Here is a 64,236-nt window from a genome sequence, read left to right on the forward strand (position 1 = left end):
GCTGGAGAGGGACAACAACTCTTTGTAGGGCTGCTGAACTGCCCACTCCAGTCACACCAGATCCATGCAGGTCTTCTCCAAGGGGATGCTTTGGAAAATGCAAGGCAGGCTGGGCACAGCATCTCGCAGGGTTGTCTCTCTCTCCTTGTTGCAGTTCCTCCTTGTGTACAACGGGAGTACTGGCCCTAGTCCACTTCTCAGTGTGAAGATTTCCTTATCTCACAGAATCATAGAAAGATTTGTGTTGGAAGGGACTTTTAATGGCCATCTAGTCCAACTCCCCTGCAGTGAGCAGGGACATCTCCAGCTAGATGAAAGTGCTCAGAGCCCCATCCAACCTGACCTTCAATGTTTCCAGGGTTGGGGCATCTACCACCTCCCTGGGCAACCTGCTCCAGTGTTTCATTACCCATGTTGTAAAATACTGGCCTTGGAGTATGTCCACTGCAAGCTGTAGTAAGGGGCTGAGAACAGAGTAGCTTCATGGTCCCCATCTTGCCCCCACAGGGCTGTGCACCCCCGGGACCAGCTGTGCGACTTTGCAGGGCTGGCACTCAGCAGAGAAGGGAAGCCACATGGCTCGGTCAGGAAAGCGAGTCCCTCAGCATGTGATGATTACTGGTAAAGCATTTTAATCTACGTTAACAATTCTGCCATTCCAACCGTACTGTCCATTGCGCTAAGCTCTGATATTCTTAGTATTGTGTTTAAATACCTTGTGTTTCCCTGTGCTTTTAACACATAGGAGAGGTGTTTCTCGAAGATGAAGGAAGTGTTACATTTGAAAGCCTGAATGTGTTCTTGGCACAAGGAACAGTGACAAACCTGCCTATACTGCCCAGTCTCCATCTCACTTTAATTGTATTGTGTGTTTAAGGGTTGATTTCCATATGGCTTCTTATTTTGTACACATCGTGGGTGTCATGGTGCCCAGTGATGGGGGCCTCAGGGAGACTGGAGGTCATTCCCCACTACCCTGCTTACTTGCTGTATGACTTTTGGAGAGTCCTCTGGTCCCCATCCACACTGGGATAGCTACTCCTTTGGTGGAAGTTAAGGAAATCTGTTTGTGGAGACAGGAACTGGATGCTTTTTGGCTAGTTACTCTGGATCTGACGAATGTTGGTTGCACATGTCCAAGCATTTCTAGTTCTGTGGATGAAAAATGCTACTTGCACGAAAACTTCACAGTTCTCTGTGTTCAACGTCTCCCCTTCGGGGGTGCCCGTTGTCAGGCTCACACAGGTACCCTCTGTCCCAGCCTGCCGAACAGAGTAGCACTGGATGAAGAGAGGTTGTGAGCTCTCAGCCTGTCAGATGAAAGGTGATTTCTGAGAGTGCCATCCCGCAATGGACACGCGGTGGTTCGTTTCGCTCATGTCTCGCTGCTGTGGCCGTGCTTGCATCGCTGTGGTTCCCGTGCCTTGGCAACCTGCAGAAACATCGCACACGTACGTCTGGTTTGGGCGTGGGAGGGGGGTTGGTTACTATGCTTTCTTTAATGTATTACCTTTTCACACTGCAAATCATGAAGGTGCCGCTGTGGGGTGGTTTGGTTATCTGGGTAGGGTGGTGGCAAGTTCACCCCCTCTATTTCGTCTTGGTAACTTCTTACAGGTAAGGGCCGTAACCCTGATTTTCTGCATATGCATGGCCTTTTTTTTCCCTGGGGAGAAGGAAATACATGCTGACACAGATTCATCGTGGATTTTCAATCCATAGCTTGGGGCTCACAAATCCAGATTAACAAAATCCTCTCTAGCTTTGCTCCAGAAGCTTTTGTGACCGAATCGTGCAGCTGGTTCTCTGAGCAAAAGGCAAGAATTGAATTGAGTGGATGCAGCTTGCTTGATCGGCAATCGTATCTAAATCTGTTAGAAATGGCATTTGCAAAGGCCTCTGGAAGTAAGTGATGGTTACAAAGATGATATTAAATCATTTTGCAGAGAGATTAACATCCCAAGTTAAACATCTAAACTGGCATGCAGAGACAAGCAGGAAGTATCTCCCTGGCTTGGCAATATGTGATGCTGAGGGGAAAATAAAATCCTAAAATTCGCTCTTCTTTCCCAGCCTGAACCTTGCCGATTTAGAAATGTCTTTCTAATCCTCACAGTTGATGGTGGAAGCTGGGGATTTCCTTCTAGCGGATTATTCACCAATTTCCCCCTTGGCTTTGTGACTTTCCAGTCTTTTCAGCGTATTCTCTGAAGTGTATTGGCAGCCAGAGCAGCTGCTTTTTCCAAAGCTATCTGCAGAGTCGACTTTTGCATTTTATTCAATATTTATACTCTACTGCTTTGAGGAATTTTGTTCTGTCATGCTGTCTGCTGCTTTGCTTCAGTGAGACCTGCCTTCTCTTTCATGTAGTGCAATTAAATCATTTTGTTTATACAGTATCTTTCCCTGTTAACTTCTTAGGCTCATGTTAAAAGTTGAAGTAACAGGAGTGGTTTTGTTCCACTTTTCCTGCTTTGTGTGTTTCTGTGTGGCTGGTAACAGACAAGACTTCAAAACGCATTAGAAAATTTAGCTACTGAATTAGGGACTTTATTCAATGACAGGAGCAGATGAGGAATGTCATGGGGGCATCCAGAGGCATTTTTAAAAGTCACTACCTGTTATTCCTGATGTAAACGTAGTCCTTTGACAGGGGTCCAGCACAGTCTGCTGGATTTGAAGGACTTTTCACCTGGCCTCTTCAGTAAGCGCCGGAAGATGCAAGCTGGGAAGCACAGTGGAGAGGTAGCGCAGGTCTCTGTTTCCAGACTCGTGCTTCCAGGCATGTTTTGATGGACTTGTCCTAGATCAGAGCAAAGACATCTGTGAGGTGTGAGAGTGCAGAGCTCTCCATGCACCCACCACCTCAGCTCAGCCCACTGCTGCCTGCCCCAGCCCCAGGTGCTGCTGCCCACAGCGTTTCCCTGGCTGCCATTCACCCTTGGGAGCCCTCCGCTCCCTGACCAGGGCCACAGTGTCGTCCCCGCAGGAGCAGGGATGTCTACAGAGGGCCATCAGGCATCGTGGTTCATTCCACTCGCTACACAGAAGGATCCGTCGAGCGTGTGTTATCCCATCAGAGTCCAGCTGGGAAATGTGAAAGGGGAAAGATTGATTAATGTTTAAAACCCCTTCATAGATAAGGTGTAGGGATTACGTGACCTCGAGGATGTGTCTAATGCGGGTTGCTAGGGGTTTAGGCTTTAAGTGAAAAATTAAAACTATTGTAAACGGGGCAGGCGACACCTTTGTGGGTCTGGTACAGTGCCAGGACAGGGTGGATTGCCTGTCAGCAGAAGGAATGTGCTGTGCAAGCACCTTTGCTCAGCACTGCAAATACGGGAGCTGCCTGCTGAATCCTTGTTTCTGCAAACTTTAGCCAAAATGGCCAGAAGTATCTTAAAGCCAAGAATAAACACGTGGAAGAGGAGACACCTAGGAGAGTGTTTCTCTTTTCTCTAAGAAAAAACTCAGGCCATGGCTTATATTTTGGTAATCAGATGAAAGGAAGCATAGCAGAATTCCTAATTATGAAGCCTATTGTAGCAGGTGAATATTTTCTTGCAGTACCTGACAGAAATCCTACAGCCAGAGTTACCAAAAAATCATCTTATTTTGGTGTGTGATTTCTCCAAGAATCAAAAGCTTTTTTTTTTCCCTCCCTCTCAGCGTGGAGCAGCTGCTATTCCTCCTTTAACTTTCAATCAGAAACCAACCCCTTCCCTTTCTGGCATCTTAAGAGGTTGCTGCGCTGATCCGTCAAGCTAACAATCTTTGCTGTAGAAAGCACGAGGAGGAAAATCCCCAAGGGAGTATGTGTGCAATTAATCATATTGCCTTGTCAGGTCACAGACCCACCGAATGGATCACCCTCGAAGTCTGATATTTAACAGGCTGTGCAATTGCTTCGATATGCTAGCACGCATGCTGTCGTTACTTGCATCGCCTTTAATTTGCAGCTTTTTGGTGGTCTAATGGTTTTAAGTCTCGTAAGCCAAGAAACCGCTTTGCACGCACTGAATGCATGGCTGGAGATGCAATAAGAAGAGAAACAATAGCCCATTAAATTATATAGCCCTAATTTGGATATAAAATTTTAATATAAAGTATGTTGGCATAGCTGTAAAATTACGTACACACCTACAGTACACACACAATTTCCAAACAGCACATGCAGCAATCAACCTGAAGAGTTAGCAATCAACCTGACATAACTCTTCCAGAAATGCAGTAAAATTTACTTAAATCATCTTTGATATTGCATTAAAAAAAAAGCAATCTGCCTGTAATTTAATTTACTGAGCTAAGGCAGTGTCAAACATTACCTTACATAAGGTAACTTTTTCGTAACTTTTCAGCTAACATGAGGTTTATCCTTTTATTTACTTGCATGCCAATTGCCATTAATTAAAAGCAGTTGGAAAAAATCAACTATTAAGCTCTCTCACAGAACTGCTTGCTCAGCAACTGACAAACTGTTGGTTTCTGGACAAAACACTTCAAGTATTTGGACCACATACAGCAGGATCAATTCCAAGGGATGCAAGTAGCTAAGGTTTTGTTTCTGAAGTCCACAAAGGGCCAACTTTTAGACCATTTCCACTCCCTCACTGTGGGATTAGAACAAATCCAGACTTCAGATAAGGAGCAATTTCTGCTCAGACCTATCAGAGCACGAGCCAATGTTGAAGTTTGGGTCTTTTCAACATACGTCCGTGCCTGCATTTCAGTTCGCTGCATTTCAGTGCACAACACACAGGCCCCTACGCTAATGGTTTATGGGACTGCAACCTGAATTTTGCAGGTGAGCTGCTTTGAGAAGAGCCCCAGCCCTTCTGCATTTGGCAGGAGAACAGCTCTTCCCCAGCCCCGTTACCCCCTTGCCGCTCTCTGGTTTGGCTTGCAGTAACCGCAGGAGAGGGGACAGAGTGGCCGCCCCTCTCCATTGCCATGCTGCAGCATCATCTCCAGGATGTAATATTTGTTGTTTGCCAGGGGCCTGGATATTGGGAACCCTGCCAGGGTGTGGGGCTGCAAGACGGGGCTGTTGCAGAGAGCGCTCCTACCTGAGGGCAAAAGCGAAACGCTGGAGGAGGTGTGGATTTGGCAACAAGTGAAACCTTTTATGGGATTAAAAGGGCTGAACTATCTTTTCCTGCATTATTCCTCTGAAGAATAATGTTTGAGATGATTAAGAATTAACCGCAGAATTGTCAGGAAAACTGTTTTGAGACTAGTTTGGAAGGACCAAGTATGTACCAGTCAGTATGTCTACATGGTGGGTAGCCTAGGTCCTCCCCATTTTTTTCTGAAAAATCATGAATATTTGTTCTGATATCAAAGGTAGAGGGTGGGGGAAGACATTCTAGAGTTAGCTAGTGTCTCTTGCTTTTGATGGATTAATTTTCCATCCTTGTTGAAAATACAGTGTATGCTATGAATCTGCAAGTATCTGGACAAGTGAATCACAGGCCGTAAACGGTTCTGGTGTATTAAAAGCAAACAGTGTCCTGTGAACTTTAGTGCTTTTTTACAGCCAAACTGGAGACTAATGGAGACATATACGGGAAGCAATACACTGTAAGGAGTATTTTAAATAATGCCTTGAGATCTTATTAAAAAAATTAATTTAGATCAGGCTGGCAACAAACGAGGGGAGATTGAAAATGGGCTGCAGAATTGTCAACACAAAGCAATAATGAACAGCAAGATGCTGAGTGCAGGTGTGGGGTGAGGTGTCTCGGTAGCTTTATTCATGATAGGAAATGGCAAGGTAAAGGGCATATTAATTGAATTTTTAAAAATATGCCAGATCAGAAGGTTTGTGAGCTCCACTCTGATGGGCAGGTGATTCAACAGCAAATACGAGGAGCTAAGAATATTAGCAGAAGAATAAAATGTCTTTTCTATTCCTGAAAAATACAACGTAATAAATGAGGACTGGAGGGACAGAGCAAATATAATGTTTTGTGGGAGGAAATGTCTTGGCAAGCAAAAATGCGACTGTAAAGCCTTCAGATGGATGTTAGACAGGATGCTGCTGCGATCGCTGCCAGCTAACCCCGGCTTTGATGGTATTTAGCTGGTGTCTCGGGCTGAAACCATAACCTTTTCTCCAGTAGCTGTCACTTAGAGACTTCTTGGGGGAATATGGGGGTACCATGTTATTTTGTATTAACCTGTTTTAACCTACCTTTTTTTTTTTTTTAACTTGCTTTGCTCAGGACAAAGTGTCTTGCTTGTTCTTTTTACATTGAAGATGCTGGGAAGTTTAGATCAGTAGCGCAGGGAATTCTTGCTGCAATTTGGGCAATTTCTGGTGTTGCAGGCTGTGTACTGGGGGTAGTGTGGGGGAATAGAGCTGAAGTTCTTAGGATCTGCCAGCTTCAGTTCTGTCATTGCAGCATCAAGACCACTGCACTGATTTTTCTTTCCAAAAAGGAACAAGTTTCTGCTGCAAATGCTGCAGAAACCCATGGCTGCAGAACCCCTGCCTAAACTCTTCCCCTGGGGAAGGAGTTTGCACGACTGGATGCAGCAAGCAGGACATTGGCAGGGCTGAACATCTCAAAACTCACTGGCATCAATGGCAGTGGGTTTGGGATTAGGTTGGTTTTTCCTCCAGAATTGTTTTGGGCATAAACCACATAGTCATGCACACAAGTTATTTGACAGTAACCTGTTTTCCTTGTTTACAAGACATGCATGTGTGTTCAAGGAATTCTCACTGGGCAAAGTGAGCAAAATTAAAGAAGATTTAGGCAAACCCCCATATTTCAAATCAGTTTTTATTGACCTGCTCTTCAAATTATGTCTTGACCTATCTTGAAACTTTGTGGGAATTATTTCTTTTTGCCCATAAAACCTGTGCAGATTTACAGCCCATTTTGTTGCAATAGAGTGGCTAATGCATGGCTGAAGAGTGGAAGCTCTCTTCAGCGTTAACTGTGCCTCCAACTAAGTTGGATTAGGAATCGATCCTTCCTTCCATCCTGCTATTGGAGTGACACACGTACTCTTTGATTTCACTCTGTTGCTTCCTTCTTAAACACCCTTTCTCCAGGCACACACATACATACATATTGTGCAGTAAAGGTTTACCAAACTCATCATTATTCTGTATTCATGCACACCGAGCTGTCTCTCTCAATAATTAGCTTTATAATGATTGAAGACATTCTGTACCAACTTGCATTCCTCTTTGTTTTATTGTTCCTCTATCACTTCTGTCTAATTCTTCTTATGTTGCATTTTGAAGGTTGCTTTTATTGATAGTCAAAAAAAAAAGGCAAAATGAAAGTGAAAAGCCAAATTGATTAGTTTTATATTTATATTGCAAAGGCATATTAACTTTTTCTTTTGTTTGTTTGATGTGCTTTCTGTGCTTTGCTAAATAACCTTGAAGACTGTGTTGCCAAGTCAAGCATTGCTATTAGCAATACCAATTATGTAGCTCAAAAGTGTTCTGATAATTTGGCTCTCTCCATTTAAACACTACCTATTATCCCCTATGAAATCTGAGAAAAAAAGGCCATGTAAGAAGTGCGGCAGCCTTTCTGACAATGAAGGGTTTGCTGCCCCTTTCAAGAAAGTACATTTCTGGTAAATGTACCATATTACAATCTGCTCCGTCCTTGGGTGAGGAAGAAGAGGGCTGGCAGCACAGTTATTTTTCATAGCGTCTCTCAAACAGGGATTTCAATAGGACCGTAGTCCTCCTCACATCCCTGGGAAGTGATACTTTCTTTTACAGGCAGCGGAACTGCTGCCTGCAGATGTTAGCTGTTATGCACAAGGTTGGACAGTGAAACAGGGATGGATGCATAATGCAGGGATCCTGGTCCTTCAGTCCCCACTGCAGTTACTAGTCCAGTTTCCCATTCTTTGCTGAAAACATCCACAGGAGGATGCAGGTTTTGTGGTGGGATTCAGCGTTTCTGCACATCAGCAGCCCCATTAAATGCTAATAATGCTCTGGGGGAGCCGGCTCTGTGGGCTGGGATGTGGGATTGCAAGCGATGGTGCTGCTTCCACCGCAAGTGTTGGATGCAAGTTTGGCAAGGAAGCAGTGGTTCACTGACTGGCTGGGGATGGGAGTTGTGTCTGAGGGAAGGGAGATGGCTATTCCTTCCCTTCCTCCCTCCCCTGGTCACTTTATCCCTTACTGTTCCTCTGAACAATGCCCTTGCATTGATCTAATTTTCTTTGAACTTCAGGCACTGCATAACTCATACTTTTGCCTGTTATTCCTTCCCTAAACATCTGCCATTATTTATCCGGACGGTTTAAACTCTTTATGTTCAATTTATTAGTCTCTCTGAGAACTACCTCCAGCTTTGTGTGGAAATACACTGAGTAGTGGCAGCAGCTGCCAGCCATAGGGCTCCCCTGTCTCCGCTGTGATGGTTTTCATTACAACAAGGCGATCTCCAGCACCATTTCAGAGGGTGGGATTTGATGACCATGCCATTTTCCTGGAAAGAAGCAGCAGCCCCATCCAACACAAGGTAGCACAATTTATTTTACCACCTCTTTTACCATCTAGGTTTTGAGTGAAGATATTTTTGATGTCAATCCAGAGGCAGATGCCATTGGCAAACCCCTTTCCTTGTCTCCATCAGCAAAAGCCTCCTTCTCCTTTCCCTCTGGGCGTGCTGGGGCCAGGGGGGGGGGGCAGCAGTGGGCTCTCACCATGTGGTGCTTCTCCAGGAGGTCCATGGACACGGCGTTCATGCTGCCAGCAGCTGTGGCACCTGGTCCTTGCCCAGCCCTGCCCCGTCGAGTCCATGCCGTGGTCTTAAATGTAAGGAGGACAGTGGGACAATGAGTTCAGAGCCTCACAGAGATTCGTTAATGATCTGTTCTATTTTGTGTCATTCTCCCTTACTTTTCAGAGTAGTGCTAGGCTAAACTGCTTGCTTCAAGATCCCATCTTGCCCAAATCCTGTATTTCCCACCACTGACATTTACCAGGAACCATGGCTGGGTCACACCAACTTGTGTGGCAAATTGGACCAGCCACAGTGTTTGGAGAAAATCTTGATTTTAATGCTTAATTGCGAGTATCAAGTTGGAGGCTAGAGGGCCATTCATGTCTTCTGGTTAAAGGCCATTTCACAAGCAGCCTCTGAAGTTCAATTACTTCAAGGCCCATATACCACCCAAATCTATCTGTGCCTCTGCTGCAAGGTTTAAAACGCACCACTGTTTTCTGTAGCATCTTGCATGCCATCTGTTTTCAAAATCACTTTCCTCAGCTGCATAATTTAATTACTGAGATAAGAGCTAGAGGGGGGAGGATATGGAGATGTATGTAAGGGAAATCTGTTTGTGAATTCTCCACACCCAATTCTCCCATTCAGCACTGGGTACTAGAAGACGTAAAGCAGCATTTCTGGAGCCAAAGGAACCTGGTCACACTAACAAGACCCTCAGCTTCTCCATCTCCCTGGAATAAGTCCACACAGGACAAAAATCCCACAATGCTCTGGTTTCATGCACTTGGCATAACACAGGGCATCAACCAATATCCATCCTCCTGCTGTCCAGAGCTTTTCTTCCTCTTTCTCTGGTCCCCTCTTCTTGGAGGTTGGCTCCCAGCCATCCATCATACTTGCAGATATGGAAAGCCAGTGTTAGACCCACCCTTTTTCAAATCCATGGTTCCTGTTCCTCACAGACGTAGGTGGCAGGCTGGGGACCGAGCTGTGTTGGAGTCTCAGTTTTCTGGGGGCAGCATGCTGGGACTTGCGAGGGGCAGATCAGGCTGTGCCAGAGGGGCTGGGCTAAGGGAGGGGGGAAAGGTCCAAGAAGCAGAAAGAGCGATGCCTGACAGCCTCTGCCCTGCCAGCCCACGGCTGCACGAAAACCTCAGACGCTCCCTCCTGCAACAGACTGGGGAGATTAAAAATAGCCTCCTTCTTTTGTTGGTGACAAGGTAATTTTAACACAGATCACTTCCCAAATCTGTTGTGCTGAGTGGCAACAAGCAGAGGGATGTGGGAATGAGTGGGCGGCACAGGGGACAGAAAGGAAGAGGCGGGTGAGAGCCGCTTCCTCAGAGAGAGCAGCAGCTCACACAGATGATTCAAGTGTGGTTTTCCCTGGAGAGGCTGAGTGAGGAAGAAGGAGTGGTTCCCACCTTGGCATGAGGACCTCCTGGGCAAAGTGTACATGCTCCTGCTTGCAATCCACGATCTCAGCCCCCTGCTCAGGGTATGGCTGGGTCTGGCCCCTGCAGTTTCACTGTATGGTCCTTCACAGGCTTTTCTTTCATCTGATCTTGGACGGTATGTCAGGTAGAGAGGGGAAATTGGATAGATGTCACCACAAAGTTGGTATTTGGTGGCCTTACCCTTCTTCCTAGCTGCCATCTCATCCCAGCATGGATGTATGTGCATTTTTTCTCCACTGAAATTAATGTGTCTTTCCAAGAGCAGTAGAAGTTCACTGTTTTCTGTCTTTTCTCCTTCTCCTCTAACAGACTCAATAAAACAAGATGTTTAGGTCTAATCCCACCAAAGGAAACAGAAATCCATGCTGAAGAAATTTTTCTCACTGCCCTGGTTCATCAACCACAACATACTTGACACCAGCTCTTCCTTTTGCTTTTTCCCCTCCTCCATTTCTGCCATGGAAATTTTGGGCATCTTAAAGGCAAGATTTCAGCCAACCTGGGAGCTGCTGGAAGGGGCTGGGGCAGTTGCTTGTTCAGCAGAATGTTTACAGAAAATTTGTCACAGCCTGACCAGATCTAATTGGCATGATGTGTAAAGAAACAGGCTCCTCAGATATTTTTAGTACTCTCAAACCTTTCTAGCACAAATTTGTAAGGCATTAATTAATTCCAGTTGTCTGACAGTTTGTTCTCTTGAGGTTAGAGTCTCACAAATAATTTGGCTCCAGGTGTCTTTTAGATCCAGAGGCAAGATAACAGGATGCTGCCATGTATCACGCATGGTGTCTTGAGCGTTATCTTTTTGGATCCATTTGGTACTTTGGACATTATATACCTCTTCATTGCCTTTGCAATTATCTGTCTTTTTCTCCTGGTGGTTTAATTACTGCTGCTTTAGTCACTGACAGGCAGGAGGAATGGCCCAAATTAACACATGGACCTTTCTGTAGCTGTCCTTTATTTGCATAACATTTTCTTCCCTAGTCAAGCTGTGTGGAGCATCCTGACCACCTTCAATCTCCTTTCTGCATCCAATTAATTTTACTCTGTGTTTTTACAGTGTAGCTCAGCTCATACCAAATCTATTTGGGTAGCTTTACTACATGTCATCTGGTCTGTGTTTCATTTTCCAGGAAGTTTGGGCTCTCTTATCCATAACGCAACTAGTCTCTCTTAATTGCAGGATTCTTTACCCTCTGTGGGGTGGAAAACAAAACTGAAGGGCATTCTTTTTTTTGCTGGCTGCACTACAGCTTGAAACTTGGTCCGGGAAAAAAAGAGATGCATTTTTCCCATGTATCCAATAGGAGTGTGAGAGATGGGAATTATAGTGGGAACAGATAACTTTAAAAACTTCTAATATTAAATTAGCAAAGTAAAAATGATTTTCATAACTTTGCATCATATGGTAACACAAACAAATGGATTTGAAATATACTTCCATCCATACTGGCATATATGTGTGTGTCTATACCAAGGACAGGGAGAATTTCTACAGGAGTACGTATTCCCTGCTGATTCCTTCATGCCTGCAGACTGATGCAGGGATCTGGTGCTAGTTTCCTATGGAGGCCCAACACAGTTGGTCGCTGGCACTATTTTCCCCTAGCACTTCACTGGTCTGGTGGTTGCTGAGACACTTCAGCTGCCAGTCTCTTGTGTTCACCAGTTGCAGTCCTGGGGAAGAAGCTGAACTGGTGTGGGAACTGGGCTTGGGTTTTAGCTTAGAGACAGACCCTGAGTGTGACTACGGAAGGCATGACTTGAACTCAGAGCTTTATTCTGAAAATGCAAAGCAGCTCCTGCAGAGCTGTGGGGGTCCGAAGCACCCGGGGTGGCTCCAGGACCACCTCCATTGGGCAGGGTGAAGATGCTCAACTCCTAGTCCATACCCAAATGTGACTGGGATGCAGGGATAATAACCAGTTCATTTAAGCCTATGGGTGTCTACACTGGGCACTATAAATGTCTATTTAGAAGACTTCTTTGTCAATCTAACCACTTTGTCTTTGATGAGAGATATACCCCTGGGGTATGGTTCTTCTAAATCCCTTTGGCTGCCTGGGATGACTACACTGGATAGAAAAACATCTTTCTGCTGGAAATGTTTCTGTGTGATCAGATGGAAACACTCCTGGTGTTTGTGCCACAGTCAATGAAGTTCTCCAGCAGGTACCTCAGACCTGAGACGGCAGAGGTGATGGCCACAGCAGGTTTGAGGAGATGGAGGGAGCCAGGGTTAGGCAATGGCTTGGTCAGGGCCTCTTGAGTGCAGCCTGTGTATGTTGTGCATAACTCAACACTATCCAGGTACCTGGCTTTCACATCCAAGGGGCAAAGCAATAGTTTGTGAGCCTATGGAAATACTACAGCTCCACTAGAAGCCCAGACAGAGGCTTAATGAGAGTACTTTGTTCTCCACAGGAAATAAGGACCAGACCAAAGTCAAATTTATACTCCTGATAACCCACCAAAGTTTTTTGTGGAGGTGTTATATGAGCCTGATCATCAGCTTTTTCTGCCCAGGTTTTGGACCTGTGTAGGAGGGAGCACTTGGACACTGCTCAGTAAACTGTCTAGTTGAAAGGCTTGATGCAAACCAGCCCAGCTGAGACAGGTACAGTGAAAAAGCATCCATGAGTCCCATCCTGAGAAACAGGGCTGCTGGGAGACGCATCCTCCCAGGAGGGGCTCACTCAGCTCACGCCTTTTTCTGCCTGTCCCCCATCTTTCAGAAAGAACAGTGTGTCTTCTTGAGCAATGGGTGAAGATTTCTGGGGCAGGAATACCGGGTTTTGGGTCCCTTCTTGTCCTGAGAGGACTCAAATCGCAGGTGTCAGGTGATGACCAGGTTTTGTGGCCTCATTGCTGCAGGCAGAGCAGGAAAACTCTACCTTTACCCTTGGTAAGAGGTAGCTGCTCCAGGTCCTTGCCGCTCTTGATCTGGCACATAGCAGGCCTGGGTGCTTGAACACCAATGACGAGCAAGGACACGGTGTGTAACTTGGCAGGGATTTTGGCAGGAGCATGGGGAAGGCTGTGTACAAAAATGTCTGGCCCAGCTTCTGCAGCACTTGCCAGCGATGCTCGGTGCCCAGCATTCAGCTGCTGCACAAGGCCATGGCTGTCGCCCTCTTGGCCTGGCTCTTGGCAGTGCTCTCACGCTCTTGGCCCTCGAGCCTGGGAATGGAGCAGTGAGCTCTGACGGCCAGGGTGGTCTGGCTGGAGGGGAAGCAGCAGCCGCACAGCACTGCCAGCTGGCAGAGCTAGCGAGTCCTCGCCGTGTGCCTCTGCAGTCACCCCCATGTGCCATGGGCCTATAGCTCCGTGACGGAAGGCCTCGGCATGGAAGGAAGAGCTGTGGTGCTGAGCCCCAGCTGGGCTTCCTCGTAGCTTCCTCTCTTTGGCCCCTAAAGCTGTGTGAGCCCATCTGGAGTGACTCTGGGGGTCATGATGCTCCTGCCACACCTTCCAGCTGGAAATTTGAGTCAGGATGGGTGGGGATGGCAGCCTGCAACTGGGCTTAGCATGCATCCTCCCTGTTCTGCCTGGTCAGTGACAGCCCTCTGGGGCCCCCAGGACCTCTGCAACAGCAAAGCCGTAGGTGCTAAGGTGATCTTTTGCCTGCAGACTCCATGACATGGAGGTCTGCAAAGAGCTTTGCCTTCTTTGGACCTTGGTGTCTCCATGCCTGCTCGGTGCTGCTGACTACTCCAAGCCTCCAGGAGCAGGGACTCATCCCAAGCAAGACTGCTTGATGTGGAGAGGTTTTGCGTGATGCAAATGGCAGTTAGGACCTGTTTTGGGTATGAAGAGGACATCAGGCACCTGCAGGCAACAGACCCTGGCAAGCATGAGGCACACACAGCTGTTCCTGCAGATACAAGCAGCGATGAAGGCCCAGGGGCTGTTTGTGCCCTGACGATGCTGCTGGGCCTCACTCTGCCCTGTGTGCCCCTGGACGCGCATGCCCAGAAATTGGGGACAGCGCCCGTGACGAAAGCCAGCACATGATTGAAAGGGGCAGCCATCAGTGCCTCAGCCAGCCACACAGCCCAGCCGCTGCAGAGCGTGTCCCTCCAGCCCCTCACATCGCTGCCCCCAGAACAGGAGAAGTGGCTCTGGCTCTTGCAACGTCTCCAAGAGGTGAGAGTTTCCACAAATTATTTGGAAAGCTGTTTTCTTCTCTTTTTCTACCTTTGTTACTGGGGGTTTTGCACAGGTTGGGAGTGGTCTTGTACTTGAGTGATGTGCCAAGGCTCAGGTAGTAACACCTGAAGTTTTCAGCTGTGGTATTTGCTGACATATTTGCTGACCCAGTACTGCTGGGTCGTGCCTGCCATGAGGTGTCCGACAGCAGCAGGTGTCCAGGCCTTAGGAAACCAGCTGGTAGTGAAGACTGGGATGGTCAGAAATAGGAAATTATTATCTAGCACTGGTTTAGGAAATGACTTACCAGACAAACCAGCCAGCTCACCGCTATGAAGCCCAGGTAAAAATCAGGTCCGTTTTGTAAAAATAGCAAAGTTAAAAACTTGATTCTGTCACTATTTCAACAGGAGCCAACCCCCGTGTTCTTGGCACACTAGAAGAGACCCTGTGTTTTGGTTTCCTTGCTGTACCTCGTAAAAACGCTTGTCTTTCTCCTGGTCTGCAGTGCTGGCCATGCTTCTGTGTGGAGGTATTAACTGTACATTATTTTATCTTTGTTACTGCTTCTTTGTGTCGACATTGGCTTCAGGACAGGAGCACGGCTCGGAGGTAACCAAGGAGAAAATGTAACAACTCCCTCGGCCTCCAGTAGACATCCCCTCAGCAAATAGCTCACAGTACAAAATATGAGCTAATAAATCCTTCTTCCTTTTAAATAAGCAGAATCCTCTTGTCCTAATACTTTTGATGACAACTAAGGCATAACAGACATAGATCGTTGACAATGAGCACGCTACTGCCAAGCACCCTGAACCCACAAGAATGCTAATGGTTTTTAAGCGTTGTGGAGAGTGGAAGGGGAAGAAATATGTCAAAAGGCCCAGTTCAGATCCTTGGGTGGTAGGCAGTGCCAGAGCTCCAGTGCGGTGTTAATTGGTGCAACTGCCTGGTGAGATCACAGAATCACAGACTGGTTAGGGTTGGAAGGGAGCTTAAAGACCATCCCGTTCCAACCCCCTGCCATGGGCAGGGACACCTTCCACTAGACCAGGTTGCTCAAAGCCTCATCCAGCCTGGCCTTGAACACTTCCAGGGATGGGGCATCCACAGCTTCTCTGGGCAACCTGTTCCAGTGCCTCACCACCCTCTCCGTGAAGAACTTCTTCCTGATACCAATCTGAACCTCCCCACTTTCAATTTAAACTGTTACGCCTTGTCCTGGCACTACAGGCCCTTGTAAAAAGTCCCCCCCAGCTTCCTTGTAGCCCCTTCATGTACTGGAAGGCTGCAATAAGGTCTCCCTGGAGCCTTCTCTTCTCCAGCATGTCTCTAAAATATCAGGCACTCCAGTCCAAGACGCACTGTTGTTTCAAATACCCATTGTACAACCCAGAGAATTTGATTTATTAAAGGAGGGGTCAGAGCACCGGGGAGGCAAAGGGAACGACGGCATCTGTCCGCATGGGCACTAATCCAGCCAGCAGGCAACAGCAGAGCCCCCTTTCCCCCAACAGGCTGAGGCGCCTGATGAATCTAATGTTCTCTGAAGACTGTCTCACTTGAAATCAAACTCACTCATGACCTTTTCTCTGAGCAGCAGGACAACAAAATCCATAAGGCAGAGGCAGACAAACAGAAGATGAGGTTGTGATTCTTTTTTTAAATGAATGGTTTATTCATGAACTGTTTATAAAAATGTGTAAAATACACTCAAATATATTTGATTTGTTGACTGTAGCTAAAAATATAAAAATATACTTAACAAATGCATAAATTAAATTGACAATAGTGGCACAATTCTGTGTTCACCCAGTGTTTGTTAGGAACACAAATATAAGTCATTTTATAGCATCTGAGAATGGAATATGTGCTGAAGATGTTTTTCAGACACTCTACTCCAGGCACTGGCAATGAATTTATAGCTAGCCACATTTCAAAATCATGGGCTTTTTAACTATAACATACCGCCCTGCTGTAGAGCAATATATATTTAGCTACTTGACGTTACTTACGGTATTTCCTTAGCTTTCAAATAAACCAAGGAACAACCAAATCATCATGCATATCAACCTACCAGCATCATCGACACTGTACATGCCCAAATTCCACTGAATTTAGCTAGTCCCTAGTCTCCAGTATTTCCTGCCAGTCTTGAAGACCAGATCCCGGTCTGAAGGAGCTGTTGATCGGCGAGGTTGCTGCCAACAGACCGGTTTGCTCTGGCCATAGTGGTGCTACCACCAGGTCAGGAGTTTGATCGTCAGCCTGAGAGGGACAGTGGTGGGCACGGCGAGCTGCCCACACACGGGAGTGCACACTCTTCTACTCAAAGCTGCAGCCCCCTGGGAGTGCAGGTCTCAGAGCTCAGGGCTCCAGGTCCTGCGTGTCTGTGACAGGGGCCGTTGGGAAGTGGCTGTCGCTTTACGTGGCATTGTATTCGCACAAACTGCACGGCTGAAGGGCACGAGGAGATGTGAATAAATGTAAGTGCTGCTGTGCCGCTCCTCGAGGGTGAAGCCACGCCCGCAGTAGGCTGCATCTCCCAGTGTCAGACGCATTCCCCATCGGTGGTCCCAGGGGCAGATGCTCATACAGTGATTAGGTGGTTATTGTTCTCACCCCTCCAGCCCACGTGTCCTCTCCCAGGCTGAGGAGCTAAGTGCTCCCGTTACTCCTCCCTGTCTGGTAGTCAACCTTCTGCTTTCAAAGGCAAAGTGTAAATAGCCATATATAATACATAACATAAACTTAAAGCTCACACATTTTCTTTTCTCTGTTCTACAACTGAGAGGGAATTCATAGTATATCATGGCATAAAATAATATTTCTGGCAATTTTAGGCACGTATATAAGAATAACTATAGCAGCAGAGAAAAATGTATAAAGTTGCACTTTTATGACATCTTCACAGTATGCCTATTTCTCTCACCCACTTTTGTGTTCCATTAGTAACAAAAAATACCATTTATCAACCACAGCTATGCAAAATCTTTTTTTTTTCTTTTTTTTTTCTCCTACAATTGGTAGTGGATCTTGTAATTGTATTGCACAGATTAAAAAAAACACATTTATTACCATTTTTTCATTATTAAATAACTTTCAGTACAAAAATTTGAATTAACCTAAAAGCCCAACCCTGCAAGTGCTTCAGAAGTGGAACGATAATCTTCAGGCAAGCATTCCAGCTGACTTTTGTGAAAGCAGTCAGGTAGCTTTGTGGACAACGCAGAGATTCACAAGACTGGGCTCCAAGTGTGCAAATCTTAGCTTACGGATCAGCAACAACACTCACCTCGCTTTATAACATTATTATTGGGAAACATCAAGAAGGGAGTTCTGAACATCATTCATGGACACTCAAAAGAGAAACATCCTCTTCAGCGGAGGATGTCTTTTTCCTTACGAGCTCTCTTTGTTCAGTACATAGGCTCCTTCAAGTTCGTTCTCATTACACCAACAATTTCCCATCCTGTTATCCAGCTTAGAGGCACAGTAAATATAATTAATTATACTGGTAAGTAGGTGTCTTATATCAACAAAATGCTACATAGGTACTTTTCCCTTATTCTCCGTGGACTTACACTGGTTTCATATGACCAGAACTGGCTAGAAAGCAGAACCAGAGCAGTAGTGCGTGTGCACAGTCTCACACGTGACCTGGCCAGGCAGACGTAAAGCTACTCAAAAGCCCTGTGTCAGAGTGTTTAAGGTCATCTGTCATGTTTTTAAGTGATGAGGAGGAAGAGGCTTATGAACTGTGTCCATTATTAGCTGAGAGAAAAGATGACGATAGCTGTCTGCTGTGACCTCATCATTTTGGGTGCAGATTCGTGAATGCTGTAGGTGCAGAGGAGGGAGCCGAGAAACAATGTTAAAAGAAAGAGCAGAACGATGTGTGTCTTTCTAAAAATGATGAACAATGCGCACACATAGCGCACAATCAGACCTTTGCCCTCAGATCATATATTACTGAGCGAGTTCCATTTCCCTCAGCATAAAAAATGACACAGTAATATACGGCGCGGGATAATTTATGGGGTACATTTGGTGCGTCTCCACAGTGTAATTATACTGCTGGTAACTAACATACACGGTGATCTTCATTCCTCAGCTACCGCCGCAGAAAGAAAGGACTAAATGCAGTGCACGTAACACAACGGCAATTTTCACGACGCCCTAAGTTCAGCTGTTATTAGCGAGGTCAGTGATTGATCTACAGCTGCCACGCTTGTTTGTCCTTGCTTGCTAACCGACCATCTATCTAGCAAAGGAAACGGAGAAAAAAGGGGCCTGCGGAAAATTTGCACGTTGCTTTTCGTGTTTGCTTACATTTCCCTCTGTGAAAATGGCCTCCACTATAATGCTCATTTCCCTTCTTCTTCAGATCCCACTAAGGGTGGTGAATCTTGAGGTTTGTCCGGGGCCGAAGAAGATGTACAAGAGGAACGAGCAGTATTTTCATACAGGGACACGTAAAAGGTTGACCAAGCTTACATGTTCCGAGCAGCTGCAAAAGCTGCTATGAAGGGTGGCTTCTGAGGCACGTGAGGATATTGGGTCAAGAAAGGATGAGACTCCAGATGGAGTAGGAGGAGGGACTATCAGGCTGTTTCCTTCTGTTCAGGAAAACCAGAGTGACATGGTCCTGCTAGTTCTGCTTTGAAACAATTTAAGAAAACTATGTCAGAGCTGCTTTGCAGATTTCTTCAACCATCATCTTGCCTACAAGGAAGCTGGGGGGGGACTTTTTACAAGGGCCTGTAGTGACAGGACAAGGGTAACGGGTTTAAATTGAAAGTGAGGAGGTTTAGATTGGATATCAGGAAGAAGTTCTTCATGGAGAGGGTGGTGAGGCACTGGAACAGGTTGCCCAGAGAAGCTGTGGATGCCCCATCCCTGGCTGTCTTCAAGGCCAGACTGGATGAGGCTTTAAGCAACCTGGTCTAGTGGAAGGTGTCCCTGCCCATGGCAGGGGGGTTGGAACCAGATGATCTTTAAGGTCCCTTCCAACCCAAACCATTCTGTGATTCTGTAAGTCATGGTGAAATCACATTAGTTTTCCCCAGGGCTACTGCAGTTCCTCACTTAGGCACTTAGGTGTGTTGTCTCGTTCTCTGGAGGTCTTTAGAACATTTATTTCTCTCCAAGATAAAGGTGGAATTTAGGCACTTGTCTTCCGCAGCAGGCTAAGTTTTCTCTAGGTAAAGTATGGGTAGATATACAAAAGGAAGACTCTCAAACCCTTCTTTCTTTTCGTGATGGAGAACTGTGTACTGCCTCTTCTCTATTTGAAGAGTGTTTTATGAAGCCAAATAACAGCTGAACAGAGTGCTCAAATGCTTGAATGAGAAGCCTCTTCGCAGAGGAGAGAGGATGTGCCTAATCCGCTTGGCTGGGCAGGATACCTGGTGAGTGCTTTTCGATTGTACTTCTTGCTAATTGGTAAATGCTTTGAGCCATCCGACGATTAGCACAGCCCTGCCAGCCGGCATCTCCTGGTTGACTGATGAGCCTTTTTCTATTCCAACTGCCCTTGTGCTGGTGACATCGGGCAACATCTAAGTGGAAGAGTCTTTCTGTGCGACCATGCTGGAGCCATGCTTTCCCTTTGTGAAAAGGGAAATTTGTGAATTGGAAGCTGACCAACACTTGGGTCAAGGCAGCTTAAGGCCAAAGCCAGTTGTGTAAACTGTGGGGTATACACCTTTATTTCAAGACTTTTATAATCTCTCTACTTTCCTAGCTATCATGGTACAGCACGGTTTTTGATGAGCTATGGAAGTTGCCAGACTTCACATCCTTTCCTTGAACACATTTCTTCTTATAATTGTACGCAAGTGAAAATGCACAGACACAGGTTGTGGTCTGATTCTGCTCTCTTAAACCAGTGTAAAGAAATCAGAACATGACCTGTCTCCCCTCAGAGCATGCGTGTGGGAGAAAGGTCTGCTGGACTTCACGGCAGCATGTGTTGTTTGATATTTTTCTACTATGTCATGTTAGACTGAAACAGTTGCTTCTAGTGAGGTGGACCCTGTTTTGCTTGGCTGTTGACGAGTTCTGTAAAAGGTATGTCATTCAGTTATGGGCTATACCCATTTCTGGCAGATCACAAGCAGTAAGTTTAAAATGTAGAGTAGCATTGTAATTCCTAGACAGGACTACTGTTCCCTTGCTTAATAGTAGCTTATTTCATCTCACAAACTAGTTTAAAAAACATGAGGTTTTCCTAATAGGATTTTTCCTGTGTTACATGCCAATACCTAACCTGCCCCAAATGTAGCAGTCCTGTTAGCCATACAATTTAAAATAGTTTATGTAGAACAGTTCATAAAAACTGTGATAAGAAAAAAATAGTATTATCTGAAGCTTAATATTAATATAAACAATATAGAAAAAATACATATTTACATAATGCCAAAATACAATTATATACATTAATATCTATTACACTTAAATTATTTATATTTTTTTTAAATCACCAGACCAATAAATTATACACAGTCTCAACAGAAAGGTCTGGCACCTTTCTAGTGCATGGAATACATACATTAAAAAAAACCCAACCAAAACCCCTAGTTAATAACGTCGTCACAAAAGCAGTTGTCTGTAACATTCTTAGTGCCTTGAATAAACAGCATCTGAAAGCAAGGAAAACTGGGATTAGGAAAACCAAAACAACCCAGGTTCAGCTCTGCCAGCTAACGACAGTGTGCTGAAAGGTGGTTGTGTGGCAGCAGCACAGGCTGGTGACTGATGTGACAGCTAAAGAGCAGATCCCAACCCTGCTTTTGCTAGGACTCCCAACCTGTGGAACCCAGTTATTGCAGTCCTTGGCCTCCTCCAATCCTGCTCTACCTGTTGGTGACAACTCTGATTTCTACAGGCTAGATCACAAAATTACTTTGATTTCTCATCATATAAACTCAATTCCCAATATCCAAATTTGAGGAGCAACTGAGATCCTGCTGTCTGACTCTGAAAACTTCTACAGCTCTTAGGAATCAACTCTACCTGGAGAGACAGGCCAACTCCAGTTACACCTTCTGCAGACTGGTCCTCCGGCCATAAGCACAGGAGGTGAAGGGCAGTGCTAGTGCCAGGTTTGTTACTCCGGCAATTCTTATCCCCAAGGCACTGGATACAGGCTAGGGAAAACAGCCTGTAAGGGTGGAGAGCCAGGGGAGGAGGAAAGAGCACACCTACATTATCCAGACAAGGCAGATGGGAAGTTTCCTAAGGCTGCCTACACAGTCAACAGAAAACGAGGGGGACTGGGGACAGAAACTGAACCCCACCAATGACAGAAGAGCCCAGCGAGCCTCAAGCGAGCTTAAAAGTGGATGAAGTAAACACTGGTGAGGTAAAGGAGGAAGCCAGTATCATAGAAGAGGTTTAGTTCCCCCAACAACGCAAGAATCATGAAGTGTGAGACAGGGAGAGCATGAAGGTAAGGTAGGAGCAGGAAGAGACGTGACAATGACTACTGATGGAGGAAATAAAGATGCAAGAGTGGCAAGAGCAGAGCAGGGAAGAATGAAAGTCCAGGAAGAGGACAAATATCGATGGCAAGGGTTAGCACAATTTGCCCCCTCAATTACATTGTCAATGAGCTATTACATTTGAAACACTTCACAAGTTGATAAACTTGTGCTTACCTCTGTGATACTCTGGATTCACATTTTCATATATTGGAAACAAGGGATTTTCTTGTTCACTGCGAAGTTTTCTGGCTCTTAACACATCTCTCACACATTGATGTAGATACACATATTGACACTGCAAAAGAATTTTTTTTTAAGTCAGTCTGGGAGATTTTGTAATTAAATTTTTTCTTTGAAACCATTACAGGCTACCTCCCTCACATAAACTCAAGGGTGGAGTTAAAAATGAAAATACGTTTCTAGAATTAGGCTCCTTTTCACACTAGTAATCCAGTAAACTTCTATGCTCACCTCTTTTTAGAAATGCTACCAGTAAAACATAAATGAAGATAACACGTTTTGACGGATCAGGTCATGAGTGAAAGCTCTATCAACTGGAAGGCATAATCGGGCACGATGCTGTGTTGGATAGCTACTGCTTCTGAAAGCTTTGGTGTGAAGTACACGTAACAGAATTAGGATGTACAGGGACGCACACAGAAGAGACAAACAATTTCCTGATTTTTTTTGTTCTGAAAAGAAGTATTTTCCACAGAATTTTATCATAATATATATAAATATTTCATAGAACTTTGATGAACCCAAATTTCTGGCAAAAGCAGTATTTTTTTAATCAATATAAATGACAAGATTGCTTCTGACTATGAGACAAATAACAGACTGTCTTTTCTGAAGAGTGCCTTTCATAGAAGGGAGTTAAGATGACATTCACAACCAAAGCAGGGAGGGTCAGCATGTTATTGACTATTTATCAAACTTCATTACCTTGATAGGACAGACTGTTAAATCCCCAGGCTTTGCTACTCTTTGTGGTTTATGGGTCATTATCATTTTTTGATTAGTGTAGCACAGTACCCCAGAATTAGGCTGAGCATCTTTATATATCAAGGTGTACTTTTTTAAATATTACTTCATCTCAAAGACTTAGTATCTCCAATAAGCATATGTATATCCCCCCATCTTCTACTTGTTTTTTACAAAAGCTATTGCTCTGTGCCCTTTTTCTCAGTGCTCCAGGTCTGGGAAAGTGAGGATGCCTGCTGTTATGTGCACACAGCTGCTGTTGTCTCTGTGGAGCAGAATCCTGCACCCCACCCACCAACTCAGTGGAAAGTTGGAGACTTCCTTTGGTAGACACTATTTGGGATTGAAATGGTGGACAGCTTCCCTGTCTGTGTTCCAGCTGCTGTGCTGAGCCCACTGCCTTTTGAGCTGATGGGACACAGTTTTCCGTTACTCCCCTTGTATCTCCAGCTGCAGTCTCTTGTTGTATACAGCTTTCAGCCAAGTCTGAAGCAGGGACAGTGCTTTGTTGCTGCTGTTTTACTGTGACAGCATAACGTCAAGCAGGATGGTGCTGCGACCTTTGGCAGAAGCATCTCATTGCAAACAGTCCTATCTGCTGGCCTGCTCTCCAGAGTGGGATTTGGCTTCCACCACATCAACAGATGGGGACCTAACTTTTGTCTCAAAACCAAACACATTGTGGAAGCTAAGACATGAAGGATAATACCAGGAACTACGGTCTTCACACACATCAAATGGGGTCTGTGGAGAAGATCTTCCTCCTCTCCCCACCTCCTCTACTTTTTCTTAAAATACGTGTAAGAATTAATTCATAATTCGCTGCGCATTGCAAACTTTGAATCATTGTAAAACTCCAGGATAAATGTACTTCATTTTCTTGCAGGAGGGTGAGAGATTGCATTGCTTGTGCTCCAAGCTACCTTGGTGAAAGGTAGTTCCAAATCAGAAACCATCTACAGATGCAACTGACAGTTGAGATGATGAGACTCGCTGAGAACGCAGCAGCTCGGTGGCTGTGCACTGACACAGCTACAGGGTCAGTCTGCAAGCATGTTACAGCTCAGCTGGGGTGAGTATGTGAACTGCAAAAGCTTTTGGTCAGCCTGTCTCTGGGATGCTGCTTGTGAATTCTTCCAGGGGCAGGACTGGTTACAACAGGGGTCAGGGTGAGATTTGAGCCACTGCTGGTTTGGGGCAGAAGTGCACGCTGTGCTAGTAGTGGGCACAGTGGGGTGCTCACCACTATTGCTGTGGACACTTTGCTTGGGTCTGGTTGCCTTTTGACTTTGATGTAATGTCAAGTTCATGCCAAAGGTGGGTTTTGTATCACACAACTTAAGCCTGTCTATAAGCCTGGTGTCAAATTTAGGTTTTTGGGGTAGTTGCCTCTTTTTTTCAGCCAGGGAAAAGAGCCACCCTCCTGAGACGCCTGTCTGCCTTTGCTGACTACGGCTGATGGGAATGTGGAAGGTGAGGTGGATCTGTCTCTGAGGATGCCCAGACCATCTGAGAATTTGTCTCGCCTCCAACAGAAGTTCTTCTGTGATTAAGATCGTTCCAGGAAATCTCTCTTTTGCATTCCCAGATGAGCCTCTCTTTATACCCATGTGTGACTTTGACATCTATCAGGAAGCGCTGTCACTGGTATTTTCATTTCCAAATTGCAACAAAGAGCTCCATTAGTATCGAGCTACAGGCAGACCCATCAACTTGTTCCTCTATTAACAGTTCAGAGGGAAAATGTAAAGACTGCCTCCACAACTCGCCTTTATTAAATCAGCTCCTAAGTGTTTAGCTGCTATTAGTGTAAAGTGATTTTCTTGCGGTTTTAAAAGCGCAGAAAGAAATCCTAAACATGTACTTTTTTCTGCACTTTGAGAATAAATGTACTTGCTTTTGCATAGTATGTTAGGAGAATGCTGATCAACTTTCCAATACCATTAATGAAAATGACAGAGCAGCTCAATAAAAAATGAACTGCAAAGCCACAAGGTCATAGTGCTTAGAGTTTTAAAATTAATTATGTACATCTAATTTTCTCTGCCCTCCATCCCTTTTCCCTGTTATGTCGACCTATCTGTCTGCTTTAGGCTTGTCTTCCAAACCCACCCTGAAGGACTCCTCTCTGCTCAAAGCTCACTTACTGGGCGCTGCACTAACACAACAGTGTGCTGTTAAACATCTGCTGCACAATGCTGCTGGGGCGATTGTGGGCCAGTGCCAATAGGATAAATCTATAGGAAGCCTAGGTACCACTTGTTATGGTTTGGACCCACTGTATGAGAGGCAATGGAAACAATCCTGAACTAGAAATTCTCAGAGCTAAAATATATCTAACTAGCATTTCACAGTGGAGTAACTGTGAAGGGATTTGAGAGCCTTTAAGATTAGAGACTGATTATTACATACTGCAGCTGGTGTTGGTGTACTGCAGGCTATCCAAAAGTTACCTCTGTCTGAACCATGTGAACCCGGTGAAGCCTTAGATCATGTACTGCTGCATAAATGTCGACAGTGTCCTTTGAATCCAGCTGCTGTAGAATTCGGTCCAGTGCAATGAATGTGCCAGTCCTGCCAACACCAGCACTAGAAAAGAAAACAATCCAAAAGATTGAAAAGGAGATGGATCAAAGAATTCACAGACTTCATGTGATACTTCCATAAAGTTCAGATCTCCAGGGTGAGAAGCTCATTGTTCAAATGGCATCTCTGGGACTTCAAACACTTTCTAGTGACATATGTTTAGGAAGAAGGAAAGGATAGTGATGGTAGAGGCATCTCTGCTAATGCCTGTACTGCTTTCTGCTCTGGATTAACTCAGTCATCAAGATACACTGAGAGACTGCACCTGACCGTAACTTCTAAACCTTTTCTCTCCAGGGATGAACCAGTAGGATTGACTTTAAAAGGTAAGTTGGCTTGTACCTTATGGAAGGGCACAGTAAATCAAAGTATCCCAGAGTCCCAAGTAGCTGAAATGCTGGCAAATGGCATTTAGAGACAGGAGGTGGGGAAATGGAAAGTTGACCTGCCAGTGATACATGTGACATCTGTTGCAGCACATGATGTGCAGGCAGGCACAGGTGGGGTCATGTAAGGTACAAGTCTGACCCCATATATTGGGTGGAGGGGTCAGATACTACATCCAGGTAGTGCAAGTGAGGGTATGGCTTTAGCAGAAGATACACACAGCACCACGCTGCACTCTCTCTCACTCTGTAACCCTACATTCTGTTGCAGCTGGCCAGGGGACCACGATCAGGCAGTCCAGTTTTGCCTTTTTTGCATCTGTGTGTAGGGATGGATCACGGAGCAGGGGGAAACCTGCAGCCCAGTGGCTGCCAGGGACAACACAGCAGCAGAAGAGCATGAAAAGGCATAGGGAGCTGGAGTCTCAGTCAGACTGGGGAAAGGATGGATCTGCCAGCTAGTCTCAACATCCACATGTAGCCAGATTCGCCCCTGGGTGTACCTTACCTTTTCAGAACAGCCCTGTGCAATGAAGATACTGGGCCACAACAGCAGCACGCAGGCAGCTGAAGAATGAAAAGGCTTATAAGCAGTGGCAGCTGCTGACACCTTCAGTGCTCTTCAGCAGTCCCACAGAGACAGTGGTTCCCCAAGAACCATTTTCAGGGCATCTCCAGGGGGAGGTTGTGTGCAAGTGCATGTGCCTTGGGAACGTTGGTCTGCTGTATCTGGAGACTTCAGCCCATCAGTTCTCTCTCAGGTTTTGTGGCTCCCCACGGCCTAACAGGGGTGAATATTTGGGATCTTCCCAAAAGTATGCACAAAGGCTCTGTGCTCATGACCTTTCACTGCTGCACATACCTGCAGTGCACAACAGTTGGTCCTGTGTCTGGGGTCCTGTTGATATAGTCCCTTACAGTTCTGACAAACTGGATCAGGGACTGGGTGGTCTCTGGCACACCATGATCTGGCCAGACAGTGTAGTGGAAGTGACGAATGAGCCTCGTTGAGTCAAGCTGCTCTTCCTGTTGGGATACAAATGGGTGGGTCATCAGAAGAGGACACACATAACATGCACCTTCAGAGCAAATACTACAGCTGACACCAGAGATGAGCTGGGTATGACGCAACTGTGCGACAGCAGAAGAAACCTTCCTAATACAGCCTTGCAGGTGATTGTAAGCTAATTAATTAAAAAAGAAAAAATATGAACACAAACATACACTGCAGATTTTAAACTCTCGTATTGTCCATTCTGGGAGCACTGATTCCGACAACATCTCAACAATCAGGTCACCATAGTACAAGGAATCCTGGTCAAGGGGCCAGTAGTGATCACACTTCACCTGCAAGGGCACAGAAAAAGATAGATTTAGTGTTTGTAACAGCTGTAAACAGTGCCCCCATCCAGCACTGGCAGAAGCAGACTTCAGACCTCCTGTGCCTGGGAATGGAAGAAGATGGGATGGGAATGGGCTAGCATGGGTCTGGGAAGTGGAAGTGCTCATCACAGATGTTTGTGATGGGGGGAGGGGAATGGGAAGCACTTCACCAATGCCATCTTCTGGATGCCACAACATTTTCTGCCCCAACTCTTCTCAGAGCTCTGCCTGCATGACAGGTAGGCCTCCAATGCCCGCCTCCCTGTCTCTTGCTGAGACATGACAGTGGGGTCATGGTCAGTGAGACATGACATGTCAGTGAGACATGACTGCTCAGAGCCAGTGAGGTGCAGGAGGAGACAGGTGGCTGCCTGTCCTGCATCTGCTTTTGCCATCTCCTCAACAGAAAATGGTAAACGGAAAGTAAATATCCCCATATGGGCCACTAGACAATCACTGCTTCTAGTTGGTTTGATCTTTTTACAGATCTGGTCCTTGTGTTACAAAGGGAGCAGGATGTGGTCATACTTGGGAGGTGGATTGCTGAGACAGCTAAATAACCCACCTACATTTGCACTCAGTAAGACTGTTTAAGTGTGTGAGTGGCTGCTTCGCTTACTACATAAAAGTTTATGCCTCAGAGAGAATTACGTGTTTTTAATGATCAACATTTGCTCTCTTGAAGTTCTATTTAAAGTAGTTGTTGATTGGAGTTGATATGATAAATGGGCATTTTTTGCTGTTGGTTGTCCTTCTGCATGCTTGGGGAGATTTTATTAGTAATAGTGAGCAAAGTGCTGAATTAGAGACCAGAAGCACTGAGCTCTGCTCCTAGCATCTAGTCTTGACATGCTGCATGATCTTAGGATGGTCAATGCATCCTCAGTTCGCAGCCTTAATCTGTCTCCTGTCTTTAAATGATAACTCTTATCTCTCACTCTGTATCTCCTTGGCTGGGGCTTTTGGCATTAGTGTGATGCAAATAATAAGCAAAAACTTTTAACAGCTGTTAAAACAGTCATTAATAATAAAGAAGAGTCACTACTCACCCGGCCCTTCTCAACACACTGGGTTACCATGACAATATTGTGAACATTTTGTTCCCATGCCATCTTCCAGAACTCATCTTTGGTACCAGGCAAGGGGCCCTGAGTCGCTATGTATTCCCTGCGGAAATTATTGCCCTGCAAGTAAAGAGAACTCCATTAGTTCCCATAAAGGCAGAAAAAAAAAAAAATATCTTCCAGCAACCATTCAAGCCATGGGGCTGCAGCCAGGGCTCTGCAGCAACAACGCCCTTGCTGGGACAATAGTTTTGAGAATTAAATTGTCTTGGACCTGGAAGCAGAAGGCTGGCTGGAGCAGAGAGAAGAAAGAGACCGCGGCATTGTATCTAAATACTGTTCCTTTTGTGGCAGTCAAAGCTTTTCATTGTTCTGTTGTGTTCAGCACAGTCTCAAGCAATTTTGGAACTACTAGGGGGTTTTGTTTTATTTACTGTTTTTAATAAATTAGCTGAGTTCTGGCTTGAAATCTGGATTGCTAAAGCCACTGCTATTATCAATCACAACTCTCTGGCAAAGGGCATTACTGTAATCTCAGCCAGTTTCACCACCCTGCAAGGTGCCAGCACTGTCAGAATGAGCTACAGCTCCCCAATGAGGATGCCACCTGCAGTGATATCTACAGTTGTTGTGGACACTGTATAAAATCAGTGACCTTTAAAAATGTGTCCTTGGCCAATTAGACTTGCTATCTTACATAACTACAGCAATCCAAGAAAGTGTCCTTAAGTGCTGGCTAAATCACTCACAGTTAACTTAATGGCACCCAGGCACAGCCTTTCAGCACACCCACAAAATGAGTTCTCAGACTTTTAGCTCAAGTGAATAAATGAAGGGGGAGGGGAGCCTTAAGCATCCAGCTTTATATTCAGTTTTAGATGAAGGACAAATTACCACTGGAGGGAGGGCTGTGAAATACCATCCTTGAGTCACTTACTGGTATGTAGCTTGCATTAATATAGTCTGAGCAAGGGTCATCATCCACATTGGAAAGCTTCACTCTTGATGTATCATCTAGGAAGAAATTGATTACAAGAGGCTTATGTCTAGGCCGAGATTTTCAGTCCCTCTCCCATTTACAGAAATACATTTGTGAAAGGACTAGCAACCCTATTACAAGGATATTATATGGAGGGCCAATTTAGAGGAATAACTGTTTATATTTATATTGGTGCTGCCTCCTTAAGCCACAAGTGCTGTGGAGTGTTCTGAGGACTAGGAGATGGATGGGTGAGAAAGAAGCAGTGAATATCCAAAAATTTCTCTGCTGAGTTGCACAGGGTTTGTTATGGCAATAGAAGAGCCCCAGCAGCATCCTCTGATCCCGACAGCAGAGTGCTGTACCGAAGAGCAGTGCCCAGCGCTGCCACGGAAAGAGCGGTAGTGCTTCGGTGGTCTGCGCGGCTCCCGAGCAAACACGTGCGAGCAGGCCAGCCACCTTCCCCGGGACCAGTGGCACCTCCAGTACTACAGCAAGGTACAGAGTGCCTAAGCCACCAGCTCACTGATTCTGAGATAAGGCCACGCTGGATCTCAGTACATCGCGGGCATGCTCCCCAGCCCGGCACAGCAGGCAGAATGTGGGAGATGCTGTGAGGCTGTGCTCCAAGCACATCCACATCCAGCAGCCGGGCAGCGTGTGGAGCAGCGAGTCATGTGGTGTTCCTCGTCGATGCACAGCGTGCGTTACCCCCAAAACTGGCATATAGGAGATTAAAAGGGGAAACTCTCAATGACAGGTCTTGCCTCAGGAGAAGAGGGCTAACCTCACACATGTGTCTTACCATGCAGAACCGCACTAGCTCTACACCGTATAGCAGGTTTACTGCGTCCTCTGAAGAAGGAAGATTTGGCGAGGTTGTCAAAAGGCACTGAATGGATGACACCCTGTATGTAAACAACCTTACTGTTATTTCTACTATCCTTGTTATCAGCAGTGACTGAATGTCCATAACAGCTGGAGCTTTTTCTCTCCAGCCTGAATGCTAGTCACTACATCCCTAGTGTGATATGAAATTACTGGTCTGTGTGAAACCATTCAGGGCCATATATCATCTGCCTCCAAGCACTACAGCCTGAGCTGGCAGAGGTATTTCATCTCTGACAGGAAGGAAGGAAGGGATTGGCTGCAGTCTCTTTTCCACTAGGCTTGCTGAAAAAAGTGAAGAATAGCTGTTGTGATGTAATATTACACAACCAAACCTAAAACTCACAGGGCAATATATTATTGTATCGATTTTTCCCTCTGTTCTCTGGCAGAAGTGCTATGTCACATGTCTGGTTTCGACCCACATCTTTTAAGTCCTGCAAAAAAAAAAAAAAAAAAAAAGGTAGGAATAAAATGTGAGGTGAAAATAATTAAAGGCTGTGACAACACAGGGGGACACACAGCTTATCAGCTCTCAAAGGCCATGGACAGAGAATGGGTGGTTTTGTATATGAACAAACTGGAATTAAATAGCTAATCATACTAACTAAAAGCAGGCCCTTGGCTGGCAGGTGCTTTCCATGCTTATCACACACATGCACATGCATCCTGACCTCAGCCAGATAGGTACCAGGCAGAGGCTGCCAACCAGAAGATGCCATGCCAAATTAAGAGTTGGTTCTGCATTAGGACAAGTGGAGTTCAGATGAGACTCTCAAACTTATTTGGACTCATGTGAATAAGACAAACAAATGGAGGCCTTTCTAATGCATTAACCCATCAGTTCCGCCAGCCCACCCCTTCATAAGCAAGTCCTTTGTATAGATTAGGATCCCACCTCATACTCCTTGGACAGGAGGTAGTTGGAGTCTGCTTGAAGTTTGGTGAAATGTGCTTCAAAATGACTGACTTTGATCGGACTGAAACATTCAACAGGAGGAAGAAAACCACAGGATGAATCACACTCATAATTTATCCAGTTGGTTATCAAGAAGATTTTTTAGGAATTATTTTTTTCTTTTTACCTGGAAGTTTTCCGGTTCCTAAAAATGATTTCAAAAAGAAAAAGAAACACTTCATGAGTGAGTGACCAGATGTGACTGTTCATCCATGATGCCATGTTAAAATAGCGCTTTTAGAAACAAATCTTTTGATTTTACCCTTTTTGCCCCAAGTTCAGGTGGACTGAGAGTGGCCTGTCCCTGCGCATGCTCAGCCTTGCTGTAGGTCTTTCATGGCCATTGCTGGAATAAAAAAGAATGTTTTCTGTTTTACTGTTGTGTTCTGGTACTGGTAAGATCTACCAATAATATATTACTAAGTTGCAAAAAGGAATTTGAGAAAGTCTGTTTTGATTTGTGGCTCTGAGCATGTTGCTCAGCTGTGGCACAGAGTTTCCTTGTTATGTTAGTTTGGCAATAGTGACGTGGAGTGTATGCATGTGAACAGGCACTGACTTCTTGCTGTGAAAACACTCACAGCCCAGCCTATCCTAAACCGGTTGATTTTCCATCTGCTGAGAGGAACATGTACGTAGATTTTCAGACCCTGCAGCCTAGGCCCCAGTGGGCTTTGGGAAATCTGCAGAATGGGTACTGACTCCATATGGTTAATGTTGCCTTCATCCTTCTGCTTCCATCTCCTCCTCCAACACACCTCCCTTAGATAACACTTTCTCTTTACGTAAGGGAAAAGCATATTGGTACTTGCAGTCCTGCTGGCTATATAACTCACAACGAGAAATCACACTCTTATCTGAAGTTTATCTACACTAAAAAAATGCAATGAGATGTGCAAGGTGGAAAACACTCCACCCTATTGATGCTCTATATGTCACTATGTACTGAGATGGTTAGGAGTGCACAGTCTATACATGCAAAAGCAGACTTTATTTACTATCGCTAAAGATCTATGCCTCTTCTTTTGGCTGGCACATAAAGGAATATACTGAGTTTGTACTGAATAACATTGCTAAAGGGTAAATCCATTCTGGCTAAAAGCTAGACTAGTAAGAAAATTTTTTTCAATGAGAAATTCTGGCATCTGAAAAGCAAATTCAAAACCAAAATAGATCTAATCTTGTATCAGTAAAAGAAATTAATGTCAGATTTTCAGTGTTTTCCTTGAAATGGAAATGTTGATTTTTTTTTTTTTTTAAATTTCAGAAATCACAGGGACTTTTCTATCAACAATGTCATATCTCTTTCAATCATGCAAAATGGTGTAAAGGGATAAAGCTTTTTTCAAAGTTAAGGCAAAGTATCTTACTTTTTAAAAACTTATTTGAAATTCACTATTTAAGATTTATCTGTAACGTGAAATATACAACTATAATTGACAAAAAAATGAGAAGTAAAGTTTGAACTAATCTTTTGGACACTGAAGTAATGTCACACCTTAAGATTTTTTAACTGAAATGATAAAGTCTAAGCGAACAGCTTCAAGAGTTTCCCATCTTCAATGCAGATGAAATGAATTTGAAACGTTTCATTTTTGACAAAAGACATTCAGTTTAAATGATAAACTAGCTTTTAAGAAATATTCAGACTCCTACTGAAAACTCAAAGTTACAAGGATTCTCTGTGAGAAAATTCTGACTAACATGAGGAGGTATTTGAATCGAGAATATATAGATCTCTTAATATGGAAGTCATTAGTTCTATACTTTGAGTGTACCGCTGTTGGGAGACAGAGACTTGATCTGTTCAATAGTTCAGTGTGTTTTCCATTTAAAAAAAACCAAACCAAACCAACCAACCAAACAAAAAAACCCCACAAAACAAAAACAAAACCAGAAACTGATTAAGGGACTCAACTTACCCAACTTTTTGTCTGCAGACAAATAAAGCAGTAACAGCCACTAACATCACAATCAGAAACAAGCCAGCACTCACACCTTCGATAACTCCAAACAGAGGCTCTAGAAACAAAACAGTGTATTTACATATCATGAGGAAAAGCTATGAAGAATAAAAGAAACAGTAACATTCAGGAGATATGCTAGTATCAGCTAAATAAAATGGTTAAATACAGGGAAACGTAAAGCATTTCAACACTTAGCTAAAACCTGGCCTTGATTTTCTGCCCTTATTTTTCCCAAACATAACACCAAATCTTTCACTGCCAACCACAAGAAAAGAAAGCACAGTGCCTTTATATGGGAGTTCGGTTCTCTTGCACCTTGAAGTTTTCTTGGCGATAGCTTCAATGAGCGATCACCGTTTCCTCTACTGTCAGCAGTTCTCTAGATTTTCAAACTAAGGCTGGATAAGCCATGGCTCCAGCCTCATTTCACAGCAGCCTTCAGAAGATGCACAACAATCCGTTTTGTTCCACTCCTTGCAAATAGCTCTAGATACCAGAGTGTTCTGAGGCACAATATATAATCATGTGCTACAGTCATTAAAAAACAAGCCTGAAACTAACCTGCCTCTGTAGTGATGGGTAAAGAGAAGAAGGTGTCTGCAAAAAGTGGTTTAGGGAGTTCCTTCGGGTCTTCACTGAAGAGCTGGGTAAAAGCCCGTATGCTGATCCTAAAAAAACAGTACCATGATAGTTACAGCTCATCTGATATTCAGAATCAACAGCAGAAAATTAAGAACCCATTTGCCCCCTTTAGAGATAGCTAAAACCTTTCCACTGACCACAGTTCTTGATGCAGGGGCCTGAGTTAAATACTGCAGCTGGGAGAGCCCAGCTAGTAAAGATGGAGAGCTCTGAGGTACCTTGGCAGAGGTAACAGATGGGGCTCTGGCTGTTGACGTGCACAGCCTGACCATGCCCGAAGGCAGGATAGCAGAAGCTGCAGTGGGGAGAAGAGTCAAAAATGCTTCTCAGTGGGGAGATATTTTCCCTCCACATGGCTGGACAGGAATGAGCTTACAGAGAAACATTCAGTCCTGGTTCAGACTGGTTCATAAATATGGAATGGGGGCATGGATAAAGCTTATATAAATTCACGGTGAAACACAAAGAACATTGTACAACCCAGTTATTAATGTACAGAAGGGCAAGGGTATCAGGCATCCGACAGCACCATCTAACGTGCAGAGTACAACCACCAACAGAAATCTAACCTATAAGCAGTTCGAGGCTTTAGAGGTCCATCGCAGAATTTTTGCTGATCTGGATCACACCTTCCTCCCAGATTTTCCATTTCTCCTCCAAGTTTAATGTCAAAGCTTTTATAGTCGCTGTCAGGGTTTTCAGCACATCTACTAGCAAAATAATTTGTCTGGTAGATGCGTATAGAGTTGTTGTGTTTGTACTCCAGGTAGGAAGGTAATGGGTGCTGCTCATCAGGCTTTGGTCCTTCACTACCTACATCATGCGCAGAGAAAGACAGAAGGTTTACATACCACAGACATTAATGGGATGCAGTTTACAGACTCAAGCTGTCGACAGGCATATTCTTATCCAGCTTTCTGGCATTCCTTGGAGGCTGCACAGATTACTTTGTGAATACAAAGCTACAGTGGTTAGGGCACTTTGTTTCTAGTACCAAACTTACTATTGTTTTTCTGGAGAACTTCAGACACATTTCCTCACAAGACCTTAGTGCAACTTTTCCAGATACAATGCTGCAGCAGGCATGCACAGATTGAATTCAATGCTATGGCATTTCACCCTGCACTGTTGGTGGGAATCTCTGTGATCCAGAGTCCTGGATCCTACCTTTGCCTTCTCAGCATGGCTTACTGAGATTCTCCAAGAGAGTTGCCTTAGTGTTCCCACTTAACATTTAAACTACCTTAAACCTGCACAGCAAGGCAGTTTTTTCTGTGTCCACTCCCTACTGTGGATATTTCCTAAATACGCATGAGACCGTAACCTAGAGTACAGAAGCTAACTACTGCTTCTGGCTCTGCAGGTGCTACTGACCCTCTGAGAAGAAGACTGAGTTCCTAAGTCCCCAGGCTAGGGAGCAGGTATAGATCCAAAACCTTTGTGAAACTCAGCCACTAGATGAGCAGAATGCTATTAAATCATGACACTTACCATCAGCCTCTCTCACAACCACAGTAAAATACTTCACAGCTCCGTTTGTATCACTAAACCAGCTGCAGTTAAAAGTAAAGTTGATGGAGGATTTGGTAATCAGCACCTCTTTTTTGTTCACTCGTATGTCTGGAGGTGGCTGAGGGGGACCTGAGTAATAAAAAAAAAAAGAAAAAAAAAAGAAGAAATAAAGAGAAAAGCATTATCTGTGTATTTGCTGTGAGCCAGACCTAGTAAGAGAAATGCAATTCTTAATAAAGCTCAGCTGCCTGGACCCAAGTCTCTGATCTATTCTCTTTGCAATCAGAAAAGTGTCTTTACCTCCCACAGGGAAACTGTCCAAGAATGAAACAAGCCAGCAGTGAGTTAACTACAGTAAAAGTGGCAGCTCCTCAGTAGGAATTCCTGCAGAAGCCCACATGGAAATACATTAAAGTCTTGCTAAATCTACAAAATCAGAAATCGTAGCTGCTAAAAACGACACGGGTTTAAGCCAGGCATTTGGAGGCCATGCAGTATGCTCACTAAAGGAAGTTACCTATTTTAAGTATCTAAATTTCTGCTTTCTTTTCCAGAGGAACAGCCCTTAGTCAGCCAGACATAGCATTCAACTACAGAGTACCATCTTTCAGACTGACTGCAGAATTTCCATAGGAAACGTTCTTCGTATGACAGAAAGCTATACCTCAAAAGTGACACAGCAGAACTAAACTGGAACATGAAGTACATAGGGAAAAACCTTCAGAGAACCAGTGCAGCAAAAGTGGGGATTTTAAGGATGTACATTGATGAATCTTTTAAAAATCTGTATTACTGAAAGTATATAGCATCACAGAATTTTTTAGATTGGAAAAGACCTTTAAGATCAAGTCCAACTGTTCTTTCTATCTGTCTAACTACATAAAATATATACATGTTGCACGTATGGGAAACATATAGAATATGTAAGCAGGTGGCTAAACTTCAGAAGGTTTTAGATTGCAAAAAGGCCCAATAATTCACACATTTATATGCCGTCTAGCTAAACCTCTTAGATCTACAAAGCCTAGTTGCAATTCGTTGTGTTCCCTTGAGGCAGAGCCTCCAGTGTTAACCAGAGCCTGGGAGGGAAGCAGTGTTCCAGGATGTGCTGGTTTTGGCTGAGAGTTAATTTTCTTCACAGTAGCTAGTATGAGGCTACGTGAAACAGCCCAGACTCACTTCTTGTGACATGAGTAGCTAGTTCCTACTATATGTGAGTTTGTAGCATCCTTTGTGGTAGAGGAAGGAGCTGACATGGTTGCAATTAAAGGCAATTGAGGGGGGAAGGGAGAAGGGTTGGTGACTGAACTCTGTAGTTTAACTCACTAGCTCCCAAACCATAATAAGTGTTATGATCCAGCATTTCACACAAACATGGCTTTAAATAAGCAGCTGTAGAGGCATCCTTGAATAGGCCTCCTGGCTGCCCTGTCATTTTTGAGTTCAGTCCTGCAGTGGTTCGGGTCCCTGTGTTGTGCTGCACCACTGAATCCAGAGGTATCACCAAAATTGGAGCAGCGCTAGGGCCAGCGATGGTGGGCTGTTGACTGCGGTAATGCCCGGCACTGTGGAAGCACCAGGAGATGCTGTCACTACCCTCCACTCAGCAGCCTAAGGGTGGAGAAACTGCAGAAGCTGGTTCAAGCACATGCTTTGGAAATCCGTGATCTCTCCTCAGGTTTACCTCCTACTGGTGATTTGCTCAGGATCCAGTGCCACAATCCAATGTCCTTACTGAGGGCTCTTTTTGCTGAGGATGGCTATTGCCTGTAAGGGGAAACAGCCAGGCACAGGAAGCCCAACAGCAACCATGAGGGCAATTAAAGGTGTGGGATGACAAGGACATCTTTGGTGCTGAACATCAGAGTGACAGGATAACTCTTCATGTTTCTCAGGCTATATTTCATGAATGAGCTAAATAAGCAGGTCTGGAAATGTAATGAGAGGCAATATAGTTAAAATCCTGCTTTTTCTGTCACAACAGGGACTGAAGGCCTATTTTGGCCACCAGATTACAAGTGCCACACACTGACAATTGTGGAGTTCAGAACTCCTTTTTCTGTCTAACCAATGCAAGCAATTGCTTATTGCTGCTCAGTGCCACCCTTCACAGCAACTCTGAATTCCACTTACGGTCGATCATTGTGATGGTGCTGTCTTCAACTACTTCACTCGTCATGTCTGCAGAATGCACCTTGATGGACACCAGGTATCGCTTGTGGGGAACAAGGGTCATGATATTAAGCAGAGATTTGTCTTTTTCTATCCTTTTAGAAAATTCCACTTCACGAGTGTCCAGTTTTTTGCATTCGACGCTATACCCATCAAAGTCAGAATCAGGAGGAGTCCAGGAACATGCAATGGCAGTAGAGGTCTGGGGCCGACAGTGAAGACTTTGTATCTTGTCTGGTTCTAGAAGAATGTTGATAAGTCAAACTTCAGTGGGAAAAGGGACAGATGTCATGCACTTTGCTCACCCTACGGCCCCTAGATTTTGCATCAACCATTTGATCAAAGCAGGAGGCTGGGAGCCAGAATTCCCACCTCTCCTTCAAATGTGTGCTGTCTGATCATTAGGCAAGACAGCCTTACTCATTTTAGCCATATGAAATGGGATCTAGTGACATCAGCCTCATCAGGTATGTGTGGCTTCAGTAAATTGATTGATTCAGGCTCTGCAACCAAACAGCCCCACTCTGGATATGAAAATTGCAAATGTGTGTCCATTTTCAATCTTCAAAGAGTTGACCTTGCAGACAGCAAGGGTTTAGAGTCTAGCTGAATTCATTGCCAGTCATTCATGAATTTATTAATGGAAATTACTGACTGCGAAAGGAATTGGTAAGATTTAACAGGTTTGCATCTTCTCCAGTTGAGTGTTAGGGTGCAAGGGAAATTGTTACTTACTCGTTCTCACACTTGCAGACTGTGACTGACTGTACGTCTTCCAGCTGTCACCGCTGACCGTTCTGACCCTGAACTCATAGAGTCTTCCTGGTCGCAGGCCATAGATGATGCGTACTTTCGATTTGCTGCTGCTGTATGGATTGAATACTGTGAGGGGATCTTTCGGAAGCCACTGCAACTCAAAATCGTCATAGTCTGTCCAGTCTGGAGGACCCAGCCAAGTGATTGATAGAGAAGTGTTTGTAACATCAGTAAAGGATACGGTGCTAGGAGGGCTGGGTGCTACATAGAAAAGAGGGGAAAAAAGGGGGGGGGAGGGAAAAAAAAAAAAAAAGAGTATCGTAACAAATTTTTACACAAGACAAATAAGATCAAATATGTATTATTTTCTTGATGCATCACAGAGTGGTTTATATTATCTCATGTACACAGCCAGTTACTGCAGCAGTGCTGATGGTGGTGACTGTCTCAGACATTACATATTTCTGAGCTGTTGAAAGAAAACCATCACCCCAACAAAATCACACCCCATTGGTTTAATACCCTTAAGAATATCCTTTATCTTTACAACTTCAGTGACTCTTACAATAAATCCTCCTTCAGAATAAGTCTGCTGCGTGGTTGTGAACTAATATGACTTCTGACAGATGGGACTAAACAAAAACCCCAAAGCTTTTGTGTCTTTTACCTGTTCTTCCTTCAGCGTTTGCTGTGTTGGTCAGGTCACCACTGTGAGTCACCACAACCAGGGTGTACTTTCTGCCAGGAACGAGGCCCTGAAAATGCCATTCTTTCAGGTATTTCTTCTGCCATGTTTCTTTCTGTGTCCCATTTGGGTTGTAAAGATTCAGCTCATAGAAGTCGACATCTCCTGCTGCTGGACCCCAGGTGAACCACAGACTGTCTGTCATGTTTCGGTTGGATGCCTTGAGACCGACAACTGGGGCTGGTACTGAAAAAAAGGGGATGAATATTACTTCATGTAGAACATCCTCAGGGTGATAAGAAGCAACCAGGTCAATCAGACCTTACACTTATCCTGTAATGACAGCCATGTAATAAATTGGAGAGCCACCACAGCTGGCCAAAAAGCCAGGAAGCATCTCTCAATAGTTTCCTTTCTCATTTTGAACTGCTACTGTCCCTAAAGGAGTCTGAAATGGTTAGAATAGATTTGCAAATGTTAAGCAGCTTTTTCCCAGTCAGTGTCTGCAAACATCTAGTTCTGAGGTAGCTGAAGAAAGCAGAGGCAGTGGTACACAGCCGTTACTGTATGGTACCTCAGAGGATGAAGAAAGGTTTCACCGAGTGTCAGCGCTGCTAGAGCTGCTTAGGAAACTCTGCTTCCCGCATGTGGCTAAACAACCATGGGTCTGCAGCCAGAGCTCCCCATGGGAAACAAGCTTTACTTCACTGGAAGGTTGCCAGACTTGCAATTACCAGACTTGCTTTGCCTTTTGTCTTTTCCACTCACAGACCAATGTGTAAGAGCCAATTTCGATATTTCTAGTAGTTGCTCTAATTTAGCATGAACATCAGACTCAGACCAGCTCACTGGTGTCCCTCATTAGCAGCACACCGGAGAGGGATGATTTTCTTAGATGTTCTTGCCTGTTCTTCCAAAGACAGATGACTCATTAGTGAGGTCTCCGCTGTGGGTAACAATCACCATTCGATACATCCTGCCTTGCTGCAGGTTCTGGAATGAACATTGCTGGAGCTGCTGCTCTCCTGAAATCCTGTCATGAAGGGACTTGTCTGGGTTATAGAGGAAGATGTCGTATGAATCAAGCTCCCCTTGTGAGGTGGTCCAGCTGAAGGACAGTCGGTCAGTGGTGTTCTCTGTGACCTTCAGATTTGTGACAGCTGCTGGAACTGAAAAGAAGGATAAATGCAAGAGTAAATATCAAAGTGTCTAGCCACTAAGCTGAACTTTATAAAGTAACAACTCCTGGCTGGAATACATTTCAATTAAGCCACACGTAGCTAAGTAATGTCAACATCAACATTCAGAAGCAACAGGAAGACGTTTATAAGGTGCCATTGAGTCTCTCCAATACAATGTTTATATTTCCCAGCAGGCTTGGTTCTCCAGTCTGTGCTCACACAGACTTGTCCATTAGTTTCTACAAGAAGACTGGATTAAGTAAAGACTGTAAGACTCTGAGGGGTATGTATTAATGTCAAATCCTGCACTAAGAGCCTTGAGATTGTGAATTAAAAGCTTGATGACAATAAAGCATTCAGGTGGTTCCGTAACAGATAGACTGGGGGAAGCATTCAGGACTTTGGTTCAATATTCTTATTCCAAACTATGGCCACGTTATTACGCTAACACAATTCAGATTCACATACCAAGCACATATCAGGAAAAATGATGCATAAATATCTGGAGTCTGTTCCTACTGGAATCTTTCCAGAATCAGGATATACAGATGATTCATGTATTTAATGATACCTGACTGAGGGAGCTATAAATAAACCAAAATGTTCTAATTACCTGTTCGACCAACAGTTTCTGCTCGTTTACTGAAGAGCCCGCCACTGACTGTCAAAACTTGTATTTTATATCTCTTGCCGGCTAATAAATCTTCAAATTTGTGCTGTTTGGCAGTAGCTGGCTCTGATTTGTTGCTCAGGAGGATTCCTTGCTCATTCAAGAGCAGAATGTCATATCTTTCAGCTACACCAGGAGCTTTCTGCCAGGTTACTAACAAGGAATGACTGCTGTAGGCATGATGGGCTAATAATTCCTGGACTGGGGCTGGAACTGGAAGCAACAATGAAAAGCAGGACATTATCAGGTGAAATACGGACCATTCAATACACAACTGTGGACAGAGTAATTAATAGAGAGTATCTTTATACATTTGCATGTTTACTTGTGGGAAAAGGGGTATCTCTGTATGTGTTTGCACAAGCAGTTCCTAGACATAAATACCATCAGATGAAGTGACAGAGCATCATGGACATCAGAACTGGGCATGGAGAAGAAAAAGATATACATAAATTATCATGAAAAGAGGGAGGAGAGTGATATGAACTGACTGAAACAGTTAAGAAAGGTATATGAAAAAGAACTGAAAAATTAACAAAGGGTAAATTGGTGCAAAATAGTAGCACAGAATAGAAAACATTAGCCAGCAGCTCTGGCACGAAAGTCAAGGCCACAGCAAACACATGCAGGTGCTGAAGAGAGAGGATGGATTAAAACTAAGGTGTTCCACCCTTTGTGTGTCCTGACATGCAGTATGTTGGGGCAATACATTGTCTAACAAGCCTTGATCATGCAATGGGCTCTGCTAGAACACAGTATTTGACTACATGGAGCCTTGCAGATGTGTATGTCGGATGGGTACAGGCACAGGACTGGAGAGGGTTGGAACTCCATTCATCCTATAAAGGCACACTTTGGGCTGGGGACCTGAATTCCACACACATTTACCCGGGTAAAGCTACTCACATGACAGATCTCGCTGATATTAACAGAGCCGTGCCTAAGTGTTTGCAAGAGTGAGGCCTCACCCTCTTTCAGATAAAACCTTCTTGTGATTCTGGGTCTCCTCATACCCAATGGTATGCTTATAAACATTATTAAATAAGGGTCAGCTTCTGGGAAAACAGAATGCAACTTGTTCCTTGTCTCAAAAGAAACCTACTTGTTCTCCCAAACGCTGCTAAGCTGTTGTGCAAGGTGCCGCTGTTAGATTGCACCACCACCCGGTACTGCTCCCCGGCTTCCAACTTGTGAAACAAGTGCTCAGAGACATGTTTGGAGACACTCTGGGAATCAAGCTGATGGTTTTGCTGAAATATAGTCACTGTGTAGGAATCAACATCTCCACCTCCAGGAGTCCAGCTCACTTTCAGGCTGTTTGTCATGCCGTTAGGTGACACGTGAATGTTTCTGACCGCACTTGGAACTGAAAAAGAAGGAACACAAAGGCACCTGCTCACAAATTTCCTGTAAGATTCAGACTTTTTAATTCCTACCTTTTCTACGGCCATAGCGAATGATTCAAAGGACAAAGAGTATTTACAGGTACAAATAATTTCACTCATGGGTAACCACAAGTAAAGCTGAAGGCATTTGTGTACAGTTGTGCCATTTTAGAAAAGAAATTCTATGTGTTTACAAGAAGAAAAATAAAGAAAATGTGAGTAAAACAGAAAAAAGTTTGTATGTCCTTTTATCTGGATAACCTCCCTCTTCTCCAAATGACACTTTAGAAACATCTCAGAAAATCAAAGCTCCTTATGTACATTTCCGTGGCATTTTGCAGTTATGATCTCACCCATTCATTTCAGGTGGGTCAACAGAGGCATAAAATAGCTTAAGTGATTTAGCTAGAGATACTAAGCAAACAGCTGACATGCATGGGAGTAACAGAAACCCAAACAGTGATATCTCAATACCATTCCTATGCCACAAATCAAATTATCTGCCAATAATCAAATTTCGGTGCCAGTGACCTTAGGTTATTAAGCACAGACCAAGTTGGCTGAAGAACTACTGTGATTTTCAATGAGTTCTGCTGTCTTTGTGCCGGTGTTACAGGAGCTCAAATAAGATCATGGCTCTCCCTTGATTTTCTGTGCCCTCATTCTTTCCTCTAGAGAAGCCTCAACACATTTTAAATACCACATTATTTCTTACTTGTCAGGCCTTCTATGAAAGTAGCACGTTGTGCATCTCCACTGATTGTCAAGACAAGAATTTTGTACAGACGTCCTGGAGTCAGAGCTGTGAACCAATACTCCTCAATGGTGTTCCCAAGGAAAATGGGTGGGAAGATCTTCATATCATTGAAGAGGAGCTGAATCTCATATTTATCAACATCCCCCTCAGCCTTTGACCAAGTTACCTGCAGATCTTCTGTGCTTCTGTTACTAAGAGTCAGTTCCTTCACTGACTCTGGCACTGAAGAAGTGAGAAGAAAGACAGGAAACTTCTCAGTACTTATTACCAGATCACAGCAAAAAGATAACAGCTCTGAGGTCATGCTCCTGAGCTAAAACCTTCCATTCAGTTCCCTAGGAAAAGCAGTAGATTGCACTTAATGGCAAGGGTTTCTGTTTGTGGTCTGCACTATGTCTAATAGTGGATGGTCCCATTTCAGAACAGGGAGTCCACAATCAAGCAGCATAAATAGAATAAATGAATATCGCAGCCGGCAGGGAGTTTGCAGAGCCAACAAAAATGGAGTAGGATCTGCACGGACAACAAGTGTGAGCTAGTGGAGACCCAAGGTGAGCTGAACTGTCTATGTGATGCAGCACTGTGCAGTTCCCAACTCCTGCCAAATGCAGGTCAGTTATTTTTGTCCAGTGCTACATCTGTGTTAATAAACTTGGTTTCCTAGCATGGCTCATTAGAATCATAGAAAGGTTTGGGTTGGAAGGGACCTTACAGACCATCTAGTTCCACCCCCCCTGCCATGGGCAGGGACAGCTTCCACTAGACCAGGTTGCTCAAAGCCTCATCCAGCCTGGCCTTGAACACTTCCAGGGATGGGGCATCCACAGCTTCTCTGGGCAACCTGTTCCTGTGCCTCACCACCCTCTCCTTGCAGAACTTCTTCCTGATATCTAATCTAACCCTCCCCACTTTCAATTTAAACCAGTTACCCCTTGTCCTGTCACTACAGGCTCTTGTAAAAAGTCCCCCCTCAGCTTCCTTGTCGGCCCCTTCAGGTACTGGAAGGCTGCAACAAGGTCTCCCCAGAGCCTTCCCTTCCCCAGGCTGAACAAACCCAACTGTCTCAGTCTTTCATCATAGGAGAGGTGCTCCAGCCCTCTGAGCATCTTCGTGGCCTCTTCTGGACTCACATTAGCTTACAAGTAGTACTAGGTGAAGACAGGCAGATCCCTGTCGGCTCACAACTAGCCACCTTACCACTCTTGCCCCATGCACCAGCTCTTGGAGTAATTTAAGTAGAGTGAGGTCTAGCCTATCTTCTTCCTTAACCAGAAAAAAACTGGGTTGTTTAAACTGTGCTAGAATGTACATAAATACCAAGCTTACGTGTGGACATCTATACAACTGTTTTTCAGTTTACTATGTTTCATGATTTGCTTTCGAAGTTCACAGCATGGGTCTCTTCTTTCATTTTCTGTATGTCTGTAACTTTAACACTGGTCATAAACTAAATGCTGCTTTCCATATTTGGAATGACACACATTCAAAGAGTCACACTCAACATCCTATGTTAAAATCATACAAGATTTTTGAGTCCAGGTATGGTAAATAGAAAAAGTGCTGGAGTGTCTCAGGATGTTTCTGGGGTATTTACTTACTTGTTCTGCCATAGACCCTTTCACTAGTTTCATATTTCCCACTCCTTGTGCTGACTGTGACACTGTACTGCCTCCCTGGGACCAGCTGAGTGAAGACACATTCATTTTCATCCTTTGGGACACTTTTTGTTTGGATGAAATCATTGTTGTTCTTGATGATTACTTCATAATTATCAAAATATCCAGAGGCATGTAACCAAGACACCTTCAAGTAGTCACTTCTGGCTGAATTGCTGACAGTAAGTCCCTGAACGCTTGAAGGGACTGAAAGAAAAAACACAATTAAAGGTTCAGAAAGCAACAACTGAAGTAACAGGAGTTGCTGTAGTGGACTGTATTTGTGGTAATTGCAAGACGTTTCTGAGGAAGTTGGAAAAAGACCACAACGTGGATTTAAGCAATACCCTGCCCTCTAAAATAGTAACTGCAGTTTCCAGGCTGCTTTACGTCATATGACAACAGTTTGCCTTTCCAATTTTTGGTCTTCTGGAAGTTGGTCAGTTTTGCTTATAGCAGTGAGTTCCACAGGTTTAAACTAGTCCGGAATTCAGTTCTCCTCATACAAATGGTTGTCCCTGGGATTTTCATTTACATCATGAGACGACTGAAATTGCACTAACTTGATACTCTCTGTCATTTTAACACCCCTTACCATCTTTCTTTTATTCTACTGCTTTACCAGATGTGAAGGCTCAGTTTTTTCAGTCTTTGAGGAAGTTTTAAAATGCTTTCCATCATTACTGCCACTCTTCTCTGCAATTTCTCTATTCCTGTTACAATCTCCTTGAACACTGCATGACCAAAACCAATAGACACGGGTGTTATGCATTTATGTGACACCTTATTAATACTTAAGTAGTTAGCTCCTATCCTGTTCTTTCAGTGTTTGAGTAAATTTTTTGGGAGATACTGTGCAGGATATATTTAAAGGGCCAAGTCAGGAAAATGCATTTGAGCCAAAACATGATTTCTGCTCACTCACAAGGACTTTTATTCATGATAAAGTAATTTTTTATGACATAAAGCAGCAGTAGGGGCATAAGACCAAGTCTGTAAAGCTGTAATTTTATGGTCTGACCCTCTGACCCCTACACACCCATCCCAGTTTGGTCAGATATTGATACATCATTGATAATGGCTATACAAAGTGGTTATGGAGATTTTATTTGCTCAGAGGCTCTCTTTACCTGTTCGTTCCTGGCTGAAGGAATAATTTTCATACTTCCCACTCTTCGTGGTTATCGTCACATTGTAAAGCGTCCCAGGAGTAAGGCTGCTGAAGGAACATTCACTGAAGGATTTGGAAATGGTGAGAGTCTGAACAATCTGGTCATCGTGAGAGAGTGTTACCAAATAACTGTCTACATCTCCAGAAGCTGGCAGCCAAGAAACACTGAGGTAGTCACTGCGACCTGAGTTATTTACTGTTACTCCAGTCACGCTGGAAGGAACTGTGCAACAAAGAGGAGAAACCAGAAGAGCTTTAACTAGCCAATTCTTATTGTTGTGAAATGCCTGGAATGCCACCCTGCAAAATAAGCAGTGTGGAACTCCGCAGAAGCTCTGCACTGACTCCCCCACTTAGCAGCATTCACACCCTTTTTGGAATACAGCAAAGGAAATGGTGGCATAATCCCAGCACTTCTACAATCCCAGAAGACGACACATCCTCTCAAACTGCCATTCATCAGTAACAGCAATAACTACTGAGGCTTATATGAAGTCGCAGCCCATAGCAGAATGTTTCATTTACAGTGAGTTCTCTGACCCCTCGTGGCCAAAACATGAATGCAATTTGTTTTTGAGCCCAGCAAGGTGAACTCAAAGGCTCCACATTGCCAGAACTACCATGATTCAGGTGAAAATTATTAGTTATTACAGGGGCAGAACTTAATCATAATGAACTGCCACGTTTTCACTGAACTCTGATGCACTGAACTGACTTACCTACGTAGAGGGGCTGCCTGTCAATTTTCAGAGTCAAAACTATTAGAAGATTTTACCAAATCTGTCTGTGTACTTTAAGCCTTTCAGGACTATTCTGCTTCAGGCTGTAATACTGAGGTTTAAACTTATGCCAGGACATATATTTTATTATGAATGGAAACAGGCAAGTCAGTGAGCCTCCTCTTTTTTTTTTAATCTTTTTTTAACCTGAAAATGGTTGTTTTCAAGGAGAACACTGGAGCAAACTGCAGAATGCCTGGCCTTTGCCAAATTCACATAAAGTGCAAAATTGCACTGTGTTGTCAATTTTCTCCTCTATTGAATATTTAATTATTTAAATATTTATTTAATATCCAAAGGACTAGTATTACATTTCATGAGTCATTAAACTGAGAGAATTAGATGTAATAGTAAATCCTGTCCTATGCAGCATAAAAGGGCTTCATAATGAGTAATTAACCCTGGTGGATATTTTTAATGTTGGACTGGACAAAAAGAATGGGTCACGAGAGACAGAGACACACATTCTTCCCACCACCTTTAGGTGAGTGATTTGCACACCTAAGTGAGGAGCAACCACCGTATGCTGCCATCTAGTCAATGGAACAAGGAAGTCCCTTCCAAGGAGTAATCTTCCTACCACAGCTGTACATCACTCTCAGGGCATATTTTTGTCTTTGCCTCAGAGTGATCTTGCTGTACGGAGTACCTACTGTAGGCAAAGCGGTTAGCTCCCTAAAGCTACATTAACGTGACTCTGGACCCATAGCGTACCTGAGATCACACAGAGGAATTTTATGGCTGAAACTCCTCTAGTTCTAAATTCTCAGTCCAGTGGCTTAATCACAAGGCTATTCTCTTTAATAAATTCAGCTTTTAGGAACTGACAAAAGACATTGGAGTATCTTCCTTTTTACCTGTCCTGCCCTCTGCGATCGTTTGCCTTGAAGATATCCCCCCACTGACAGTGGTGACAACAACCGAATAGAGTCCTCCAGGTTTCAGGGGATAGAAGTGGTATCTGTTGGTTTCACTGGGAACAGTCTCATTCTTAATGACAACATTCTCATGAATCAATAGCACTTGGTATGAGTCTACATCTCCCAGAGCTCTCGTCCAGTTGGTGAACAAGCTGTTGGTTGATCCCTGACTTGACACAGTCAGAGCAGTCACTTGGGCTGGCACTGAAAAAAAAAAAATGTTATAATGTTACTGAGGAGGAACAAAATAAAACAAAACAAAATCCCCCAAATAACCCGAGTTTAGTCACACTGAGGAAATGCATCAAAAGAACATTCCAATTTGCAGCCAGACTCAACAGGACTAAAAATAATCTAACTGTGGACTGCTTCCTGTCTGATGGGATGTTGTCTATGGGAAACTATCTAAGGCACAGAAAGGTCTTGCAGGCTTTAGCACAGTTTTGTCAGTCAGACCAAAATGATTCAAGATCAGTGAAGGGGGAGAGATGGCATTTCATAAATATCATTATACAAAGTCCAAGAATTTAGGAAATCACTTGGTTTTGTGATGATTATTTCACATAGTCTGTGCCTTTCATTCTCCCTTTTCTCTTCTATTCCCCACCTCTCATTCCTACTAAATGGCAAACTAGTTTGATGAATGCCTCAGGCACAGTCATCTATACCTCAGAGAAGTGTCAGACACTGTAATTTTGGATAGTTTGGTTTTACTTTTTACATAAGATCTGCAGGATACTAACTTTTCTAGCATCAAAAAATGAGTTAGTTGCTAAACTAACATGACATTTATCTAATACAAGCTGGTGAACTTAGCCAGCCCAAAAAGGAAAGAGAAAGAACAGAAAGGAATGGAATATCTAGCACAAATTTTAGCAAAAATATTTCTTTAAGCTTTTTTTTTTTTTTGGGACAATATTTGGTCAAAGACAGGAAATACAGTTACTTCTTTCTAACTATTTCTGCTTACATGATGAAACCCAACTGAAATAAAGAACCCTTTAACCTTACAAAATGTGATTGCAAGCTTCATCTCTTGTTTTATATGAACCTTTTTGCACAGATAGTACTGGATTGGCAATCATAAACAAAAGCTAGAAAATTAAGACACGTAGCTGAAAAAACATAATGTTCATATCAAATGAAATAAAAAAATCTACCAGTTTTATAATGCTGCCATAACATAGCAAGGTCCAACAAGAAACAGAAGGGCCAGATTTCTATGCTAAAGGCACCTTCAGTGACACCTTAGGCTTCACTGGAAGTTGACCAATCTGGGAAGCATGTAAGACCTATTTCTGTCATATTTACAGCAGTATTTTGCCAGCCTAGTAGGCTGTTCTACTGAAAAGAAGATTCACAGGTTTGGAATGCTTATTAAAACCTACAGACTCACTGATGTTTGTTCTTTATCACTTTAAATGTAATGCTGCCACAGTATCCCTGTTTGCTGTGTTTTCAGGCATTGATTCATACGAGCAAAGTGGGACACTGTAACCTTTATGCCTGAATAGGCCTCCTAAAGGGGCCTAAGGCAGAAGGAAGTGAAATCCCAGCTATCTAATCACATAGCAGAGAAATGAAAGTGCAGGTCAGTCAAACTTTTCAGGCCTTGGAAGGCGTCAGAACACTTGAGCATAGACCGCTATCAACCATAGGCATGATGAGATTCATACGCTAGCTGCTTGTTTTTCCCTCTGCTGTGCCAGACCAGAGCTACGTTTTAAGGCTCTGCTTGCACTGGAGAATGCATAAGTCAAGCAGAGTAAAGAAATGCATATGGTTTAAAACTCGTACACGTGCATAAAATTAGCACCCTGCAGGGGGTGGGAATGGGACTTTCCTTGAGTCACAGTCATCATCCTAAGTAACAGACACAGATTTTGGAACCAGAAGAGCAGAGAAATTCGAAATACATTTTCAAGGTCACATATGTTTTGTGTCTGTCAACCCTGGAACGTTCCCCCTAAGGGAATATTTTCCTGTGTGGTAGTGGTTTGTTTGGTTTGTTTTTTTCCAGATGATGAATGCTTTGAATGAAGGAAGTGACCTTCCTGAAGATACCCAGTGAAAATTGTTCTTCTTATATGGAATCTTGCGCTCATGTAGATTAATCAGACGTGACGTAGTATTTCAGAAAACTGTTTTGCTAAGAATTACATATCCATTTCCCCAAAACTTTAAATAAATACTGCAAGATTACTGGCAGTCAGAAATTACAGACTCAGAAACATCACTTTTCTATTGAAAAAACAACTGTAAAATCCAAGACTTTTGATATTTAGACACCGAACTCATTCAGTTCACTACAAAGCAAAGAAATTGTTAATGGTTAACAGAAATAAAGACTAAAATAGTTTGACAGGGTGATACCTGTTCTTCCTTCCACTGAAGTCCAGTTGCTTAAAATCCCACTAATGGTAGTGATGGTAGCTGTGTATTTTCTTCCAGGTACCAATTCAGCGAAAGTGAATTCCTTAGCTTCTTTTGCAAGCCCTTTTTTTATGACAGTAAGATCACTATCACCCAGTGAAACAACATAGCTGTCCCATTCTGCAGCAGGGGTCATCCACATAACACTAAGTGAGGATTCATTAGCATGCTTCACACGGAGCTGGAGAACAGGCTCTGGAGCTGTAAAAGTACACAAACATCACAATGAGAACAGGACTTTGTAGTGATCAGACATGTCATATCTTGAGCTGCTGTAAGGAATCTGTTCGGTAAGACAGAAATGTGACAGCATTGGAGCATTTGTAATTAAGAGGAGATTCTTTACCTTTCTCTAGGAAGCCAGTCTTACGAACCTAGTATCTGCGCTACTCTTCTGTAGCAGCAGACTTCAGCAACGCATTATGGTTGTAATGCTGAGGTTTAAACTTACGTCAGGGTATGTATTTTAGTATGAATGGAAACAGTGAAGTCAGTGAGCCTCCTCTTGAACTGTGGGTGCTAGACAGGGATATAAAACATTTGTACCATAAAATAGATCTACCCCAATTTAGCTGTAACAGACAAGGGTGCAAATTATAGGGTGTGACATTGATTTTGCACTGGTTCGTATCTCAGTGAAGCTGGGAGACACTTCAAACTAACTTATAGTGGTATGAAAGAATTTGATCAGTATACTTCTGTGTGTGTTCATGTGTGTGTGAGTGCGTGCACTCAGAGGGCATCTGTTACCAAACACAGCCCCCTGATCCAATTTTGTCCCTGTTAATGCTGAAACCCAACTCACTTTCCAAGACCGTGCACTTATGTATAAGGAAATTAAGTCAGAATAGGGCCTAATACCTAAGCTTCACATCAGGTCAAATAACTGTGGGTCAAATACAGTAGTGATATATCCACTGTTGGGTATTATTTATTGGACTCTGTTCTAATCACTTAGCTGTGTCAATCAAAAGTAACACCATAAACTTAAATTACTTGTAACGTATATCAAAGTAAGCAAGATGAGAATCTGCCTTCCCCTGATTAAGCTGGCTAGCAGTTAGAGAAGCCTCAGTTCTGTAGCTTCTACTGGTCTTGTCATTGTGCAAAATCAACAAAATGAAGCCCTCGGGGAATGACAGGTAAGAGTGTAGTAGGAAAGGTGGGGACCAGGAAGTGTGAGGATAGAAGTAGGGTTGCCCTATCTTATCTCACATTCTCCTGTGAGATAAGGCTCAGGCCTGAGCCTTCCCTGATACTCCTCATCCAAGTCTTCTTGTCCTCTGAATTGCACTTACTTTGCATTCACAGAGCAGAACCATTAACAAGTATATTTTGACTATTCTTTAAATTTGAAGCAACTAGATGCGGCTTAGACTAGCAGGCTCCAAAAGAATTCCAGTGATGTCACTGCAGCCTATATGGCTTTCTTTGGAAAGGCTGACTTGAGCTGGCTAACTCCATTTGATTTCTAGAGCACAGAATCAAGAACTGGGATGTTATGGAACAGCCACACTCACATACATCTCAGCCAATTTTGGTTAACACTCAATACTAATTAGTTGTACAAGCTGGCAAGTAAACCAGTTTGCCACTGAACAGGCTGATGAACAAAACAGGAAAATATATATTGCTCTCTTTAAAGAGCTGCATAGGGTGCTGGCAATCAGCTACAAAATGTAACAGTGAGATGTTATACATGTAGTGTTACGCCTCAGTCATGACAGCATGGTGACATAATTCCCAAAACTTTTACTAACAATATATTTCCTACAAAAATAACCCCGAAAGTTTTCACAGAACTGCTAAAAGTAAGTATTTCTGTTTTTCACAACGGAGCTCCTTATTACTGTATTAGTAGTGCAATTCATTTGTGAATGCATCCAAGTACTATTTCTTTCTGATTGTGCTCAGGGCCCAGCTGAACATTTTGCAATTCCACCCTTCTCAGATGAGCACGCTGACCTGTTCTCCCCTTGCAGCTGGTCTTGCTCTGCAAATCGCCACTCTCCACAATGACGTCCACGTCGTACTGCCTCCCCGGGATGAGGCCCACGTCGTGGATGAGGTACTCGGTGGAGTCCTTCTCGAGAGTGGTGTTGAGGAGCAGGGCCGAGCGGTTCCACAGGAGCAGGCGGTACCTCTCCCAGTCTCCCGCAGGGGGCAGCCAGTTCACTCGCAAGGACCTCAGCCAGCCGCCACCACCGGCTGTCAGCTTCGAAACCTTCTGGGGATCTGAAATACAGAGATCCAGACAGTCATTCTGAAGCAGGGTATCTCTGCAAAGACCCAACCACCGACTGGCAAAACCTGTCTCGCAGCAGAGCTATTGTAGAAGTACTTGGATCAGTTGGAGCAACGTGAGGTATTTTGGTACAAAAGGCTGACATTCATTCTACAGATAATTTTTACTCTTCCCCACACAAACCACCCACTTTTTCACTGTTAGGTTTCTGACACTGGAAATGGGGAACCCTTCTTAAGGCAGGCAAAATCTCCCCCACGCACTTCTTGGCTGCATCTTGAAGCTTTTTCAAAGCTAAGGCCAAAACTTCAACCACTATGGTCCAAATTCTGGTCTCAGCAGCAGAAATTCAGTCTGGTGGCTTCTTCCACAAAGCCTTGTATGTCCTAGTCCCTTCCAGCTGTAAGACACCCAGGTTCAAAGTGAAGTCCATTAAAGCATCCACTCTGTCCTGTGCATCACTTTAAGGGTCCTGAATTTACGTGCTCAGCTTTCCTGCCCTACTGCTGCAGGTCACTCTGGACCACTGAAACCTTGCTGATTTTCATGGGATAATTAAACATTAACCACACCAAGTGGAGATTGGAAGACAGACGCAGACACTTAGGTTAGGATACCTATAGCTTAGTATTAAGATACTCATCAGCATTGGAACCCTGAGACCATCAGCAAGTATTAACTGTAAACTACCAGGCGAGAATCATGCTCTCATGTTTTCTCTGGCTTAGTTAGTATTTTGTTGCTCAGTACATAGCAAAAGTTCGAGAGATTTCTAACAGCACCACAAAATACTTAGGAGTTTCAGCTCCCACAGGCATAGCTGGGTATCAAACCTACATCTCCCACATGTCAGCGAATATGGGAGACGTGTTTCAATTGCTGAGCGGGTGAATAAAGGCACCCAACATTTTGTTAGGAAGCATGGGTGTGCTTAGATCACAACAAAGTTCAGCCTTGTCAGGCTGGCTGGACATCATTACACCCTTATGGCACAAAGTTTCGGTCCTTGAGATGTCTGTTTGCCTCACCACAGCATTCCTCAGCAGGTTCTGCTGCTGTAGGCACCCTCTCAATACACAGCAACATGGATTGTGTTCTTGGGCACCCGGCTCTCTCTGTGAGTTACAGAGGGAACCTAAGCCTAACCCCTTGAGGATCTGTAGACCTGACAGCCTGGATTTAGAAATTTACCTTTAGGCCACAAAGCTTCTGCTGAAGTGACGCTGTTGGTATCTATGCAGAAGTCAAGGGAAGGAATTACACATGACCAGCATCCTTGGAAATGGGACTTCTAGATCCCCAACACTGGAAGTACCGGGTCTAGGTCACCAATTTGGATATCAGTGGTTTGAGTGAGGGCCTGAAACTCTGTCTTCAGATGGAAATAATGATCTTAAAGGTCATTAATGGTAGACTAGACAAACAAAACAGATGTGCATGTAGCTAGTTCAGCTTTGTACCTACTGGACATGAAAGGCTTTTCAGGTCTGTTGCAGCCTGCATTCAGAATGAGGTAGTAGCTAAAGATGTCAAGGATGTGCCTTTCACATGAGATGTTTAGTTGTAGATGATAAATATTCTCTAAAATAAATACTCTGCTCTCTCTCTCTCACACACACACGTTTTATAGGTTTTTGGTGGGTTTTTTTGCTCTGAGTCTACTAACAATTTACGTATGTATTGTTCACCCACTTAAATATTTTTTCCCATCTAAGGCTAAGCTGGTGTGGGGAAGATGACATGCTTTTGTGGCTAGTAATGCTGTGGGAGAATCATGCCAGGATTTTTCAGGTTCAGAGCTCATAAAAGAGATACCTGAAAAAAAAAAAACCCCACACTTCTGAAAGAAGATAGAAAAACCATAACCCAGCTCTACCTGGGTTGCCAAATGCCTTCCTTAATCCATGCTGTTGGTAGTAAAGAAAGCCGAGACCTAATCTTTTCCTATTTGTAGATTTGTGTCTGGAGCAAGGGATAGTATCAGGCCTTGCCAAATTACTTAAAAATCTGTTAACAATTTGACTGCCAAATTACTTAAAAATCTGTTAACAATTTGACTGCATGGACACTTCCCCATAATGTAACTCATTTTATGTACTATGCTGAGTTGATTTCAAGATAACAAAGTTGGTCAGAAGCGCAGCAGTGTGGAACAGTTTTGTAACAGACTCACTCAACTATAATGTCCAAAACGCATTACTGTTTCCTGCTCCCAAACTATGCTGGAGCTGCTTTTAGCTGCCAGATTAACTGCTGCCAGAGTCAGGAAGGGGTACTCCCGGAACAATATTGTGCTCTTTATCTTATTTTGCCTGGAATCCAAATCATTTTGTCTCCTACAATGATTTTCTACAAGGCCAATGTAGACAAAAACAGCATTGGTTACAATGTTCTTACTGCAGCAGAAGACTTACATGTCCTGCCAGTTGCCATCCGATCGGCAAACAGTTCACCACTGATTGTGCGGGCAGTAACCTGATAAAGACGTCCTGGAGTCAGCTTGTCAAAGTGAGTCTCTATGACTGGTGGCTGTAGAGTTTTGACTTCTTTAACAGATCCAAGATGAGACAGAGTGATATTATAGAAATTGAGGTTTCCTGAAGGTCTTCTCCACTTAACTTTTAAAGCGTCTAAGCTGTCATCGTTAGTCACCGTCAAATCTAAGACTTCAGCTGGGGCTAAAAAAAAAAAAAAAAAACCAAAATAAGAAAGAGAATAAAATACTTCCACCACAGGATATGTAAGACCTGCTGCCTCCAAACAGCGATAGTGAAGTTTTCCCCTTGAATACTTATATGAGATGGACTGTGAATGATTGTGCCCAAAGAGTGACAGGGCAAAGTCTGGTCACAGTGAAACTGAACCCAGCCCTATTTAAGATATTCTCCCGCCGAGGGTGACACCTCTCAAAATGCCCATTCTTGTTTCACAGAATAGAAAATCTGGTAGCCATGTCTGCACTCACACTAGTCATTTTGACTATAAAACAGACCACGCACATGCTCCTAAGAACAGAGGTGCCTGCACAGATTTTGGTAAATACTCCAGCACCACTGGAGCTATTCCTGTTCCACACCAGTATGGAAAGGATTGGAATCAAACTCCTTTATTCGAAAGCTTCACCAGAAGGAAAGCATAGCCACCTCCAATATCTTAATTTCTCAGGTTTGGGGGAAACTCAGTACTGAAATGGAAGACCATACTGCAAGCTAGACAGAGTGACTTTATGTTCTGAGAAAACCTGTGATATTGAAAATTTTTGCACCCCACAAAAGGAAGAAATAAAAAATTCTAAAGAAATAAAATGAAACAAGAGTATAATCCCCAGAACAGCCAGTGCTAGATGACAACAGCAATCACGTGCGCGCCCTAGATATTACCATATTACTCACTTAATATTAAATTATGTTTAGATGGTAAGATTTCTGTAGGAGAAACTGTGCCTTACATTTCCCAGACATTAAGGAAAGCAAAGCCATGACCCTGGTTTTGCTTACATGAGTGTTTTAACCATTGGACTCTAGTAGGATGTCACCTTATTTTTCTCTCTATGACCACAAAACTCTACCCGGAAAACCCTTCCCAAATAAACCCTTCATTTCTAAAACTCTGGTTCTGCGAATCAATACTTCCATGTGGGAAAAAAAAAACCAAACCCAAAACACAAACAACAACAACCCAACATTCAATTTTAAATTTCTTAACCTGCTCTACATTTTCCTTTTCCCTTCTTTTCCAGAAGTGCAGCTATTGACTGACTTTGGATCAAAATTCATAAGCTCTACACCTGCTATACAGCTCAGTAGGAATCATGGAGTTAAACTGTCTTCAGTACTGTGAAATAACAGACCACACACTGCTTCAGTTCACCGAAGAAGTTCATACAGGCATCAGATGAACCTCTTTCACAGATATGACAGGATCTTAGGGCACATGGGCTCAGATAGTTTACACCTAACTTTACATGTTTAATGGAGCTGCCTACATTAAGCAGTGCAGATAACTTATCTGCAGACACCCTACAAGTGAATTTAGCTGCTAACTTTGCTGCAGCCCTAACTTAGGGAGCTAAATAAGTTTACGGTGTCTCTAACTCCCTCTACATTCTTTGGAGAGAAACACCTGCCAAGGGTAATTCAGACACTGAAGTCAGGGAATATACACTTGGTACAGTAATAATTCAGCATTCTGAAGTATGTCCTGTAATATTATTAGATTATGGCCTTAGCTTCTTGTTCTGTTGTGATGAATTCTGAAATCTTACCTGTCCTGACTGTTTGAAAACTGCTGCTTTCCAATCCTGCAGCCTGGGTTATGATCGAGAGATTATACAAGTGGCCTGCTGTAAGTCCTGAAAAAGTGTAGGTGGTCATAGGATCTTCGTGGTGAATCTCATGAACTGGGACATGATTATCCAGTAACACCAGCCTGTAACGATCCACGTGCCCAGAACCAGGAGACCACGAAGCATGGATAGTGTCAGTCTTGACACTGACCTGAATATTTTTCACAGGGGATGGCACTGTTGGAATCAAAAAACCCACAATTTCAGCAATCTTGAACAAATTTACTTTTGAAATATGTTGATTTTTTTTAGGGTTAGTGAAAACCCAGCCCCAGATTTATGTCCAAATACACCATGACAACAGGCCTCCAGTTTTAACAAACAACCCTTTATGTTAGTCAGATTCATGGCTTGTTTATTTCTACTTACAACCAATAGACACTTACACACACACACACACACATATATATATATATCTTGCCAGGTAGAATAATTATGTATATTTGTCCATTTCAAAATGCAGAACTGCAAAATACCATCAATGGGTTTATTTAGATGAACTACAGTAAAAGAAGTCCTACCAGTAGATCCACTTATGTGAAGTTCTGGGCTACTCTTATTTCCAGCAACAGCACTGAGGACAATGTTGTATTTATTCCCAGGGATGAGACTGAAGAAAGTATTTTCTGTTTTTGAAATTCTTCCTGGTATGGAGACTTCTTGTATCTTTTTATTATTGTGATTAAATAATACTAGGTTATACAAGTCCACCTTTCCTGAAGAAGGATCCCACTGAACCTGCAAGCTTGTGAGGGTAGTTTTTTCCTTATTAATTTCAAAACGAGGTGGTGGTAAGGGATCTGTAGTTAAAAACAAACAAACAAAAAGAACACACAAACTAGTATTTCTTGCACTTGGATAGTGTGGAGTTCTACACAGCAGCACAAAGCAGCTTTTCAAAAACGCTTTTTCTTTCCATTCATAAATATTGTGTCACAGAAACCTGTCCAGAAGCATCTCCTGCAGAATTCAGAACTGTTACTTGTGTCTACACATACACACTCACACACACACACACAAATAGCGAGTAACACTTTCAGTTGTGGATGTATGTAACAAGCTTGGAAATCTGCTGATAGTAAAACTGTAACAACTTTAATAAGAAACAGCAAACATGAAAACTCAGCAAATTACACTCACTGTTTCAATGTAATGTAGCTTTATAGATACCAGGGTACCAGTGCCTTTCATTCCCTAGCACTCACGCTAAACACTTCATCACTAATGGGCATAAGCTTTTATTCAGTTTTAAGGACAACAAACCCTTGGTTTTACTATTAACTTCAAGCACTTCAAACAGATTCTGATAGAATATGCTTCTGCTCTGCTGTAGTACTGTTCATATAAATTTTAAAAACCCTAAACAGCACATTGGATACACTTCTAGGAACCATATTGGGACTATTTCTCTGAGAAACTCTCAACATTCACTATGTTGTTATTAAGGAGTTCTCATGTAAAATCATCTGGAAAATATGATACTCTCTAAAAGGATGGCAAATACTGACCAAAACAAGACTCTGGTGGCTTGTATTCTCCAGATGTACTTCATCACTCACAGGACTTCATGCAAATCAAAAGAAATGTATTACATGTTGATGTACTAAGGTATTGACCCTTATGTCTCCCAATAAGGTTAAGCAACTGCATATTAAGAAGGTATCATAAAACAACCCAAAGCAGCAAAATCAAGGATTTGCAAGTTGGGGAGTTAAATAGAAAAGGTTTCCCAAAAATTGAACAACTGAATTAGACTTCTACACAAGCAGACTCTGTGCTACTCTTGCCTAGCATCAGGCAGGGAGTGTATGGTGCATCCAGGCTGAGAATTGAGGTTTCCATATGAACAGTGTGCGTTAAACACAGAAGGAAGAATAAGGCCATTTTTTTCCAATGCAAGCATTGCTGCCTAGTGGCCTGAACCAGGCAAAGGAAAGAGCGTGAGATCTTAATTAAGATCACTTAATTAAAAACTGCACTGTAAGGGCAGTCGAACAAAGTCAAAATCGAACCTACCCCCACACTATGAATACAGCAGTAAGAGTATCATGGGGCTAGAAGCCTTTAATCACTTTTTTTTCTTCAAAACCCGGATGGTGCAGAAGGTTTAATCACTTCTTACAAAGCTGTGCTGAGAACATACTGGTGCCTGGTTTTGGCAGTATGCTCTGTCGATCAAGTATATTCAGAATTTCAAGGGAGTATCTCTCTCCTTGGAGACATTCAAAAGCCTCCTGGACACGGCCCTGGGCAGCCAGGATCTGCTTGAGCAGGGGCTTGGACCAGATGACACCCAGAGGTCCCTTCCAACCTCAACCGTTCTGTGAATCTATGAAAAATACTGTGTCCCTTTGAATGCAGGTCTCTGCTTAAATTCAGATTTTTGCTCTGGACCACAGAGATGCTAGTGCTCTTCAGGAAAAGAAAAAAAAAAAAAAAAAAAAGAGATGAAAATTAAATCAACAAAATCAATAAATAAAAATAACTATCTTCTTTTCTTGACCTTTCTTAAAGATCAAACTAACTCTGCTTAAATCTGGGGAAAAAAAAAAAAAAAAAGTAAATTAAAACTCAAGAGAGAGACCAAGCATGTCAAACTTCAGGGCAAATAGTTAAAACTTCACCCAGTTACAGCAATTGAAACAGGAGGTTTTAATGAAAAGTGTCAGGAAATCTTAACAATAGGCTTGACTATCAGCTCCACCTATAATATATACTAAGCCACTAAAGACTATTATGTTGGCAAAAGTGAATAGTGGGGGTATAATCTTGTTCCTTGAAGGCAATTGTTCTAATCAGAAAGGTCAAACTTCAGGAGTCAGGAATAAATTCCAGCACTATATATGGTCAGATGCACAGCCAGCTGTGAAAGTTCTAATTTGGCTGATATCAAGAGAACAGTCATGACAACCGTCATGAAGTTTAACTCTCTCTCTGACAAGATTATGATAAGGTTGACTGCTCGTTAGTCCTGCAAAAGTAATCAACACTGTAATCTGCACTATTGGCCAAATTCTACAAAAGAAGACATCTCCTACATTTTTAGAAGCGCTTACACTTCCTTGGCTAATCTGCCTTCTAAGGTGCATTAGCAAAGAACAGAGTTGCGTGCCTAGAAGGTGAAGTTCAGAAATTCAGACTTTATCTAATCTATCTGGTCCAGAAAACAAAACACTCAGTGCTTTGTACATCCGCTAGAACAAAGGAACAATGAGACTGGGAAGTGCCTGGGCTGAAAGGGCCCTGGATGGAAACAAACACTTAAAAAGCCATTTACATTGTTATACAAGTCTCGGCTGGCAAGGATACAACACTGATAGATCACAGAAATAAAATATTTTCACAAAGATATTTTTACACCATTTCATACTATACAAATTTAATGTCTCCAGGCCTGCAAAGGAAATTTGCAGAAGACTATAATGTTTGAATTATACTGCATCTCCATTTTCACTTTTTGGGAAGAGGACATACTTTGTGTGCACAGCTGAGACAGATACATTTTATAGAAACGATAGATATGGTTATGGCTAATCCCAATGGCATGACTCCCAAATACAGCCTGTAAGAACAGAAACGCCCCTGTCTTCTGCAGGAGGAAAAAAAAAATAGAAACTGAGATATGAGCCCAGGATTGAATAATGGGGAATTCTTGCCAGTCTCAGCCATCTTCTTATCAAATTACCTATTTTTTTCCTATTCATAAAACAGTAACCTACTTCACAAGGACTTTTCTGAAGATTAGGTTGAGGGATGATTTGATTGTCCTTATTAAGTACAAATATCCATTTCTTTGGGATGACATGCAGCCTAGAAAATCTTTAAAACATGGTTATTTATTTTCTTCCTCTACTCTGCCTTTTGAGCTGATGATGATATCCATTACATGATTATGGATGATGGGAGTATACAGCCTATAGTCAGAGCCATGTCACAGTAGTTGTTCCTTATTAGATGGCTAATAAATCAGATTTGTCCTAAATAATTTGAAATTTACAGGAGTGAACACGTGTCCAAACCATGCTGCTGGCATTTACAGAACTACATATTACAACGGAAAAATACCAGTCTGTGTCTTAGAAGGTAGAATTTTAAACCTCTTTTCATTCAAATATTTGGCGGGTTTTCTGACAAAAATTTATTTACCTGTTTGTTCCCTCAGTACAGGTGGCTTGTATTAGACAGTGACATAATATATCACTTCAATACTTTTGTAGAAAAAAAACTGTTGAAAATGGCATTTATAAGCCTATTTTAGAAGACATATTTGTAAGGGGAATCGCCAAGTTATTTTTCATGGCTCTCAAGACCAGTATTTCAAATCTGAATTTCAATTCAGGATTGAAATTCATAAATTTGACTATAATTTAGGATCTGTTCATATGCTATTGTTTTTAACTAGAATTTTAACTAAAGACCTAGTAATTCACCGAAAATACACTACTGAAATACACAGTTATGCTGTACACAGACATTTGGAGAAATGACCTCTTTTAAAGTCTCTTATCTGAAATTAAGAAAGACACAACCCAACCACCTTTTATCATAGAGTAGCTGTCAGTAACAGAAATAGCTTCACTCATAACAATAAAGAAGATAACATGAAAGGACTGACAGGTACATGTGTTGTCCTAACTTTACGACGTCTAGAATGCTGCCTACTTGGATGGCTTTGTGTGCTGTTTTATGTATGTATATTTAAAAAAAAAAAAACATTAACAGATGGTAAATATTAATGTGAAATAAAGACTTGTGCCTGCTAACATCTGTAATCTCAGGTTTGCAGTGGAAAATTTGTCTGCAGCTCGCAGCTGATAGATTGCGTTATCAGCTTTTTCTCCATTTCCTATTCTACTGAAATAGCACAACTGCCAACAGTGTACATGTGTTTGCATGTCTGCGTATACCTGGCTTACATAGTGCATGGGAGGTTGCATTTTCCATCATTTTGGAGGATCTATTTTAGTTCTGCTCTAGAGGATTAAATACTTGCCATTGTATGTTGATAACCCATAGATCAAAATTTCTTGAGCAAAGAGACTCCACCTGAGCAGAGTAGTGCCTATTATTGTACCAGTATTCCATACATTATTAGATTTCAGAACTATGCATCCACAAGTGAAATAGCAGCTGCTTCTCTGCTCAAGGATTTACAAAGGGTCTGGTGTTACTTGAGAGTTCACGCAGTCTTGATGAGCTGCGCACTTAATCTATTGGAATATCAAACTTGCCAACAACACAGACTTAACTCACTGTCGTAACTATGATTTTAATGTGAAATTAAACGGTCAAAAGGCCAAATTAAGTCAGGGGGTAGGTCCTTTCAAAGCCTTCACATTTCACCTGCAACTACGGTACGTATTATTCATTGTTTTCACTTTAACTCCTTAGTCAGAAAAGATCACACTCAAAATTTAACAAAATATTTTTGATTTTAGGGGCTTAGCTACTCCAGCACTGTGTGTAAGGAAGATGATGAAAATCAAACTCCTAATAAGAACGAGCGCATGAAAATCTTAACAGGATTGAATATGAGCAAAAATTAAAGTTTCTGAACTTAGCTTATGAACGAATCTGCAACTTTCTCTGTGTACATTTATCGTATCAAGATAACACAGATGTTCACAACCTCGTTCAGCAAAAGTAAACACACGAAGTGGGATTCCTCTCATTTAACTTCACCCATCAAAGCTTCAGGTGCCTGGTCTAACCTAGGCTCCTTTTACGGTCAGTGGAGAAAGTTAGGCAGCTTCAAGGGGCAGCTTGAGCCCATCTTTCTTAGACAAAGAGCTCAGGAAGGGAACTTCACTGAGTACCAAGGTCAGACACCATATTTTTAGACGGCCCATGATAGCTCAGTTCCGCTACCATTCAAATCAGTGGGAATTTTGTTTACAATACGGTTGAATATATTGCTCAGACATCCATATTCACAGGATAGTTTCCAGGAACACATGCCTATGGACATCCAGGTTCAGTACATCGTAAAATCTACAGACATCAAGTTACAAAGGAACAGGTGAAACAGAGCTACCAGAAAATCGGTTTAAAATGCTGCCCCTAGTGGAAGCATACAGAGGAAGAATCCTCCCTCATTCTGCACCGAAATGCGTACGTAGTATTGACGGTACAACACGGGCTGTTGATGAGCATAGCAAACCCTGTATGTTCTTTAGGAAAAAAAAAAAAAAGACAAATTTTGGAGCTAATTGCATATTTTGAACACCATCAAGCAATGCAACTGATGTGACTGAATCAAGGGAAGCAAGGAACCATGGAGCAATATAAGTAGCTGTCTTTGCAGGAGATCTCCATGGTTCCTCTATTCTTATTTCATGCTTCTGACTTTGGATCCAAAATCCAAACATCAACCTCACTTCAACTATCGTCCACTAATTTTCAGTATTTCAACTTAAACTTTAATCAGTCTTTTCACTTTGACATCAGCTACATAATATGACTATAATCAGCAGTTGCTTTCAATCACTTTTATCTTACAGTCTTGCAAAATCTATTTACTGATTAAAAAGTCATAAATGACATGTAAAAGCTACTGTCTAAATGATTATGCATTCATCAAAATGCAGTCAAAAGTGCTATCTTTTTCCCTACTTCTGCACAAGTGTTCAATAACAGATCTCTGCTATGCAGTAACGATGGTGATTTATACCTGTCACTCTGATAACGGTTGATTTAGTCTTTCAATTTTCAAATTACGAGTCATCAATATTAAAAACAGTTGGCATGATGCATGACACGGATTTAAATCACTGTCTGCACAGAAACCATTACTCATTTTTACCAAGTGACATGACCTGTGCGTAATTTACTGTTATCACACCAGCAGACTTGTTACTAGACTGTTTTTTAACTTGAGTTACCAAAGGAAATTAATGGAAGGTATTTAGTGCATTTGTTAATGCAGGGAAACCGGTCTAAGAGTGAACAACGACTCTGAATTGGCAGTTGTTAAGTATTTGGCTGCTGTGGTCTTCAGTACTAACACTGCAAAGCACCTCTCCGAAACTAACACTTCAGGAGCAAATCAAGGAGGCATTTAATGACAGACCTCATTTAAGATACCTCTGTTTGGAGTCCTGTGGTACCACCATTAAGAGGTCGGACAATACTGTATTTAATCATCTTTAAAAAAACACTAATACGGGTAGGTAGAAAGAGTCCAGTTCTGCCACTGGAGCCGGTGGCTCTATGTCATTTTTCATTGCTTCACGGCTAAGTTGCTCACATGCACACACAAACACACATGCAGAATGGGGCTTTCCTTGGCAGCACCCTGGCAGGCTGCTGGAACGTTTTTACGGCCAGCCATGGATGTGACACCGTATGCGCTCTGCACACAACTGTACACTGTAACACCTTGCTGGCTGTATTCAAGGAAAACATGTAAGCAAGACATTTCAGTCTTACTTTCTGACTTTTAGGCTCTGGTTAGACAGAATAAAAGTATAGAAAATGGGCTGAAAGAGTAAGTTATCCTTGAACCGGATCTACCTGCCATGAAATAGACTGTAATTTAAACACAGTAAATAAGCAGCCACCTGAGGAACTACGAAGCCAATAGGTTTGCATAAGCACAAAGATGAAGTTGCAGGGTACTACTTCTTAAAGCATTCTGCTGGCTGGCAGCTTAAAGGAGCGTCAGAAACGAAATCCCTGCACCGACCTAGTCTCCTCACAGCACCTTCTCCTTTCGAGCCCGCTGGGTTACCTTTTGGCTGCAGTCACTTCTGCCAGCGGGGTAAAGAGGGCTCAAGCGCAGGCTAGCTATGTTCAGCCAACACTGTAAATCACACCGTAAATTACAGGAGGTGTAAATGCACCGCCCTCCTTCTCTCACAGCCGGCCGAAACAAGCGAACGGGACGGCCAAGCCCGGCGCCCCTCCCCGCGCACCTGTCGC

General features: G+C 43.2%; 1 protein-coding gene across 1 annotated transcript; it reads right to left on the minus strand.

The window, feature by feature from the left end:
- Positions 1–20,900: 20,900 nt before the first annotated feature.
- PTPRB (protein tyrosine phosphatase, receptor type, B) lies at positions 20,901–57,116 on the minus strand (the record flags this gene model as incomplete). The annotated part of the gene is made up of 30 exons (XM_010161535.1): positions 20,901–20,970; positions 21,988–22,108; positions 25,251–25,386; positions 26,632–26,795; positions 26,994–27,116; positions 28,202–28,336; positions 29,154–29,230; positions 30,430–30,520; positions 30,982–31,063; positions 31,169–31,186; positions 31,304–31,387; positions 32,964–33,063; positions 33,570–33,676; positions 34,220–34,463; positions 35,142–35,291; positions 37,296–37,574; positions 38,070–38,351; positions 38,758–39,021; positions 39,681–39,944; positions 40,570–40,839; positions 41,729–41,992; positions 42,727–42,990; positions 44,367–44,630; positions 45,554–45,817; positions 47,231–47,497; positions 49,667–49,927; positions 51,692–51,961; positions 54,386–54,649; positions 56,236–56,493; positions 56,838–57,116. Coding segments are annotated over 30 exons (5,669 nt in total), but the record flags the coding sequence as incomplete, so codon positions are not given.
- Between the last annotated feature and the right edge of the window lie 7,120 nt (positions 57,117–64,236).

The sequence above is a fragment of the Eurypyga helias genome, unplaced genomic scaffold (assembly GCF_000690775.1).
Source record: "Eurypyga helias isolate BGI_N326 unplaced genomic scaffold, ASM69077v1 scaffold14111, whole genome shotgun sequence".
NCBI classification, from domain to species: Eukaryota; Metazoa; Chordata; class Aves; order Eurypygiformes; family Eurypygidae; genus Eurypyga; species Eurypyga helias.